The following is a 72089-nucleotide window of genomic DNA, read 5'->3' as shown; positions in this document are numbered from 1 at the left end:
CATTTTAATTGTTATATTTCCACCTCTATCTCTTTCCATTTATGTGCTCACACTTTAACATCTAACAGATTAACAGCTGCCCTTACCAATCACTAGTCCTATAGCCTTGAATTCAGACTGGTAACTAATCCCTGCTGCTAAGAGATTTTGAGAATATCAAGAATCCAGCCATCAAACCATTAGGTAGCTTAGTTCAGGTCTGCCTTTTTTTTTTTTGGCCACACATATGGCATGTGGAAGTTCCTAGGCCAGTGATCAAACCCCTGCCACAGCAGCAACCCAAGCTGTTGCAGTAACAACACAAGATCCGTAACCTGCTGCACCACAAGGGAACTCTCAGGCCTGCCTTTTGACATTTTCTGCTGGTCTAAGTTCATAGTCAGGGTCCCAGGCAGTGTCCACAACTCTTGTGTTCATTCATGTTTCTTTTTTCTTTTTTTCTTTTTTACAGCTGCACCTGTACAGCTGAACATTCCCAGGCTGGTGTCAAATCAGAGCTGCAGCTGCCAGCCTACACAACAGCCACAGCAACACCAGCTCTGAGCCATGTCTGTGACCTACACCCAGCTCATGGCACCACCGGATCCTTTAACCCACTGAGGCTAGGGAGAGAACCTCATGGATACGAGTCAGGTTTGCTACTGCTGAGCCACAATAGGAACTCCCTCCTTCACATTCTTAATAGCAATCTTCCACTTATGTTCTTGCCTTTTAAATTTTGCATCTCGGAGTTCCCATAATGGCTAAGTGGTTAACGAATCTGACTAGGAACCACGAGGTTGCGGGTTTGATCCCTGGCCTCGCTCAGTGGGTTGGGATCCAGTGTTGCCATGAGCTGAGGTGTAGGTCGCATATGTGGCTCAGATCCAGCATTGCTGTGGCCCCGGTATAGGCTGGCAAATACAGCTCGGATTAGACCCCTAGCCTGGGAACCTCCATATGCCACGGGTGCAGCCCTAGAAAAGACCACAAATAAATAAATAAATTTTACATCTCTATGCATTTTCTATTATTTTATGTGTTTGAAGAAAATGAGAGTAACTAAAACTAATGATGGTTTTAAAATATCAAGAAATTTGTAGTTTAAATTCATACAGTCATAGTGAACAATGAAGGGAATAAATTGATAGACACATGAAAGTATTTTTTTCTTTTTAGGGCCGCACCTGAAGTGTATGGAAGTTCCTGGACTGGGGGCGAATTGGAGTTGCAGCTGCAGGCTACAGCAATGCCAGATCTGAGCTGCATCTGCAACCTATGCCACAGCTTGCAGCCACACTGGATCCTTAACACACTGAGTGAGGCCAGGGATGGAGCCCACATCCTCAGGGATAGTGGTCAGGTTCATAACCTTCTGAGCCACAGGGAACTCCCTGAAAGTATTTTAATTAATATGAACGTGGAGGACAAGACAACCTATTAGAAATAGGTAAAATCTAACTGAATATACTGAGATTATACTTGCCCACTATTGTTTTGCCCAAACCTTATAACCTCTTGCAGCCCTACAAAAAATTAAGAAATGGACATGAGAAGACACAGATGCAGAAAAGTGGGGGTGTACACTGGCCCCATAGGATAAAGGACAAAGCCATCCTGAATTCTCCCACCTAGAGACTCAGTCTTATGGATTTGTGCTGTCTTGGGATCACAGTGACAATAAATTGCTCGGTTAATGAGGAGCTTTGGAAATTGAACCTCTAGGGTTACAGACATTAAAATCTGCTTCTGGCCACCACATTCAAAGATCCTTTTTCTGAAAGAAGCAGCACACCTGAAACTCCTACCATAAATGATCCCTCCTGCCCAGGAGCAAGGACTCATTCAGACCCCCCTTCTTCCTAAGGACAGATCTTCCATATGGTGCATCAGCAATGTCAAGCATCATTCCACTGGGATGTCAGCCAGGTAGCCTTATGTCCATTAGTGAATATTTAGAAATGAGGGCAGATATTTTCCTATAGGTTCATCCAGGGGAGGAAGTGAAGAGAGTACATACCATTGATGATTAGAAACAACTCTCCCTGCCTAATTTACATAGTCTTCACATTTTTTCTGTATTCTGCACCAATACGTAGGCCCTTCTCATTTACTAATATTGTATTCTCTGCTATGAAGTTAAGTATTTCTCCTGGATAGAAATCTGCCTGTTCAAAAACAGGGTGACTTTTTAAGACTTGCCTGGTATTTCTTTGTGTTCCTGTGATGGCAGAGCTGGGAGATAATTCACTAAAATTCACCTTAGCCTCTCTGGTTCTTGAAATATCTATGTACTATTTCTGTTCCTTTGTCCTGAGGTCACTGGGTTTCCAGGCAGAATCTACAACTTCCTCAATGGACTATCTCTCTTTACAAAAATCACCAATTGTTTTAAATGATCAGAATAACTCCAATAGATAGTGTAAGTAAACTATACAACCAAATCTTAAACTTGTCTGGACCTAATTGTTCATATTCTGCTTCAGAATTTCTTTAAGTAGCAGAAAAGTACATTCCTTTTTTCCCTCTCTGTGAGTCTCCCTCCATCCCCAAATGGTGTTTACCTCACAATAATCCTGTTGTTTCTGTGAATTTCCAAGACGGTAATTTAAAGTGAAGAATTTCCCCTCAACAAATTTGGGAGAGTATCACATTAGGCTAATGCTGCAGGTGAACTATTTCTAGTAGAAATAGTGAACTAGATCAGGGGGTGGCAGACCCTTTCTGTAACAAGATAGTAAGTATTTTGGGCTTAGTGAGTCTTAGTCTTTGTTGCAATTTTGTAGCACAAATGCAACCATAGCTAATAGGTAAATGGTGGGTGTGGCTCTGTTTCAGTAAGACAAAATCCTGCTGTTTGTCTAGGGACTGCACATTTCATTATTTTGTTGCCACATTTCTTTCATCAGATTCATTAACAACATGGAACCCAGAAACCAAACAGAGGTTTCAGAATTTCTTCTCATGAGACTGACAGAGGATCCAGAACTGAAGATCATCCTCTTCTGCCTGTTCCTATCCGTGTACCTGGTTACCATCCTGGGGAACCTGTTCATTGTCCTGGCTGTCATCTCTGACTCCCACCTCCACACCCCCATGTATCTCTTTCTCTCCAATCTCTCCTTCACTGACATCTGTTTGAGCACCACCACAATCCCAAAGATCCTGGTGAACATCCAGGCTCAGAATCAGAGTATCTCTTATGCAGGTTGTATCACCCAGATCAGCTTTGCCCTGACTTCTGCTTGTTGGGAAAATTTTCTCCTTGGAGCAATGGCCTATGACCGCTATGTGGCTATATGTCACCCACTTAGATACCCAGTCATCATGAACCCCCACTTCTGTGTTCTGCTGATTCTCCTCTCCTTGTTCATTAGTGCCATAGTTGCCCTGCTCCACAGTCTGATGGTGCTGCAACTGTCCTTCTGCACAGACCTGGAAATCCCCCTCTTCTTCTGTGAAGTTGTTCAGGTCATCAAGCTGGCCTGTTCTGATGCCCTCATTAATAATATTCTTCTTTATTTTGCAGTTAGCATATTAGGTGTCATCCCCCTTTCTGGAATTATTTTCTCTTATACTCAAATAGTCTCCTCTATTTTGAGAAAGTTATCAGTAGGTAAAAGGTATAAAGCTTTTTCTACCTGTGGATCTCACCTCTCAGCTGTTTCCTTATTCTATGGGACAGGTTTTGGAGTGTATATTTGTTCTGCAATTCCTCAATCTTCCAGGAAGACTGCAGTGGCTTCCTTGATGTACTCTATGGTCACTCCCATGCTGAACCCCTTCATCTACAGCCTGAGGAACAGAGACATGAAAGGAGCTTTGAAGAAACTCATGGGTGGGGTACCTTATTTTCTGTGATGTGGCCTTAGATTTGGGATAGGCACACTAGAATGAATCAAAGTTACAGAATACTAGTGAGCTAGAATGCCTAACTCTTTCATCATCAGGTTATTTTTCATTTGTTTGTTTGGTTGGTTTTTTGGTTTGGTTCATTGATTGAGTTATTTTTTGGCCCATGCTCATGGCATGTGGAAATTCCAAGGTCAGGGATCGAACCCACAGCATAGCAATGACCCAAGCCACTGCATTGACAATGCTGGATCCTTAACCTGTTGCAGCACAAGAGAATTCCACCAGGTTCTTTTTTTTTTTTTTTAGGTTCTTAAATGAATAGATAACATGACAGTTAATGCATTTTAAATTAAGGTTTAAACCCAGATTGTTCTTTGTCTAACTCTCTGATGTTTGAAACAAAATATCCATTCTCTAAGATGATGTTTTTGGTTGGGGCCCACAGTAGATGACTCTGAGGCAGAGGTTGGTGATGTAATAAATTTGTGGGGGATGCCTTAGCACAAGGGAAGTGGGAAAAAGTGGAGAGATGAAGGAAAGGATTTAAATAAGGCTGTGGTCATGCAGAGATAGATTCTGCTTGATTCCATGGAGAGCACCATGTGAAATGCACTCCAGATTTAAGCATCCTGGGAGACATGGTGGCTGATATTTCATACCCCAGTTCAGGAATCCCTGAGTCTGGTTCCTGGTAAATTGTACATGTGTGAGGCAACATTTGCAACAACCACATTACTCAGGTTCATGACCTATAAAAATGCTGTGATTAAAATTATCTCAGTAGTATGAAATGATCATGAGGTATCTGAACTTGATGAGTAAGGAAGTTTTTCTTCTAATCATAGAATCCTGGCTCTAATATGCTAATACAATAAATACAGCTGTTTTCCATTACAAGCACTTCAGATGTAGAAAAAGTGCATGAGCAGTAGAGATTCATTCATTCTTCAATGAAATGGCTTCATGCCAGAGCCACTTCCCCTCAGGGACTCAGCTAGCTGCAACAAAGGCAGGCATCATATCTAGACATGATTCCCAGAGACAAATAAGACTGACTCTTTTCCTGGGTCTACTGCTAATTGAAGGTCTGTTTATAATAGAAATTCCCATCAAGCATCACCCATAAGGTATCACCTTCAGTCTCATCACGGAGAATAGGATCGTATGCCACCTAAGTAATCTAATTCCTTATATGGGGAAAATGATTGCAGGGAGAACTTTGCACTTACTATTTGTAGTGTAATTATAGCTGGAAAGTGCATCTCCATAAAGACTACAGACTTAAAACAATCATTGAATGTAATTGATTTATCATTGATGTCATAGAGGACTTGATGTAGTCTTAAGGCTCTCATGCAAAAAAAAATTTTTGGGTGCACCCTCGGCACATGGAATTTCCTGGGCCTAAGATAAAATCCAAGCCATAGCTGTGACCTATATCAGAGCTGCTGTAATGCCAGATCCTTAACCCACTGGGCCACACCATGGATTGAACCCATGCTACAGCAAGAACCCAAGCCACTGCAGTGACAATTCAGGATCCTTAACCTGCTGCACCACAAGGGAATTCCTTTCGGTTTCTTTCCAGGCTTTATCTTCTGATTAATAGGTCTTTTATTTACCCCTGAGCCAAAATAACTTTTCTTAATTATTGTAGCACACAAGTAAGCTAAAAATACGTTTATCATGGTAACAAAGAAAGCCCCAGATCTGTTGATTATAATCAGAAGGTACATTGTGTCATAATTTGCCTGCTTCTCTAATTCACAACTTATGGTTAACATTGTTGATAATCAAGGATTATAGTTTTGGAGTTTCCGTTGTGGCTCAGTGGTTAACAAACCAGACTATCTATGAGGATGAGGGTAGATCCCTGGCCTCAATCAGTGGGTTAAGATTCCAGCATTGTCTTGAGCCCTAGTGTAGGTCACAGATGTGGCTCAGATCCCATGTTGCTGTGGCTGTGGTGTAGGCCAGCATCTGCAGCTCCAATTCAACCCCTAGCCTGAGAATTTCCATATGCCAAAGGTTCGGGCCTAAAAAGAAAAAATAAAGGGATTATAGTTTCAGTGAATAGTCCAATATAATGTGGGAAAAGTATTTAATCTACTATTTTGAAAAAAGCTGGTATCAAAATTCTTTAAAAGGAATATGAAGTGTCTATCTCATGTTCAGTCTATTTAAAAAATTGTGATAAAATGTATAACATAAAACTTGCAATTTTAATGATTTTTAAGTGTGGGATTTTGAAGCATAATTACACTTACAGTGTCATACAGCCATCACCACAATCTGTTTCCATATGTTTTTTGTCACTTCAAACTCTCTTCCTGCCATGGGTCCTGGCAAACTCTAGTCCACTGTCCCTACAAATGTTCCTACATTAGTCTAGATATTTCATGTAAGTGGATTCACACAAATACATATTTTTTCTTTTTCAACTTTTTTTTTTGTTTTGCAAAAACTTTCAAACATACAAAAAAGTTGAAAGAATGGTGTAATGAATACCCACTTACCCACTACCTACATTTAACAGTTAATATTTTGAAATATTTGTTTTATTGATCTAAGTATACTATTTTTTTCTTTTTCATCATGTTAAGATACACATAATGTAAAATTTATCATCTTAACCATTTTTAAATTTGCCACTTAGAAATTTTAAGTATAAGAACTTAATCATCTTGGACTTCCCGTTGTGGTGCAGCGGAAACAAATCTGACTAGGAACCATGAGGTTTCAGGTTCCAAACCTGGCCTCACTCAGTGGGTTAAGGATCTGACATTGCCTTGAGCTGTGGTATAGGTTGCAGACAAAGCTGGGATCTCATGTGGCTGTGGCTGTGGTGTAGGCTAGCAGTTGCAGGTCCAATTTGACCCCTAGCCTGGGAAACTCCATGTGCTACAGGTGCAGCCCTAAAAAGAAAAAAAGAAAAAAAAAAAGGAACTTAATCATCTTGCAAATCTGAAACTTTATTCCCTTTAAACAACAGCTCTCCTTTTCCCCCTCTTCCCAGTCCCTGGAAACCACTGTTCTCCTTTCTGTTTCCATGAGATTCAGTACCTTAGATACTTCGTATCAGTGACATTTGTGTTTTTCTGACTGACTTGTTTCACTTAGCCTAATGTTCCCAACTTTCATCCATGTGGTAGCACGTGGCAGAATTTCCTTCCTTCCCTGTATACACACATATATACACACATATGTATAATTACATTATTTATGTTCTTTCATCCACTGATGGACACTTGGATTGCTCCCACCTCCTGATTATTGTAAATCGTTCTCTTATGAATAAACATGTGGATATATCTCATAGAATCTTTATTTAAAATTTTTTAGACTCATTATATTTTATTTATTTATTTATTTATTTATTTTGTCTTTTGTCTTTTTAGGGCCGCGCCTCCAGCATATGGAGGTTCCCAGGCTAGGGGTCTACTCAGAGCTGTTGCTGCCAGACTACACTAGAGCCACAGCAGCACAGAATCCGAGCTGTGTCTGCAACCTACACCACAGTTCACAGCAATGCCAGATCCTTAACCCGCTGAGTGAGGCCAGGGATCGAACCTGAAACCTCATGGTTCCTAGTCAGATTCGTTTCCGCTGCGCCACGATGGGAACTCCGATTCATTATAATTTAAATTCACAGCTTCCTCTCCATCTTTAAGATTGCTCTCTATAGTCCTGTTTTAATCTTTCCAAAAGTTATTATTTTTTTGGCCATGCCCACAGCATGCAGAAGTTCTCCAGGCCAGAGATTGAACCTAAGCCACAGCAGTGAAAACGCCAGATGCTTAACCTGCTGTGCTACCAGGGAATTCCTCAAAAATATTTCTTTAAATTATTATACAATAAAATGCACTCTTTTGTGTACCACTTTTTGTATTTTAATTCATGTATCAATTCTTATAACTACCACTTCACTAAAAATACAGAGCGGTTGCATCATCCACCAATAAACTACATTGTATTGCACTGTAGTCACACACTCCTTTGTCTTAGCGTGTGAAGACAATCCATTGTGAAACAATGATCTGTTCTGCATCCTTATAGTTTTGTATTTTTCATAATGTTATATAATATGAACCATACCTCACCATAACCTGTCCATGAATAATTAGTATCTCTATTCATAGACGCTCAGTACAAGAACAACCCACACGTACTTCGATGGAGAATGCATAAGTAAACTGTAGTACATTGTTATAATGGAAATTGGCAATAAAAAGACTGAGGTATTGATACAGGCAACAACTTGTATGATTCTAAAAGGCACTATGCTGAGTGAAAGAAGCCCATGTAAACAAGCAAACATTTATTTTAAAATTCTTATTCTGGGGAGTTCCCGTCATGGCGCAGTGGTTAACGAATCCGACTAGGAACCATGAGGTTGCGGGTTCGGTCCCTGCCCTTGCTCAGTGGGTTAAAGATCCGGCGTTGCCGTGAGCTGTGGTGTAGGTTGCAGACGCGGCTCAGATCCTGCATTGCTGTGGCTCTGGCGTAGGCCGGTGGCTACAGCTCCGATTCAACCCCTAGCCTGGGAACCTCCATATGCCGCGGGAGCGGCCCAAGAAATAGCAACAACAACAACAACAACAAAGACAAAAGACAAAAATAAATAAATAAATAAATAAAGTGGTGTGTTTGAACACGTCTAAAAAATAAAATAAAATAAAATTCTTATTCTGCATTGAAATGATGATCTGATTCTTGGTTAGGTAGGTTAAGCACTTGGGTTGTTTTCTTTTTCTTTCTTTCTTTTTTTGGGGGGGGTGGGTGGCTGTACCCATTGCATATGGAAGTTCCCAGGCTAAGGGTAGAATCAGAGCTGCAACAGTCAGCCTACACCACAGCCACAGCAACATCAGCTCTGAGCCACATCTGTGACCTACACCACAGCTCATGGCAACACCAGATCCTTAACCCACTGAATGATGCCAGGGATCAAACCTGCATCCTCATGGATACTAGCCAAATTCATTTCTGCTGAGCCACGATGGGAAATCCATGTTTTTAAATTAATTAATGTTGTGTGAATTTCTGCTGTACAGCAAAGTGACCCAGTTATTCATACACACACACACACACACACACACACACACACACACACATTCTCTTTCTTATATTATCTTCCATCATGATCTATCTCAAGAGACTGGATGTAGTTTCCTGTGCTATACAATAGGACCTCATTGCTTATCCATTTTAAATGTGATAGTTTGCATCTATAAATCCCAAACTCCCTGTCCATCCCACTTCCTCCCCCTCCCTCTTAGCAATCACAAGTCTGTTCTCCATGTCTGTGAGTCTGTTTCTGTTTTGTAGCAAGTTCATTTGTGCCATATTTTAGATTCTACATGTAAGTGATAGCATATTATATTTGTCTTTCTCTTTCTGATTTCACTTAGTATGAGAATTTCCATGTTGCATCCATGGAAATGGCATTATTTTGTTCTTTTTATGGCTAAGTAATATTGCACTGTATATATGCACCACATCTTCTTAATCCATTCATCTGTCAATGGACATTTAAGTTGTTTCCATGTTTTTGGCTATTGTGAATAGTGCTGCAATGAACATGGGGTACATGCATCTTTTTGAATTGTAGTTTTGTTCAGGTATATACCCAAGAGTGGGATTGCTGGATTATATGGTAGTTCTACTTTTAGTTTTCTCAGGACCCGCCCTACTTTTTCCATGGTGGTTTTATCAATTTACATTCACCAACAATGTAGGAGGGTCCTCTTTTCTCCACATCCTCTTCAGAATTTATTTGTAAACATTTTAATGATGGTCATTCTGACCAGATAAGGTGATACTTCACTGTAGTATTGATTTGCATTTCTCTAATAATTAATGATGTTGAACATCTTTTCATGGGTCTGTTGGCCTTCTGTATGTTTTCTTTGAAGAAATGTCTACTTAGGGCTTCTGCCCATTTTTCATTTGGATTGTTTGGTTTTTTGGTTGTTGAGTTGTATGAGTTGTTTTTATATTGTGGAGATTAAGCCCTTGTCAGTTGCAGCTATTTTCTCCCATTCCATAGGTTGTTTTTTTTTTCTTTTTTTTTATGGTTTCCTTTGCTGTGTAAAACTTGTAAGTTTGATTAGGTCACATTTGTTTATTTTTGTTTTTATTTCTATTCCCTTGGGAGACTGACCCAATAGAACATTTGTATGGTTTACATTAGAGAATGTTTTGCCTACATTCTCTTCTAGGGGTTTTATGGTATCATGTTTTATATTTAAGTCTTTAAGCCATTTTGAGTTTATTTTTGTGCATGGTGTGAGGGTGTGTTCCAATTTCATTGATTTGGAAGCTATCCAGTTTTCCCAGCACCACTTGCTGAAGAGACTATATTTTTCCCATTTTATATTCTTACCTCCTTTGTTGAAGATTCATTGACAGTAGGTGTCTGGGTTTATTTCTGGGCTCTATTCTGTTCCATTGAACCATATGTCTCTTTTTGTACCAGCACAGCACTGTTTTGATTACTGTAGCTTTGTAATACTGTCTAAAGTCTGGGAGATTTATGCCTCCTGCTTTGCTTTTTTTCCCTCATGTTTGCTTTGGCATTTCTGGGTCTTTTATGGTTCCATATAAATTTTTTGGATTGTTCTCATTCTGTGAAAAATTCCATGGGTAATTTGATAAGGATTGCATTAAATCTGTAGATTGTTTTGAGTAGTATGGCTATTTTAACAATATTAATTCTTCCAATCCAGGAACATGGGATATCTTTCCATTTCTTTGAATCCTCTTTAATTTCCTTTATTAATGTTTATAGTTCTTGGTGTACAAGTCTTTCACCTCCTTGGTCAGGTTTATTCATAGGTATTTTATTTATTTATTTATTTATTTATTTATTTATTTATTTATTTAGTGTGATTTTAAAAGGCATTTTTTTACATTCCCTTTCTGATATTTCATTGTTAGTGTACAGAAATGCATACTGATTTCTGAATGTTAATCTTGTATCCTTCTACTTTACTGAATTCATTGATCAGTTCAAGTAGTTTTTGTGTGGAGTCCTTAGGGTTTTCTATATACAATAACATGTCATCTGCGTATAGTGACAATTTTACCTCTTCTCTTCCAATTTGAATGCCTTTTATTTCTTTTGTTTGTCTGATTGCTCTGGCTAGCACTTACAATACTACGTTGAATGATAGTGGTGAGAGTGGGCATCCTTGTCTTGTTCTAGATTTTAGCCAGAAGGCTTTCAGCTTTTTTCCATTGAGTATTACATTGGATGTGGTTTGTAATAAATGGCTTTTATTATGTTGAGATATGGCCCTTGTATACCCACTCTGGTAAGAGTTTTTATCATGAATGGATGTGGAATCTTGTCAAATGTTTTTCTGTATCTACTGAGATGATCATGTGTTTTTTGACTTTTCTTTTGTTAACGTGGTGTATGACATTGATTGATTTGCATATGTTGAATCCTTCTTGTGAACTTGGGATGAATCCCACTTGGTCATTGTGTTTGATATTTTTTACGTGTTTTTGTGTGTTATTGGGGGGGGTTGGTTTGCTAAATTTTTTTGAGAATATTTGCATCTATATTCATCAAAGGTATTGGCCTATAACTTTCTTTTTTCTGTAGTATTTTTGGTTTTGCTATTAGGGTGATGGTGACTTCCTACAATGTCTAGGAATGTTCCTCCTTCAATATTTTGGAAGAATTTGAGAATGATTGCTTTATATGTTTTTCATATGTTTGGTAGAATTCTTCTGTGAAGTCATCTGGTCCTGGACTTTTGTTGTAAGAAATTTTAAAAATTGCATATTCTATTTTACTTCTAGTGATTGGTCTGTTCAAATTATCTGTTTCTTCTTGATTCAGTTTTTGTGGGCTATATGTTTCTAGAAGGTTATTCATTTATTCTAGGTTGTCAAATTTGTTGGCATATGATAGTTCACAGTATTCTCTTATTGTCTTTTGTAGTTCGCCATTATCAGTTGAGATTTCTCCTTTTTCATTCCTTATTTTGTTTATTTGGGTTATCTCTCTTTTCTTTTTGTTGAGCCTGGCCAGAGGTTTGTCATTTTTGTTTATATTTTTGAAGAACCAGGTCTTGGTTTTATTGATTTTTCCTATTTTTTAATCTCTGTTTTATTGATTTCCTCTATGATCTTTATTGTTTCCTTCCTTCTGCTGACCTCAGGTTTTGTTTGTTCTTCTTTTTCCAGTTCTTTTAGGTGGTAGGTTTCGGTTGTTGATTTGCAATTTTTTTTGTTTTTTGAAGAAGGCATGTATCACTAGGAACTTCCTTCTAAGAAATGCTTTTGTGGCATCCCATCAATTGTGTTTTCAAGGTTTTTCAAGGTTTTTCTTGGTTTTAAAATTTGAATGTGGGTTCATTTTAGTGGATAGTTTTTTTCTTTTTTCTCACTGTCTTTCCATTTTTATGCTCATGCTTTATCATCTAACAGATTCACGGTTGTTCTTATCAATCGCTGGTTCTCTAGCCTTGAATTCCATCCAATAACTAAGTCCAGGTGCTAAATGATTTTGAGAATATCAACAAAGCAGCCATCAAACCATTAGGTAGCTTGACTCCAATATGCCTTGGAGCCTTTTTATTTTTGAAACTTTCTACTTTTCTAAGTCCACAGTCATGGTCTCAAACAGTGTCCACAGCTCTTGTGTTCACTCATATTTCTCAATAACAAACCTCCACCTGTGCCCTTGAATGCTAAAATTTTATATCTGCATGTCTTTTGTATTTTTTTATTTTATGTATTTGAGGCAAATAAGATTAAATGGTAAGAGGTGACATTACAATACCAACTTGTCTCATGTTGGGTTTAAGAAAGATATAGGCTAATGAAGTTCATATGGTAGCAATGAATAATAGAATAAAATTGATAGATAAAAGGAACATATTCAATTCCTTAAAGACGAAAAATATTTTAATTAATATTAACATGAACTACCAATGAAACCTATTAGATAATAGGTACATATAACTAAATGTACTGAGATTATACCTTCCCACCATGATACTTCTTACAACTCTATGAAAAATTAAGACATGGGAGTTCCCGTCATGGCTCTGTTGTTAACGAACCCAACTAGTATCCATAAGGACACAGGCTCAGTCCCTGGCCTTGTTCAGTGGGTTAAGGATTTGGCATTACCATGAGCTGTGGTGTAGGTCACAGATGCAGCTTGGATCCTGCATTGCTGTGGCTGTGGCATAGGCCAGCAACTGTAGCTCTGATTCTACCCCTCGCCTGGGAACCTCCATATGCCACAGATGTGGCCCTAAAAAGATTTTAAAAAATTAAGAAATGAACATGAGCAGGCACAAATGCAGAAAAATAGATGGTGTACACTTGGCCTCATAGGGTCAGAAAAACAGTCATCCTGCTCTCCCATGTAGAGTCTTGATCTTAAGAATTTGCATTATCCTGGGACCACAGTAGCAATAAATTGCTCACTTAATGAGGACCTTTGGAAATTGAATCTCTAGGGTTCAAGACTGCCATCTGCTCATGACCACCTCAATCAAGAGTCCTTTCCCAGAAAAGAAGTAGCATACCCAAGATTTGTACCATATATGATTCATCTTGTCCAGGAACAGAGTGATTCACTGAGATCCTTCACTTCCTAAGGACAAATCTTTTGTATGGTACATCAGGGATGTCAAGCATCATTCTGTTGTGATGCCATCCAGTTAGCTTAATGCCTCTTAGTGAATGTTTTGAAATGAGGGCAATTTTTTGCAGTTTCATCCAGAGAAATTATGTATCTGATAATTAGAAACAGATCACTACCTTGCCTAGCTTAAGCCATCTTCACATGGTTTGTATTTTTTGTATTGTGCACCAATACTTAAGAAGCTCTGATTTACTAATATCATATTCTTTACTACAAACATGACCATTTCTTCCTGATTAGAAATCTGCCTGCTCTAAAACAGGGTGGCTTTTGGGGCAGGGGCACACACCTGCAGCATGTGAAAGTACCCAGGCAAGGGATCGAACTTGTCCCATAGCAGTGACCCCAGCTGCTGCAGTGACAATGCCAGATCCTTAACCCACTGCACTACAAGGGAACTCCAAAAACATGGTGAGTTTTATAGAAATTTCTGACATTTCTTTGTGTTCCTGTGACAGTTGGGATGGTGCAGAAAGATTAGTAAAGTTCACCTTACCTTTCCATTCCTGTTTCTTGGCACATCTAAGTATTATTTCTCTTGCTTGGCCCTAGAGTGGCTTAATACCCAGACAAAGTCTTCATTGCCTCCCTAGTCTCTTGGTTTACATTTATAAAAGTATCAAATGTTTTAAATAATCAAAACAGCACATATAGTTAAGTTAACAAAACAACCACATCTAAACTTTTTCAAAATTAATTGTTCATGCTGACATATCAGCTGCAAGTTTTTTAAGTAATAAATAAAATATACATGGATAAGGCATTTCTTTTTCTTCCCCTTCTCTTAGACTCCTTCCATTCCCAAGATGGTGTTTGCCTCTTGCAAGAATCTTAATGTTTGTCTAGGGACCATACATTTCATTATCTTATTGCCACATCTTCCTTATCAGATTCATCAACAACATGGACCCCAGAAACCAAACAGATGTTTCAGAGTTTCTTCTCATGAGATTGACAGAGGATCCAGAATTGAAGACCATCTTCTTCAGATTGTTCCTGTCCATGTACCTGGTCACTGTCCTGGGAAATCTGCTCATTGTCCTAGCTGTCATCTCTGACTCCCACCTCCACACTCCCATGTATTTCTTTCTCTCCAATCTGTCCTTCACAGATATCTGTTTGAGCACAACCATGATCCCAAAGATCCTGGTGAACATCCGGGCTCAGAATCAGAGAATCTCTTATGCAGGTTGCATCACCCAGATCTGCTTTGTCCTGACTTTTGTTTGTTGGGAAAGTTTTCTCCTTTTAGTAATGGCCTATGATCGCTATGTGGCCATTTGTCACCCACTGAGATATACAATCATCATGAACCCCCGGCTCTGTGGTCTGCTGACCCTACTCTCCTTGTTCATTAGCATTGCAGATGCCCTGCTCCACAGTCTGATGGTGCTGCAACTGTCCTTCTGCACAGACCTGGAAATCCCCCTCTTCTTCTGTGAAGTTGTTCAGGTCATCAAGCTGGCCTGTTCTGATACCCTCATCAATAACATCCTGATCTATCTTGCAGCTGGGGTACTTGCTGGTGTTCCCCTTTCTGGAATCATTTTCTCTTACATTCAAATTGTTTCCTCTATTTTGAGAATGCCATCATCAGGTAGAAAGTACAAAGCTTTTTCCACCTGTGGGTCTCACCTCTCAGTTGTATCCTTGTTCTATGGGACAGCTTTTGGGGTGTATATTAGTTCTGCAGTTACTGACTCTTCCAGGAAGACTGCAGTGGCTTCCTTGATGTACACTGTGGTCACTCCCATAATGAACCCCTTCATCTACAGCCTGAGGAACAGAGACATGAAAGGAGCTTTGAAGAAACTCATTAGTAAGGTACTTAGATTTTTGTGATTGTGTCATTGGATTTGGGATGGGTTCACTAGAATGAATTAAAGTAACTAGAATATTGGAGTTCTCTTCTGGCACAGTGACTTAAGGATCCAACATTAACGCTGAAGTGGCTTGGGTTGCTGCTGTGGTGCAGGTTTAATCCCTGGCCCCACAACCTCCAGATTCTGTGGGTCAGCCAAGAAGAAAAAAAAAAAAAAGAATATTAGTGAGCTAGAATGTCTGACTCTTTCATCACCACGTTCTTAAATGAATAGATAACATGATGGCTAAACTTACTATTTATTTTTGTTTGTTTGTTTTGGCCTCACCCTCAGCATGCGGAAGTTCTTAGACCAGGGATCAAACCCATGCCACCGTAGTGACAATGCCAGGCCTTTAATCACTAGGCCACCAGCAAACTCTCACACCACAGTTTATGGCAATGCCAGATCCTTGACCCACTGAGTGAGGCCAGGGATAGAACCTGAATCCTCATGCTTCTAGTTGGGTTCATTAACCACTGAACCACGATGGGAACTCTACATATATACATTCTTTTTCTCACATTATCCTCCATCATGCTCCATCATAAGTGACTAGATATAGTTCCCAGTGCTATACAGCAGGATCTAATTGCTTATCCATTCCAAAGGCAATAGTTTTTATCTATTATAGAACCATTATTTTTATTTTTATTTTTTTTTTTTATCTTTTTTTTTGTCTTTGTTGTTGTTGTTGTTGTTGTTGCTATTTCTTGGGCCGCTCCCGCGGCATATGGAGGTTCCCAGGCTAGGGGTTGAATCGGAGCTGTAGCCACCGGCCTACGCCAGAGCCACAGCAACGCGGGATCCGAGCCTTGTCTGCAACCTACACCACAGCTCACGGCAACGCCGGATCGTTAACCCACCGAGCAAGGGCAGGGATCAAACCCGCAACCTCATGGTTCCTAGTCGGATTCGTTAACCACTGCGCCACGACGGGAACTCCAGAACCATTATTTTTAAATACGGTTTGTTCTTTTTTGTGATTTTTAAATTTTTTCTGCTGTAGTTGATTTATAGTGTTCTGTCAATTTCTACTGTACAGCAAAGTGACCCAATCATCCTTATACATACATATTCTTTTTCTCACATTATCCTCCATCATGTTCCATCAGAGGTGACTAGATATAGTTCCTTGTGCTGTATCTTCTATCTTTGGCTTTTTTTTTTTTGCTATTTCTTGGGCCGCTCCCACGGCATATGGAGGTTCCCAGGCTAGGGGTCGAATCGGAGCTGCAGCCACCGGCCTACGCCAGAGCCACAGCAACGCTGGATCCGAGCCGCATCTGCAACCTACACCACAGCTAACGGCCGGATCGTTAACCCACTGAGCAAGGGCAGGGATCGAACCAGCAACCTCATGGTTCCTAGTCGGATTTGTTAACCACTGAGACAGGAACACCCTCCCATGTAGAATCTTGATCTTAAGAATTTGCATTGTCCTGGGATCACGGTGACAATAAATTACTCAGCTAATGAGGATCTTTGGAAATTGAATCTCTAAGGATACAGAAACTACGGTATGCTTCTGGCCACCTCATTCAACAATCCTATTTCTAAAAAGAAGTAGCACTCCTACCATAAATAATATCTTTTGCCCAGTAGCCAATGACTCATTCAGAGCCTCTTCTTCCTAAGGAGAGATCTTCTGTATGGTGGATGTCAAGCACCATTCCACTGGGATGCCACCCAGGTAACCTAAGTTCCCTTCGTGAATGTTTGAAAATGATGGCAGGTCTTTTGCAGCAGGTTCATCCAGGGGAAGCTGTGAAGAGAGCATATACGTTAGATGATGAAAACCAAGTCACCCATGGATCTCCTGCCTAACTATCACTTTCTTCACATATTTCCTTGTACTTTGCACCAATTCTCAAACATCTCTCATTTACTAATATTATAATCCCTCTCTGCTATGACTAGGACCATTTCTTGGTGAGTAGAAATCTCTCTGTTTTAAATCAGGGTGACTTTTTAAGAATTGTCTGACATTTTTTGTATTCCTTGATTGTGGGGAGTTAGGTAGAAAGGTTGATAAATTTCATCTTATCTTCCTATTCCTAGTTGTTAACACACCTAGGAATTGTCTGTGCTGTTTGACCTGAGGTCACTGGGGATCCAGGCAAAACCTTCAACTGCCTCCCTAATCTGTTTCTCTTATAAAATTACCATTTTAAATATAATAGTTTGAACATGGATGGAACTAGAGACTCTCATACAGAGTAAGGTAAGTCAGAAAGAGAAAGACAAACACCACATGATATCGCTTATATATGGAATCTAATACACAGCACAAATGAATCTTTCCACAGAAAAGAAAGCCATGGTCTTGGAGAAGAACAGACTTGTGGTTGCCTGGGGGAAGGGGAGGGAGTGGGATGGATTGGGAGCTTGGTGTTAATGGATGCAAACTATTGCTTTTGGAATGGATTAGCAATGAGACCCTGCTGTGTAGCACTGAGAACTATGTCTAGTCACTTATTATGGAGCATGATAATGGGAGAAAAAATAATGTATACATGTATGTATAAGCGGGTCACCATGCTGTACGGTAGAAAAAAAATTGTATTGGAGAAATAACAATAAAAAAAAATTTTTTAATATATATACTTTTCATTCAATTTAAATATATATATATATAATAGTTTGTATCTACCAACCCCAAACTCCACGTGAGGCCCTACTGTACCACACAGGGAACTCAATTCAGTCTCTTAGGACAAAACATGATGGAAGATAGCATGAGAAAAAGAATGTATGTATAATGTATGACTGGGTCCCTATGCTGTACATCAGTAATCGACACAACACTGTAAATCAACTATAATAAAAATTTTTAAATTAAAAAATTTTAATTACCAAAAGTTTTAAAAAATCAGAACAGCATAGATAGATAAAGTGAAAAAAATAACCACCTCGACCATTTCCAGGTTTAATTTTAATTATCGACTGTTGTATTAGCTTTAGATTTTGTTGCTTTTTTTTTACAGTAACAAAAAATATGCATACCAATGACTTTCTCTTTTCTTTCCTCTCTGTTAGTCCCATTTCCCAAGATGTCATTTGCCTTTTGTGATATTTCTGTTACTTGTTTAGGGATCACATATGTCATTGTCTTGTTATGACATCTTTTCATTAGGTTTATCAACAATATGGAACCCAGAAACAACACAAGCATTTCAGAATTTCTTCTCATGGAAGTGACAAAGAATCCAGAACTGCAGACCCTGATCTTCAGCCTATTCCTGTCCATGTACCTGGTCACTGTCCTGGGGAACCTGCTCATCATCCTGGCTGTCAGCTGTGACTCCCACCTCCACACCCCTATGTATTTCTTCCTCGCCAACCTGTCCTTTACGGACATCTGTTTAAGCACAACCACAATCCCAAAGATCCTGGTAAACATCCACACACAGAATCAAAGCATCACGTACACAGGCTGCCTTACACAGGTCTGCTTTGTCCTGGTGTTTGCAAGTCTGGATAGTTGTATTCTTTCAGCAATGGCCTATGATCGCTATGTAGCCATTTGTCACCCACTGAAGTACACAGTCATCATGAATTCTGGTCTCTGTTTCTTGTTGCTTCTTCTTTCCCTGTTTATTAGCATTGTGGATGCCCTGCTCCACAGTCTAATGCTGTTGCATCTATCCTTCTGCACAGATCTGGAAATTCCCCTCTTCTTCTGTGAAGTTGTTCAGGTCATCAAGCTGGCCTGTTCTGATACCCTCATCAATAATATCCTGATATATTTTGCATCTAGCATATTTGGGGGTATTCCTGTGTGTGGAATCATTTTCTCTTATGCTCAAATAGTGCCCTCTGTTTTGAGAATGCCATCAGCAGGCAGAAAGTATAAAGCTTTCTCCACTTGTGGGTCTCACCTCTCAATTATATCTTTATTTTATGGGACAGCTTTTGGGGTGTACATTAGTTCTGCTGTTAGTAACTCTTCGAAAAATTCTACAGTGGTTTCCATGATATATACTGTTGTCCCTCAAATGATGAACCCCTTTGTCTATAGTCTGAGGAACAGGGACATGAAAGGAGCCTTGAGAAAGCTCATCAGTATCTAGGACATCTTTTAGTCTGTGACATTTCATTGCTTTGTACTGGGATTTGTAGAATGAGTTGAAGAGACATAAATACTGGTGAATCCAATGCCTGATTTTGTATCAAGTACTTTGAAAATGACTGTGTAACATAATGAATTAGTTCATTTTAACTTAGCGTTGAAACTTCATTAGCTCTTTGTATATAATTCTGAATGTAAAAAATAAATGCACACCACACCCTTTGCAAGTCTCCCCAGAGGTTTAAAGTCAATAGTTCTTGCTGGAGGTCAGAGACATCTTACTACAAACAAGACCCTCAGGTGGTCTCTCTCTGCATCTGTTCTGTGGACATCAACAGAGGAAGCTCTGCTTGAGTGCCAGGCAGGAAACTCTTCCCCTTTGAGACTTCCACTGTTTCACCTCCATACTCACACAGATAATTCTATCTTATGGCTCTGCTTTTTTGTGCTTATGGGAAAAGTGATGCCCCTAAACTTGCCAACTTCCTTTTACCCCTCTGCTATCTTACACTCAACATCTCCTTGTCAAGAGAGAGTAGTTTGCCATAGAATAAATGTCCTCATTAAAGCCACATATAAAAGTTTTGCATTACCACCTGAAGGGTCTCCCACTCACATCATCTGCTCCTCTTCCAGTGCAAATACTATCCTGAATTCCGTACTTATTTTCCTTGAGGTTCTTCTTTTGGATTGGATCCTATGAAATTACCAATATTTGATCATATTTGCCCTGTGAAACTGGCAATAGGATTAAATGTCATTGTGTTATCTCCCTAATACATATTCCTGCCCAATTTATGAATTTACCTCTTTCAAACTTAAAATTTTAATATAATATGTGAATCTTTTAATCTTGATTGCTTCCCTCATTATTGCACCTCGAGATTTAATCAACTTGTTGGTCATATCAGGAACTTATTTCTAATCCTTTGTGTTTTCACATTATGTATGGTTACTTTTCAAAGTAGGTATGCTGTTCAATACGGATGAAAATTTTGCGTGTAACTAGTTTTCTGCTATTAAAAATACACCTATTTTAATATTTTTGTATATTTTTTGGTGGAAGTAGAAGACAGTTTTATATTTGTAATGAAAATATTGAGTAAAAGTGAGTATGAATTCTCTCTCTTTCCCTTTTTTTTTTTTTTTTTTTTTCTTTTTCTTTAGGGCTGCACTTGTGGCACATGGAAGTTCCCAGGCTAGGGGTCGAATCAGAGCTACACCTTCCAGGTTACACCACAACCACAGCAACATTGGATCTGAGCTGCATCTGTGACCTGCACCACAGCTCATGGCAATGCTGGATCCCTGACCCACTGAGTGAGGCCAGGGATCTAATGAGTATCCTCATGGATACTGGTTGGATTCGTTTCCATTGCACCACAACAGGAACTCCTGAATTCTCCTTTTGTACCAAAAATTTCTCCTAAGTGGCCAAACCAAATACAATTCAGAAGGTCTTGGTGATCTGATACACTTTCAAGTAAACTGATAATCTAGTGGGTGTAAAAAGCATTTCATTAATAGCTGTATCTCATCATTATGTGGTTGAGGGTTTTTTTCACATATTAATTTCCCTTTCTTTTCTTTTAGTTATTTATTGATTTGTTTTGGATGCAACCACAGCATGTGGAAGTTCCTGGACCAGGGATGGAAACCACACCACTGTTGCAGCCTGTGCCATAGCTGCAGCAACGCTGGATCATTAACACCAAGCTAAACTCCCTAATTTCCTTTAAGTATATAATTGTGGCATTTCAACTGAGTGGTTTTATCTTTTTCTTATTAATTCATATGAGTCCTTTACATAATTTCAATCCATGGCACCCTAAGGCAAAAAAAGTGTGCACTGAAACTATTGTGAAAAAATTAGAAAAAGGTAATTATGAAAAATCCTTAAAAAGTAACCAATTTTTCTGTATTGACCAGAGACAAAATTGTCACAGAATAAATTATTATCTGCTATCTAAATATACACAATGAAGATTGTGTGAGGAAACATTTGTGACAATTAGAGAGAAAAATGCCTGAGAGTTCCAATTTTATAATAACATATTTTAAAATATTCTATTTAAATCCACATATATAAACTATATCTTCACATCTATAATTGGTATCAGAATTGGTGATGTCAATTAGATAAATATTTCTTCACTCATCCCCCCAGAGGAGACCAGAATCCAATGAGAGAAGGATAACCTGTCCATATCTGCAAAGAATTTGAAATGGAAGTGAGCAGATCTAAGTGGAGAAGAGTACAAGTTGTACACCTGGTCTCATGGGATCAGGAAAGCATCCATCCTGATTCCTCCCTTCTAGAGCCTGATCTTTATGGATTTGTACTGTCTTGGGATTGCAGTGGCAATAACATTGTTTGGATAATGAGAGGATTTGGAAATTGAGCCTCTAGGGTTACAGAGATGGCATTCTGCCTATGACCACCTCATCAACAATCCTTCCCATGAAAATTTATAGCACACCTAAGCCTGCTGCCAGAGATGATCTCTCTTCCTGGGAACCCCAGTCTCAGTCCTTCTGCCCTTCCTGAGGACAGATCTCCTATATGGCACATTCAGAGAAGATGCCAAGTACCCTTCTGCCATGATGCCAGCCAAGTAACCTAACATCCCACAATGAATGTTTGGAAATGACAGCAGGCATTTTGCAATAGTTTCATCCAGGGGAAGCTGTATGAGAGTTCATACATCAGACAGAACTGAGTCACCCATAGTCCTCTTGCCTGTCAGTCATCTTCACATATTTCCGTGTACTTTGCACCTATATTCAAACACTTCTCATTTATTAACATTGTACTCATTCTACCTGGGTAGACCATTTCTTCCTGGGTAGAAATCTGCCTCTTTTATTCTTTTTCTTTTCTTTTTCTTTTTAGGGCCCCACCTGTGGCATGTGGAAGTTCCAAGACTAGGAGTCAAATTGGAGTTACAGCTGCCAGCCTATGCCACAGCCACAGGAACACCAGATCCAAGACACATCTGTGACCTACACCACAGCTTGGGGGTAACCCTCACTGAATGAGGTCAGGGATCTAACCTGTAGCCTCATGGATACTAGTCGGGTAGTTAACCCGCTGAGCCACCATGGGAAATCCATGCTTCTTTTATTTATTTATTTTTTCTTTTTAGGGATGCACCTGTGACATTTGGAAGTTCCAGGGCTAGGGGACAAATCAGAGCTGCAGCTGCCAGACTACGCCTCAGCCACAGCAATACCAGATCCGAGCTGCATCTGCAACCTACACTGCAGCTCGTGGCAATGCCAGATCATTAACCCACTGAGCAAGGCCAGAGATCAAACCCACATCCTCACAGACACTATGTCAGTTCTTAACCCGCTAAGCCCCAAAGGGAACTCTGAAAAGTGCCTCTTTAAAACATATTTAAAGCTATAATATTCTCTGACATTAGTTGCCATCTTGTGGTGGGAGGGCAGGGAATCTGGTAAAGTTCACCTTATCATCCTATCCTGGTTCTTAACATACCTATGTATTATCTCAGCTGCCTGCCTCTGAGGTCTCAGGGGCCCCAGACAGAATCTTCAAGCAGCCTCCCAAGGCTACCTATTTCTCTATATAAAATTACCAAAGGTTTTTAAATAATCAGAACCAGTGTAGGCAGTGTAATTTTTTTTAAATGTCCACCTGTTAACCCTTTCCAAATTTAACAATTGTTGACACTGCTATATCAGCTTCAAGTTTGTTAATGAAAATTTTTTTAAAGAAACAGAATTATGTACATAATAGCTAAGACACACATTTTAAATTGCCCTTTCTCAGTGTCCTCCCATTCCCAAGATGATTTTTGCCTCTGGTCATGCTTCTCCTTGTGGTCTAGAAAACACATGTTTGATTGTCTCATCGCTCCATCTTTTCCATCAGATTCCTCAACAATATGGAATGGAGAAATGAAACACGTGTTTCAGATTTTCTTCTCATGAAAGTGACAGAGGATCCAGAACTGCGGTCCCTCCTTTTCAGCCTGTTCCTGCTCATGTACCTGGTCACTGTCCTGGGAAATTTGCTTATCATTCTGGCTGTTAGCTCTGACTCCCACCTCCACACGCCCATGTACTTCTTTCTTTCCAATCTGTCTATTAATGACATCTGTTTAAGCACAACCACAATCCCAAAGATGCTTGTGAATATCCACACACAGAATCAGAGCATCCCTTACGCAGGCTGCCTTACACAGATCTACTTTGTCCTGGTGTTCGCTAGTTTGGAAAGTTGTCTTCTTGCAGCAATGGCCTATGATCGCTATGTGGCCATTTGTCATCCCTTAAGGTACACAGTCATCATGAACTCCCGTCTGTGTGGTCTGCTGATTCTACTTCCTTTGTTAATTATTATTGTGGATGCCCTGCTCCACAGTCTGATGGTGCTGCAGCTGACCTTCTGCACAGACCTGCAAATCCCCCTTTTCTTCTGCGAAGTTGTTCAGGTCATCAAGCTGGCCTGTTCGGATGCCCTCATCAATAACATCCTGATATATGTAGCAACTAGCGTATTTGGTGGTATTCCTGTGTGTGGAATCATCTTCTCTTATGTTCAGATAGTCTCCTCTGTTTTGAGAATGCCATCCGTGGGTGGAAAGTACAAAGCTTTTTCCACCTGTGGGTCTCACCTCTCAGTTGTGTCCTTATTCTATGGGACAGGCTTGGGGGTGTACATTAGTTCTGCTCTGACTAACTCTTCCAGGAAGACTGCAGTAGTTTCCATGATGTACACAGTTGTCCCTCAAATGATGAATCCCTTCATCTATAGTCTGAGGAACAGGGACATGAAAGGAGCCTTAAAGAAACTCATTAAGACTTCTCTTCTGTGACTGTGTCTTCTGCTTTGTACTTGGATTTCTAGAATGAATCAAAGTCACAGAAATTCTGGGTGACCCAGAAAGTCTGACTCTTGCATCATTAACTTATTCTAAAATGACTAGACAACATAACAGGTAAGTAAATTTTAACTTGGGGTTGAAACAAACTTGCTGTTTGTATGGCTCAGTGATGCTTTAGAAATGAGTCCTGTTCTGTAAGCTTGGCTTCCTTAATTTCCTTAAGAAGCTGACCAAGGCAAGGGTTATACTGTTATTTCTGGAATATTAAAAGAAAAGCGGAAAATGTTGGATATGTCAGGGAGAGGATCGGAATATGTCTGTGGTCATAAGAACCTTGATTCAGCCTGATCTCATGATCGGGGCCAGGTGAATTGAACCTCAAGTTCAAGCCTACTCTGAGATATGGGAGAGCTGTTCTTGCAAATTCCAATTCAGTAATTCCTGACACCCATCTCTCATAAAATGTAACTATAAAGGGCAATATCAGCATCTACCACACTCAGTTTTATGATCTCTGAAATTGCTGTAATGTTGCTATCTCAGTGGTTTGAGATGACTATAAGACATTTGATCAGAGATCAGTGAGAAAGATTTCATTTTTATGAAGATGAAGCAACTCTGATTCTAATATGCCAAAACAATGAAATTAGTTATCTTACATCACAGAGATTTAAGAAGTGGGGAATGGGTCGGGGGGATTCCCTAGTGGTCTAATGGTTAGGAATTAGTGCTTTCACTGTTATGTTTTGGGTTCTGTCCCTGGTCTGATCCCACATCAAGCTTCTGTATACTGCAGCCAAGAAAAAAAAAAAAAGTGGGGAATGTAGAGTAAAATTCATTTACTTTTCCACACAGTCTCTTTATCCTGGGAGCTGGTTCCTTTCATGGACCCAGATGGCTGCAACAGATGCAGGCATCATATCTAGAAAGGCTTCCCAGATGCTGAAAACTGACTCTTTTATTCCCTACATCTATTGATATGTAACTTTGCATGGAGTCATCCAGAATATATAACCTTCAATGTCTTTACCATGAATAGGATCATATGCCCCTTCTAAATCTCATTCTGGGCATGGAGAAAATGTTTGAGACACTTAGACTGACTCAACGCAGTGTAATTATTCCTCAGAATTCCACCCCAATAAGCATTACAAACACCTCGGACAATGTCTGACATTTGATACTCAATAAAATTAATTAGTATCATTGTGTTCCATGCCTTGCCTACACTCATAAGCTTCGTTATCTTATTGGTCTCATAATTTTACCACTTGCTTCAGCAATTTGGTTAGCTTTCCTTCATGTTGTATTTATCAGTCTCTTTTTCTGATCTGTGTAATATAATAAAATAATGTATATGCAGTCAGGGCAAAGATAGATAATCTTCTTCTAGTCTCTTATTAACTTGGAAACTTTCTTATTGGTTTATTCTTACAAATAAGAATTTTCACTTTAGTCCCGAGTCATCTTATCTTGCTATAATTCTTACTCATCTCTGTAGGAGTCCACACAGAGATACATCAATGAATGAAATTAACCGTGTCTTTGATGTCTTAGGATTGCCTGCATTTCTATGGCTCTCATGCAAAACTTTTTAATGTATCTTTGTGAGGAAAGGATCCTTTGGAGAACTGCTTTACTGTGAGAAAGAGACATTGAATGTAAGATAAGAAAGGAAATTTAGCAATAGTAGGGAGATCACATTTCCCATATTCACAAAAATGTAAATTCGTCAGTCAAAATGATCTCTGAGGGTGTGGAGGTGACAACAGTGGAGGTCTCAAAGGAGAATCAGAAGAGTTGCTAGAGTGCCTTCTGGTTGGCTTTGGAGGTTGACAGGGTTGTTTTATTTTCAGCACCACAACTGGGAAACAGGTCCTTCCTGGGAATCCTGGTACCATCTAGCACAGAGCTACCTGCATTGATGTTTATAGAATGCCTGAAGATTTTAATTGCATGAAGTCTTTCATACAGAGAGCAGCCTTCTGAATCTCACCCAAGAAATACTGACTTGGAATCTCTTTGGAGACACATGAAAAACTAGCATTTTTAATAAGTACTTTTTGAGATTTTTGATGACTTGTGAAGTTGAGCGGCATGGCTTCAATATTGAAAGACTATGGGAGAGTTTATTTAGAATTAGGAATGTGGGAGGCCTTTTTTTTTTCTATTTTCTTTTTTTTTTCTTTTTTTCAAAAATCTTTTTAGGGCCATGCCCTGGGCATGTGTAAGTTCCCCAGCTAGGGGTCAAATCAGAGCTTCAGCAGCCGGCCTACACCACAGCCACAGCAACATGGATCAGAGCCAAGTCTTTGCTCTACATAGCAGCCCATAGCAATGGATTCTTAACCCACTGAGTGAGGCCAGGGATCAAACTTGTGTCCTCACTGGATACTGGTCGAGTTTGTCACTGCTGAGCCAAAATGAGAACTCCAGGGAGACTTTTTTTCAGTTTTCCCTTTAATGTAATATATACCAGGTAGTGCATGAAACTATATGTAGTTCTGAAAGGATAGCAACGTAATAAAACACATATATCTACACAAGGGTTAAAAATAGGGCAATGCCATCGCCACAGAATCCACCTAATGGGTCTCCCACTCATATCACTCTGTCCCCTCAAGTGACACGCTCCTGAATTGTGTACATATCATTTTCTTTGAAGTTCTTCTTTTCCTTTACCCCTTGAAATTTCCAGCATTTGATCATATTTGTCCTATAAAACAGGCAATAAGATTAAATGCCATTGACTTATCACCCTTGCATATTTTTCTGATTTTCACATTTGCCTCATTTCTAACTTGTTAGAAGATTAATCTTAAAGTATGAATTTTATGTCCTGGCTATTCTTTTCACTGTTGCCCTTTCAAGGTTCAATCATGTGGTTGGTTGTAGCAGAAATGAACTCACTTCCAATACTCTGGACTCTTACATTATATGTGGTATCTTTTCAAAATATATGTCCTTTCAGATACTGATGGAAATTTTGTGTCTTTGTACTTAGTTTTATGGTGTTCTGAATAAACCTTTTGAATAGTCTCTTATATGCCTCTGGTATAAATGAGAATGTTTTGTAATTGGGATGGAAATATTGAGTATAAGGGAGTACCAAGTCTCCAAAAAGCTTTCCTTTGAACAAATTAACACATACGTTGAAAAGTCTTGGTGATCCATATAATCACCAACACATTTTTAAGAATACTGACAATGTAATAGGTATAAAAAGATTTCTTTAATTGACATGTGTCTTGTTATTAAATTGTTGATATTTTTCAAATATTTATTTTGCTCTCTGTTAACTTTCTTTTTATATATATATTTTTTTTAATTTTATTTTCCCACTGTACAGAATGGGGATCAAGTTATTCTTACATGTATACATTTTTCCCCCACCCTTTGTTCTGTTGCAACATGAGTATCTAGACAAAGTTCTCAATGCTACTCAGCAGGATCTCATTGTAAATCTATTCTAAGTTGTGTCTGATTCTGTTAAATTTCTATTTGTGGACTTATGGCTGCCCGTGGGGAGAGGGAGGGAGTGGGAGGGATTGGGAGCTTGGGGTTAACGGATGCAAACTATTGCTCTTGGAATGGATTTACAATGAGATCCTGCTGTGTAACATTGAGAACTATGTCTAGATACTTACATCTCAACACAACAATGGGAGAAAAAAGTATGTATACATGTATGTGTGACCTGGTTTCCATGCTGTACAGCAGAAAAAAATTTAAAAAAATAAAAATAATAGATTTCTATTTGTGGTATTTCTACTGAGTTGATTATCTTTTTCTTATTGATTGATATGACTTCTTTGTATTATCAGACTATTATTTTCAGTTGTATGCACTCCAAATTTATTTTTATGTGAATGTCTTGCTTTTGGATATTTTTTATAGTTTTTTTTTTCTTTAATGAACACAAGTTCTTAGTTTTAATGCAGTGCATTTGTCTGTAACTTCCATAATGCTTTGCGTTCCATAGATCTTTTAAATGAAATCTATAGTTACTTCAACCTAGGAGTCACTGTTTGGGCCTTTACATTAGAAACAATAACCTTCCTAGAATTTAGTTTTGCCTTGAGACAGGGATCCAAATTCATTTCTATGCCCCTGGATAAACTGTCCATTTTTGTGCTGGTCTTTTCTGGGCTCTATCTTCTCATTAACAGGTCTTGTATTTACTCCTGTACCAATTGAATAGGTCTTAATTCTTATAGCACATCATTAAGCTAAAAATAAGATTATTATGAGAAAAAAAGAAGTCCTAATTTTTTTTTTTTTTTGTCTTTTTGCCATTTCTTGGGCCGTTCCCGCGGCATATGGAGGTTCCCAGGCTAGGGGTCGAATCGGAGCTGTAGCCACCGGCCTACACCAGAGCCACAGCAACACGGGGATCCAAGCTGCATCTGCAACCTACACCACAGCTCATGGCAACGCTGGATCCCTAACCCACTGAGCAAGGGATCGAACCCTCAACCTCATGGTTCTTAGTTGGATTCGTTAACCACTGAGCCACAACAGGAACTCCAAGAAGTCCTAATATTTATCAGCTATAATCACAATGTACATTGCAATACAATTGGTTTTATTTTTTGTTTGTTTTTGCGTTTTAGGGCCACACTCACAGCATATGGACTTTCCCGGGCTAGGAGTCAAATCGGAGCTGTAGCCACCAGCCTACACCAGAGCCATAGCAACGTCAGATCCAAGCCACGTCAGTGACATATGCCACAGCTTACAGCAATACCAGATTTTTAACCCACTGTGCAGAGCCACAGATCAAACCCGCCCCCTCATGGATACTAGTCAGGTTCATCACCACTGACCCACAATGGGAACTCCAATAATTTAGCTATATTTTTAAAATATGTTATTTATATAACATACAGCATATATTTTATAATTAGTTATAATATATAGAACATATAGTATTATAGCATTTATAGGATTATGTATAGTATGGTATAATATACTATAGCATTTTAGTATTATATATTTGGTATCTATGGATTTGCACAGCCTTGGGACCACAGAGACAACAAAATTGCTTGGCTAATGAGGAGTTTTGAAAATTGAACCTCTAGGGATACCTGTGACCTGCCTGTGACCATCTCATTCAACAGTCCTTTCCCTGAAAAGAAATAGCACACCTGAGCCTCCTTCCATAGATGATCCCTCTTGCCCAGGAGCCTGATGGCTCACTCAATTCCTCTGCCCTTCCTGAGTACAGATCTCCTATACAGAACACTCATTGGAAGTGTCAAGCATCATTCCACTGTGATGCCAGCCAGGTAACCTAACATCCCTTAGCAAATGTTGGGGAATGGGGACAGATGTCTCACTCTAGGTTCATTGAGGGAAGACTGGGATGGTTAGAACTCAGCCACCTAAGAGCCTTCTGCCTGTCTTTCATCTTCTTCACGTTTCTCGGTACTTTCCACAAATACACAGACACCTCTCATTGATTAATATAGTACTCATTCTCTACAATAACCCAAACCACTTCCTCTTGAGTTGAAATCTGCTTCTGTTAGAGCAAGATGACTGTTACAAAATCCCCTGACATTCTCTTGCAATCTTGTGGGGGGGTAGGAAGTTTGCTAAAGTTCACCTAATCTTCCCATTCCTGTTCTTGACATACTGATATTTTTTTCAGTTGCCTGACTTTGAGGTCGTTGGGGATCCAGAGAGAATATTCAGCTGCCTCCCTATTCTGTTTCCCCTTATAACACAACCACATGTTTTAATTAATCTAAATGGTATAGACAGGGTAATATAAAAAATGACCCCCCCTTTAACCCTTGTGGGAATTAGCAGTGGATGACATTCTTCTGTGTCAGCCTCAGTTTTGTTTTTGCTTTTTTTTTTTTTTTTGTCTTTTGTCTTTTTGTTGTTGTTGTTGTTGTTGTTGTTGTTGTTGTTGTTATTTCTTGGGCTGCTCCCGCAGCATATGGAGGTTCCCAGGCTAGGGGTTGAATGGGAGCTGTAGCCACCGGCCTACGCCAGAGCCACAGCAACGCGGGATCCGAGCCGCGTCTGCAACCTACACCACAGCTCACGGCAACGCCGGATCGTTAACCCACTGAGCAAGGGCAGGGACCGAACCCGCAACCTCATGGTTCCTAGTCGGATTCGTTAACCACTGCGCCACGACAGGAATTCCTGCTTTTTTTTTTAGTAACAAAATAATATGCATACAGAAGACACATTTCTTTGGAGGGGAGGGGCGGGTGTTTGCACCCTCTGCATGTGGAAGTTCCCAGGCCAGGGATCAAATCTGAGGCACAGCTGCTGCAACAATGCTAGATCTTTAACCCACTGTGCTGGGCCAGGTACCCAAGCCACTGCAGTCAGATTTTTAACCCACTGTGCACAGTTGGAACCCCAGAAGACACATTTCTTATTCCTGTTAGTCTCCATCTCATCCCAAGATAGCATTTGCCTCTGGTGACTCTCCTCCTTCTGGTTTAGAAAACTCACATTGGATTGTGTTGTCAGTCCGTCTCACCCACCAGATTTTTCAACAGTATGGGACCCAGAAACAAAACAGGAGTTTCACAATTCCTTCTTATGGAAGTGACAGAGGATCCAGAACTGCAGCTCTTCCTCTTCATTCTGTTCCTGTCCATATACCTGGTGACCATCCTGGGAAACCTGCTCATCATCCTGACTGTCCTCTCTGACTCCCACCTCCACACGCCCATGTACTTCTTCCTCTATAATCTGTCCTTTACTGATATCTGTTTAAGCACAACCACCATCACAAAGATGCTTGTGAATATCCACACACAGAATCAGAGCATCCCTTACGCAGGCTGCCTTACACAGATCTACTTTGTCCTGGTGTTCGCTAGTTTGGAAAGTTGTCTTCTTGCAGCAATGGCCTATGATCGCTATGTGGCCATTTGTCATCCCTTAAGGTACACAGTCATCATGAACTCCCACATCTGTGGCCAGCTGATTCTATTTTCCCTGTTCATCAGCATCCTGGATGCCCTGCTCCACAGTCTGATGGTGCTGCAGCTGACCTTCTGCACAGACCTGCAAATCCCCCTTTTCTTCTGCGAAGTTGTTCAGGTCATCAAGCTGGCCTGTTCGGATGCCCTCATCAATAACATCCTGATATATGTAGCAACTAGCGTATTTGGTGGTATTCCTGTGTGTGGAATCATCTTCTCTTATGTTCAGATAGTCTCCTCTGTTCTGAGAATGCCATCCGTGGGTGGAAAGTACAAAGCTTTTTCCACCTGTGGGTCTCACCTCTCAGTTGTGTCCTTATTCTATGGGACAGGCTTGGGGGTGTACATTAGTTCTGCTCTGACTAACTCTTCCAGGAAGACTGCAGTAGTTTCCATGATGTACACAGTTGTCCCTCAAATGATGAATCCCTTCATCTATAGTCTGAGGAACAGGGACATGAAAGGAGCCTTGAGAAAACTCTCCAGTAAGATACCATTGTTTTTTTAGAAGTGTGTTATTTAATTTCCATGTATTTGTTTATTTTCTGGTTGTTATTCTTTTATTATTTCTAGTTTCACACCACTGTGGTCAGAAAAGACACTGTATGATTTCAATATTTTAAAATTGATTGATGCTTGCTTTGTGGCCTAATAGGTGAACTATCTAGAGAGTGTCTGTGCACACTGGAGAAAAATGTGTCTTCTGCTTTTGTTGGTTGGAATGTCTATGTATGTCTCTTAGATTTTGTTAGTTTATGCTGTTTTTTAAGCCCTATGTGTCTTTTTTGTTTATCCAGAGTTACTATCTATTGTTGAATATTGGCATTAAAATCTGTATCATTGTAGAAATCTGTATTTCTCACTTCACTGCCATCAGATTTGCTTCACACATTTTGAAGCCTTATTGGTTGGTGTATATATATGCTTACAATTGTTATATCATCTCAATTATTGACCATTGTATCCCTATATCTATCTATCTACCTAGTTGCTATCTATTCTTCTTTGTCTATTTTAACAGTTTTGACAGTTGACTGCCTATTTTTTTTCTGATATAACTCTCTTTTGGTAATGATTTGCCTAGAGTTTTTCCATTCTTTCATTTACAATCTATATGTGTTTGTGGATCTATAGTAAGTCTCTTATAAACAGCATATATTCACATCATGTTTATTTTTCTTCCAATCTCTGTCATTTTGATCTGACAACTTAATACACTTATTTAAAGTACCCACTAGTAAGGAGATACTTAATTATCCCCTGTAAAAATTTATTTTCTGCATGTCTAATGCCTTATTTTGTTCTTCATTTTGTCCGTTACTGCCTTATTTTTTTGTCTAGTTGATCTTTCATAGTGAAAAATTTAGATTTTGTTCTCATCACCTTTTTGGAATATTGTCCAGATAACTTTTTTTGTGGTTACCATGGACATTGCACCTAGTATGCTAAGTTTATAACAATCTAATTTAAATTCATACCTAATTTTAATTCAATCTAATTTTAGCTCAGTAGCATGCAAAACCCCTACTCTTATGTGGCTCTTTCCTTTCTTCTTTATGTTAGTGCCACAAATTAAATGTTTGTATATTATTGCCAGTAGCACAGATTTAACTTTGTGTGTGTGTGTTATTTAAATCCAATAGGAAATGAAGACAAAAAATACACTGAAAAATTTTCCCAGGCAGTTGTCTTTACCAGAAATCTTTTTTTCATACAGAATTGAATTGTTGTCTAGTGCCTTTTCATTTCAACGTGAAGCAAACCCTTAGATATTTTTCATAAAGCAGTCTTCATGGTAATGTAATCCTTCAGCTTTATTTATCTGGGTTGTGTTTTATTTCTCCATTTTTGGAAGGAAAATTTTGTCAGCTATAACATTATTGGTTGACAGGGCGGCACTTTAAATACGTCATCCCACTGCTCTCTGGCCTTCATGGTCTAATGAGAAATTGGTTGTTAATCTTGTTGAGGCTCTCCTGTATGTAATGAGTGATGTTCTCTTAATGTCTTGTATGCGAGGAGCTCCTTTCAAGATTGTTTTTCCCTTTGGCTTTGTCAGTTTGATGATAAGGTGTCTTAGTATTAATAGCTTTAAGTTACCCTTCCTGGAGTTCATTGAGCTTCTTAGATTTGTAGGTTTATCTCTTTCACCATATTTAGGACGTTTATGACCATTATTTCTTCAAATATTTTTTCCATCCCTTTCTCTTTCTTTTCTCCTTTTCGGACTTCCATAATGCATTTTTTTTTTCACTTGATGGTGTCCTGTAGGTCCCTTAGAGTCAGCTCACTTTCACTCTTTCTTTCTTTCCACTCCTGAGGGTCAATATTATAAATGTAATAGCTCTGGATATTAGAATATCCCCCAGAGTTTGCTTTTTTGGGGTAATCATTGAAGGCAGTAGTAATTTATTTGTTTAGTTACTTTCCCAAAACACATTTGCAGAGACTGCAATTCTTAATGCCTGTGGTCATTGAAATCTATTTCCTATGTTTGCTCAGCTTGTGCTTTGAAAGATCTCCTTGGATGCCAGGAGTGACACAAACAAAGAAATAATACATCTCTTTCAGTCTTTATATCTCGTATCTGTGATTCAGTACTCTTTCAACATGTATACAGGTTTGCACTACACCTAGAAATCAATGAGAAAATTGAGGATCTTTTATGGTGTTTTCTGACTGTACATCTTGCTATGGTCCTGCATGTGGCTTTCTAAATTCTCCCGTATATTTGGGTGCTTTTAAGTGTCCTAATTTCCAAAAATGTCCCCTGTTTTTGCTGTGGGGCTAACCTGTTCTATTTTAAGTTGTGATTTTAATCTTTTGCCATAGGCGCACATGGACTGTTAATTTGGTTTGCAGTGATTTTGCAAAAATGCCCACTGCTTTTGCAAAGCCTGAGTTCTAAGTTAGGCAAAACAGAGATGAGGGCTCATGTCAGTCCTTAAGATATTTCCCAGCTGAGTTAGGACAGACATATGGAATGCTTTGAGAAAAGGTATAATTTGCTTCTTCTGAGTACATAGACCAGGGCCTCAGCTGAGAACACAGGCTGTGACCATTTTAAGACTAATCTACTGCCATGCTGGGGTATGGGAGTGGGATGGAGCCAGAGCAATTAAAAGTTCCACTGGAGTTCCCGTCGTGGCACAGTGGTTAACGAATCCGACTAAGAACCATGAGGTTGTGGGTTCGATCCCTGCCCTTGCTCAGTGGCTTAACGATCCAGCCTGGCCCTGAGCTGTGGTGTGGGTTGCAGACGCGGCTCAGATCCCGCATTGCTGTGGCTCTGGCGTAGGCTGGTGGCTACAGCTCCGATTTGACCCTTAGCCTGGGAACCTCCATATGCTGTGGGAACGGCCCAAGAAATGGCAAAAAGACCAAAAAAAATTTAAATAAATAAATAAATAAAAAATTCCACAAAACTTACCTACCAGTTTAAATTGCTTTTGTTGGATTCATCATTCACTGGGTTGCCATAAATTTTTACTGTTTTCAGGAGTTCTGACAAAGTTAGTTCTGACAGTGTCTGTTGTTTTTCACTATTTCATTAAGAAGACAGGGTTTTGAGCTGCTAATCTGCCATTTTTCTCTTTTGCTGAGGTTATTCTTCCATGAACTGTCCATTCTGATTACAGGAGATACATTAGAAATTGCTGAAGATAAAAATGTAGAAACAGGGAGTTCCCATTGTGGCTCAGCCTATTATAAACCCGACTAGTATCCATGAGGATGCATGTTCCATCCCTGGCCTCATTCAGTGGGTTGAGGATCTGGACTTGCCATGAGCTGTGGTATAGGCCACAGATGTGGCTCAGATCCCAAGTTGCTGTGGCTGTGGTGCAGACTGGCAGCTGTAGCTCCAATTTGGCCCCTAGCCTGGGAACTTCCATATGCCACAGGTGCAGCCTCCACCCCCAAAAAATGTAGAAAAAGAATGCAATGGGCCATACATAGAATTGGTCTTTAGAATTTGCTTCTTAGAGAGGTCCCTTCGTGGCACAGCAGAAACAAATCCGACTAGTAACTATGAGGTTGCAGATTTGATCCCTGGCCTCATTCAGTGGGTTAAGGATCCGGGATTACTGTGAGCTGTGGTGCAGGTCGCAGTTGAGGCTTGGCTCTGGTGTTGCTGTGGCTGTGGCATAGGCCAGCAGCTGTAGCTGTGATTAGACCCCTAGCCTGGGAACCTCTGTATGCCATGGGCATGGACCTAAAAAGCATAAATATATATATATATATATTTTTTTTTTAAAGAATTTGCTTCTTAGAGTGTATTTGCTATATTATCACCTGCATTTTATAGATTATATATGTTATTCTAAAATATAGTGTAAATATTCATATAATACACTATTATTTCCGAGCCTAAATATCCTGTATGTTTTCCTTAGATTGTTGCTCTAAAGGATGTCTTTGAATGTGCTTTAGGAAAGAAAACTAGAATCCAATTACAGACGGGAACTACACCCATATGTGAAAGCTCTTGAAATGGGTATGAAAAGAAAGAGGTGGATGGAAGAGAACTGCATACTTTTGGCCTCTCAGAATGAGGGATTTAGCTGGATTTAAGTTCTTTTTTCTCAGAGCCTTATTTCTTAAGGATTTTCATGGACTTGGAATGAGAATGATAGCAGAAGAATTTGACTAGTGGACAACCTTGGTTATTGAATCCCCAAGGGCCACAGAGATTGTTAATTGTCTGCCTATAACCACCTTACTCAGGTACTTAGTCACCTTGCTCAGGTCATGAGGCAGCACATCCCAGCACATTTCCAGGGACCATCATTTTACACAACAGCCCAGTTCTTCACTCTAGGTTTTCATGCTCCCTGAGAAGAGGGCTTCCACTTAGCAGCTTTGATATCAAAGGGAGAACCAGTCCTTCTGTGTTCCTATGCTCCCAGAGAACAAGGCCTCTATTTATTTCCTTCACATCCAAGGGAGAATTGAATGTCATTTCTTTTCCTTTTTTTTTTTTTAGGGCCGTACCTGTGGCATATTGAAGTTCCCAGGCTAGGGGTCAAATCCAAGCTACAGCTGCTGGCCTACACCATAGCCACAGCAATGCGGGATCCAAGCCATATCTGCGACCTACACCACAGTCCCCAGCAACACCGGATCCTTGACCCACTGAGCAAGGCCAGAGATCAAACTAGCATCCTCATGGATACTAGCTGGGTTTCTTTCCACTGTGCCACAACAGGAACTCCCTGTGTCTCTTTATTAAACTAATAAATATTTAAAATAAAAGCAGTAGAAATAGTGTCATTTAAAAAAAAAAAACCCACCATATGCTCATGCCTGACTTCATTCCAGAATTAACCAAAGTTGACATTCTGTGAATATTTTTATTAAAAAAAATAAATAAATAATATGTATACAGAAGTCGTCCATATTGTATTCTCCTCTCTTCCTCTCCTTTTTCTAGACACACAGCATATTGAATGTAATGGTATCTCCCTATGCATGACTTTTAATTGCATTTCTATTCATAAACATATGTAAGATAAAAGGCAATAACTGTAGTACCTGTCAATTTGGAAATAAGAAATAAATTGTAATCTAACAATAAGTTGCAATGTAACAATATAATGGGATAATCTTTGGTTTTTATTGTTTTATTTGTCTTTATTTTTACTTTTTGGCCACACTTGCAGCATGAGGATTTCTCAGGTGAGGGATGGAACCCACACTACAGCAGTGACTACGCCAGATCTTTAATCACTAGGCCACCAGAGAACTCTTCTCTGATTTTTAAATTCATGAAGCTGGACTAAATATCAGCATTAATTAAAAATAAATTAAATTTCTCTAATAATTAGCGATGTGGAGCATTTTCGCATGTGCCTGCTGGCTGTCTGTATGTCTTCTTTGGAGAAAGGTCTATTTAGGTCTTCCACCCATTTTTTGATTGGGTTGTCTATTTTTTTGTTGTTGAGTTGTATGAGCTGTTTATATATTTTGGAGATTAAGCCCTTGTCAATTGCATCATTTGCAAAGATTTTCTCGCATTCTGTGGGTAAAGATACTATAAGAAAAAGAATATACATATACATACATATATATATATATATATATATGGGTGGGTCACTATGCTGTATAGCAGAAATTTACACAACACTGTAAATCAACTATAATAAAAATGGAAAAATCTATTCACAACAAAAAATAAAAAACAAATAAATTACATAAGACCACCAATTGTAAATGTTATATGCAGTATGGTTATGCTTACATAAAGCTTTTAAAATGCAAAACAATGCAATTGTTTGTGGTTTCGTAATATTAAATACAGTAAAAAGTGCAAGGGAATCATGTATGTCAATTAGCAATCAATTAAGGAATAGGAAACCATCAATGGATCTAAAAATGAAATACCCCTAATTGTTTGAATTTTACAATATCTTAAATGTGTTTCTAATATATTGTTATAGCCAATACATAAAATGTATTTAAAATTTTAAATTAAAAATTGAAATTGAAATCAGCCTTTCTGATATTACTAATTACACAGAGATACCTTTGTTTGAAACTTTAATAAAAGCCTGGAATTACATAGAAAAATAATGCTTATATCCTAAATGGCTAAAATATAGGGTGTACATCTGGCAGAAGAGGGTCAGGGATTAGCCATCATGAAATTCCCTCTTCTACCACTTTGGTCTTTAAGACACAGCCAAGCACTAGCATGACACGAAAAATATGTGTGTAATGAAGCATTTTGGATATTGATTCCCCAGGGATACACTTACTGTGAGCAGTCAGCCTGTGGCAACGTCATTTGACTGCCCGTGCCTACAAAGGCATGCTTGAACCTCCTCCCAGAGAGGATCTTTCTTCAACAGGATTCCATTGTCTCTCTTTGCCTCCCTGCCCTTTCCGAGGACAGATCTTTGGTCTCCAGTATCCAGGTGTCATGTCAAGCATCATTCTAGACTGATGCCATTCAGGTAACTTAGACTCTTAGTTGTTAATATTTTAGTAATGAGAATGGGTACTTTACTATAGATTCAGTTGTGAGAAGCAGTGAGCAGGACACATGCATGAAATATCGGAAACAATTTTTCCTGCAGGACTCCAGACAAACTGTCTTCTTGTTGACAAGTTCTCATGTTCATATTGGAATAATATTCACCCAGTTCTCAATCTGCTAAAATGAAAAGAAATTATCCTCTTGAGAAGAAATCTGCCCTGTGTCAAACGTGAAGACTCTTATAAAACAGAAACAGACTCATAGACATGAAGAAGAGACTTGTAGTCGCCAAGGGAGTTAGCGAGAGAATAGTATGGATTGGGAGTTTGGGGCTAGTAGATGCTAACTAAACATTTTTTTTTTTTCTTGTCTTTTGTCTTTTTTTGTTGTTGTTGTTGTTGTTGTTGCTATTTCTTGGGCCGCTCCCGCGGCATATGGAGGTTCCCAGGCTAGGGGTTGAATTGGAGCTGTAGCCACCGGCCTACGCCAGAGCCACAGCAACGCCGGATCGTTAACCCACTGAGCAAGGGCAGGGACCAAACCCGCAACCTCATGGTTCCTAGTTGGATTCGTTAACCACTGCGCCACAACGGGAACTCCTAACTAAACATTTACAATGGATAAGCAATGAGATCCTGCTGTACAGCACAGGGAACTATATACAGTTTCTTGGGACATACTGTGATGGAAGACAGTATGAGGAAAGAATGTATATATATGCATGACTGGGTCACTTTGCTGTACAGCAGGAATTGGCTGTAAATCAACTATATTAAAATTTATTTATTTATTATTTTATTATTTATTTATTTATTTATTTTTTCTTTTTTTTAGGGCCGCACCCACAGCATATAGAGGTTCCCAGGCTAGGGGTAGAATCCGAGCTTCAGCTCCTGGCCTAGGCCACAGCCACAGCAACGCAGGATCCAAGCTGCATCTGGGACCTACACCACAGCTCACGGCAACACTGGATCCTTAACCCACTGAGGAAGACCAGGGATCCAAGCCACATCCTCATGTTTTCTAGTCGGGCTCGTTAACCACTGAGTCGCAAAGGAACTCCTGTACTTAAATTTTAAAAGTGTAAAGTAAAAAATAAAAGCATCACTACATCACCTAAAAAGATTTACTTAAGTTCTTGTGGTGGCTGTGGGGAGCAGGTTTGGCCAGCTTTTCCATTATGTTCATTACTACTTCTTCAAACACCACTGCACAGAAGTGTGTTTGTATTATTACTGTATCTGGGCTGTGAAGACACAGGGGAGAAAGTGGAGACAGAGAATTTAGCTCATTGTCCCCCCCACAAATTTGTTTCTCTTTATAAACTTACCAAGTGTCAGAAGCTCCTGCTGTGGCACAAGGTAGTATCTAGGGAGCACGGGGAGTGGGTTTAGGATTTGGTGTTGCTGCAGCTGCAACTTAGGTCAAGACTGAGGCTCAGCTCTGATTCCCGGCCCAGGAGCTCCATATGCCACAGGGCAGCCAAATAAAATAAAATAATTTTTAAAATACCATGTATTTAATACAAGAACAGCAGAGATGTATAATAATGTTTTATTTTATTTATTAAAGTATAGCTGATTTACAGTGTTGTGTCTATTTCTGCTGTACAGCCTAGTGAGCCAGTCACATATATATACATATATATATATACGTATGTATATATATATATGTTATATATTCTTTTTTCTCATACTATCTTCCATCATGGTCTATCCCAAGAAATTGGATAAAATATGACCCTTCTTCAACTTGTTCAAAAATTTATTTTATTATTTTTTTTGTCTTTTTTTGTTGTTGTTGTTATTGTTGTTGTTGTTGCTGCTATTTCTTGGGCCACTCCCGCGGCATATGGAGGTTCCCAGGTTAGGGGTTGAATCGGAGTTGTAGCCACCGGCCTACGCCAGAGCCACAGCAACGCGGGATCCGAGCCTTGTCTGCAACCTACACCACAGCTCACGGCAACGCCGGATCGTTAACCCACTGAGCAAGGGCAGGGACCGAACCCGCAACCTCATGGTTCCTAGTCGGATTCGTTAACCACTGCGCCACGACGGGAACTCCCCAACTTGTTCAAAAATTTAAATATTGACATCCTGCTGTATGAACTTCAGTTCTTTTATATAAAGTAATAAAATAATACACATGCAAAAGTCATCTTTTCTGTTTTCCCCTTGGTTCTTGTTCTCTCCATCCTAGAGACAACATGATCTTGAATGTGACGGTACTTCCCATACATTGCTTTATATTATATGTGTGACATAAACATATATAAGATAAAGATATTAACTATAAAATCTCTCCATAGTGTAATGGAAGACTCTGTGGAAATTGAACCTCGAGGCATTAAAAACATCAACAATAAAGAAAAGATAAATTACACAAGAACACTAATTGCAAATGACTTGTAATGTATGGTCCTGATTATACAAAGCTTTCAAAATGCAGTACAGTGCAGTTATCTATGCAATAATAACACTAATTATAGTAAAAATTGCTGAAGAGTAACATATCTGAAGTTCATGTAGTGGTTTTCTTGGGAAAGGAAAATAATCAAGATTTATCAACATGTGATAAGGGATTCTCTTATACATCTGTATTATTTACTGCAATAAGAACACTTAGAGTGAGGAGTTCCTGTTGTGGCTCAGTGGTTAATGAATCCGACTGGGAACCATGTGGTTTCGGATTCGATCCCTGGCCTTGCTCAGTGGGTTAAGGATCCGGTGTTGTCATGAGCTGTGGTGTACTTTGCAGACACGACTCGGATCTGGTGTTGCTGTGGCTCTGTCGTAGGCTGGCGGCTACAGCTCCAATTTGACCCCTAGCCTGGGAACCTCCATATGCCACAGAAGCAGCCCTAGAAAAGGCAAAAAGACAAAAAAAAAAAAAAAAAAAAAAGGAAGTTCCCAGGCCAGAGATCAAACCTACAATACAGCAGTGACCCAAGCTGCTGCTCCTTAACCCGCTGTGCCACAAGGGAACTCCTATTTAAAATTTTCTAATTCTGTAGACTTTAAGTCTTGCAAAAGTTTTTCTTTAGGTTTTCACTATTTGTATTGATTTGCATATAATTCATTTTATCATTTAACACATTTAATTGCTATATATTTCCTCATGTGTTCCTGGCAAATGAATACTTATATTTGGATGTTTCCTTCATTGCTTAGCTGCATGATAAAGGTTTCCATCTGGAGTATCAGCTTGTAAACATTTCCCTGAAATTTGCAGTTGTTGTGCAAAGAATAGTCTCTCTTTCTTTGTCTTTCTTCCACCTGCTCCATCCCACTGCTTCTTTCTGAGGAGTAAAACCTATCAGGTACAGTTCATGGTGGAAGGGGTGGGAAACATAATAGGAAAAGCCAGTTCAAGAGGCCTATATGCTGAGTATTATGCTGAATGCTCTTTCTCTACTCAGTTCTCACCATTGCCACACCTTCATAATGCTTTTTTGAAAATTTTTTTAAAATTTCATTAGAGTATATTTGATTTACTGTTGTGTCAATTTCTGCTGTACAGCACAGTGACTCAGTCACACATATATATATATATTCTTTTTCACATACTATCTTTCATCATGATCTCACCCAAGAGATTGGATATAGTTCCCTATGCTGTACAATTGGACTTCACTGCTTATCCATTCTAAATATTATAGTTTGCATCCACCAACCCCAAACTCCCTGTCCATCCCTTGATGTACAGTTGATTTACTATGTGTTAATTTCTGTGGTACAGCAAAATAATTCAGTTATACATATATATTCTTTTTCATATTCTTTTCCATTATGGTTTATTACAGGATATTCATAGTGTTTTATAATAGCTCCTATTGTATAAATGAGGACACTAAATCTTCTCATACAGTTGAACAATTTTCCACATTATCAGAGAAAAGTGCTGGTCTTGGATTAAATCCAGAATGTTTGAGTCTAAATAATACACCAAATAATAAAAGCTGTCATTGCTACTCCTATCTGCTCCATGCTAGGGGGGACCACTGCTTTACAGAGATAGTCCTGGAGGGTGACTGATTATTTTTTAAGTATCGAATACCTGTCTTATCTTATATTTCTGTCTTCCAAGGACCAAAAATTATTGCTATTTTTTAGAAGCCTGTGCATTTAATTCTCTCTTCCATTTAGATGTTTTTCTTTTTCTTCTTTTCTTTAAACAATATAACACCAATCACCCTACGGAAAGAAAAACCATTAGGATGAGACAGAAAATGTCATTGACATTCGCCCAGCTTCTCTTAAAAATAAATGCTAATGGGGCTTCACTAGTGGCCTAGCAGTTAATAATTCAACATTGTCACTGCCTGTGACTCAGGTTCGATCCCTGGCCCAGGAACTCTGCATGCTGTGGGTGTGGCCAAAAAATAAATAAAAATAAAATTGGATGTATTTTCCCTAGATAGATAGCAGGTAAAGATTAACTGTTTAAAATATTTCTGGTAGGAGTTCCCGTCGTGGCTCAGTGGTTAACGAATCCAACTAGGAACCATGAGGTTGTGGGTTTGATCCCTGCCCTCGCTCAGTGAGTTAAGGATCCAGCGGTGCCATAAGCTGTGGTGTAGGTTGCAGATGCGGCTTGGATCCCACGTTGCTGCTTCTCTGGAGTAGGCCGGTGGCTACAGCTCCGTTTAGACCCCTAGCCTGGGAATCTCCATATGCCCCGGGAGCGGCCCTAGAAAAGGCAAAAAGACAAAAATAATAATAATAATAAAATAAAATATTTCTGGTAATAACGAATCACATATTCAGTCACATATTACTTGTTTTATTATCAAATTGATAGAAATCAATTGTTTTGGTTCACAAGCATTATTTTCTCAAATAAAAGAGTGACATTATCTGAGAAAAAAAGCATTAAAAATGCTAGTGCAGATGAGTTGCATTTCATGAGGGAGCCTAATGAGCTTCAGTTTACAGGCAACGTTTTCTAATCTTTGCTCAGAGGCAGAGCATACACTTGGATGGATGCCATGACCTGCTACATAATACTTCCTGGGGAGTGTTGGACATACGTTGTAGGCAAGAGAAACTTTGGAGCATTTTTCAAGATGAAAATTTTAGAAATTTAAAGGGAAATTAGAAAATCTGAGTTTGATTGGAAATGCCAATTCTGTAGCATCCAAAGGCATTCACAGTGATTAGTCGAGAGATTCAACTCAGCGGTGAGGTCATCTGAGTTCAGGCTTAATCTTTTCCACACACTGTGTACGTAGTTTCCATGACATAACCTCATCTCCCCTAAGTGTCCCCATGGATGAATGAAGCTGTGGTATAATCTGACTCTCTGTAATTTGATATGCCCTTCACATAATTTGAGGCATGCCAAGTTTCAGGCATCATACTCTACAAGATAGATTAGATAAATTCATTCTCATCCTTCTGCTCGTTTGGGCTAAGAAATAATTCTGAAGCAAATGCTATGTCTTATTCTTTTTAAATTTATCTTTATTAGGGTATAGTTGATTTACAGTGTTGAGTCAATTTCTGCTATACAGCATAGTGACCCAGTAGTACCATATATATATATACACAGATACACATATTCTTTTTTCATGTTATCTTCCATCATGGTCTATCTCAAGAGACTGAATATAGTTCCCCCTGCTATACAGTAGGACCTTATTGTTTATCCTTTCTAAATATAAGATTTTGGTTCTACTAACCCCAAACTTCTGTATTTCAGTCTTAGCACTTGGCACAAGGTTTGAAATAGAGTTGGTGACCAATAAAAAAGGGCTAATAAAGGGAATGGAAGGAAAAAAGTAAGAGAGCTCATGAGGGAAGGGAAAATTAGCCAAGGGAAAGAACTAAACATTCTCTTGGTTTCACACTATACATCCATGTTTATAAAATTTTAGCATATGTCAAATTCATCTGGAGTGTTCATTAAAACTTGGATTGCTGGCTGTTACCCCCAGAGTCTATCAGCAGTAACTCTGCGGTTGTCGCGAGACATGTTTCTACAATATTTTCTTAGCCTCTTTGTTGAAAACTCCATCTTGTCCTGCTTTACATTACCCCATATTCCTGCTTGAAAAACAGTCGCATTGCTGGTAAATGACTTAAGCTTAAGAACAAAGAGCTAAAGTCATAAGTTATTCATATGGTCAGCTGAGTGAGGACATAATACGTTGGTCTAGCCACGCTGGACCTGTGCAGGTTGGCACGCCATTTGCGCAGTGTGATATGTCCTCTTAAGAATAAGAGAAAGAGCAACCTCATGGCCCCAAGTGGTTTATGAGGGGTCGTTAGCAGAATATGCATTAGCAAACAGAACCAATGTGCAAAACTAGGCACCTGGGTTGCAGCAGATAGGCATGCTGTTTGCAGAAGCACAATGGTGATTCTCTAGAATGCTATGCATAGATAACTGATGCAAAGCTTCCTCAATGCTAATGATTGTTAAATGCCTAAAGGTCAGAATAAAAGCTTAATCAGTTACCGGCCATGTGACTTTTAAAATAATTTTAAAAAACCTGTATCCTGCACCTACAACCCCCTCCTCACTTGAGGTAATCCTAAAGAGCACAATAAAAGTAGTGTGGTTTCTTGAGGCGGGGCTCTTGATCCCTGAGACCTTGAGTCCCCTGGTTCCCACCTTTAATTAAGATAAATGTCTCTGCGTCTTGTTTTAATTTTTCCCTTAAGTTTCATAGCACCAGTTCTTCAGCCCTAACCTGCAGTGATATGAAGAATTTGCATTTTGAACAAGTTCCCAATTGAGGTTGCTGCTGCTCATCTGGGGACCATGTATTATATTTTATTCTCTTTCCATTTTCTTCCCATCAGATTCATTGGCAGCATGGAAACTAGAAATCAAACAGATGTTTCTGAATTCCTTCTTCTGGGATTGACAGATGATCCAGAACTACAACCCTTCATCTTCCTCCTGTTCCTGTCCATGTACCTGGTCACTGTCCTGGGTAACCTACTCATCATCCTGGCTGTCAGCTCTGACTCCCACCTCCACACCCCCATGTACTTCTTCCTCTCCAACCTGTCCTTCACTGACATCTGTATAAGCACAACTACAATGCCCAAAATGCTGGTAAATATCCAAGCACACAATCAGAGCATCACTTACAGAGGTTGCCTTATCCAGATATGTTTTGCCCTAGTTTTTGCCAGTTTGGAAAATTTCCTCCTTGCTGTCATGGCCTATGACCGCTATGTGGCCATCTGTTACCCCTTAAGGTACACAGTCATCATGAACCCCCAGCTCTGTGTTCTGCTGATTCTCCTCTCACTGTTCATTAGTGCTGTGATTGGCCTGCTCCATAGTCTGATGGCATTGCGGCTGTCCTTCTGCAAGGACCTGGAAATCCCTCACTTCTTCTGTGAACTCCCTCAGGTCATCAAGCTGGCTTGTTCTGATACCCTCATCAACAACATCCTGATATATTCTGTGGCTGGTCTATTTGGTGGTGTTCTTCTCTCTGGAATCATTTTCTCTTATATTCAAATTGTCTCCTCTGTTTTGAGAATGCCATCATTAGGGGCAAAGCTTAAAGCCTTTTCCACTTGTGGGTCTCACCTCTTAGTTGTATCTCTATTCTATATGACAGGTTTTGGGGTTTACATTAGTTTTATTGTTAATGACTCATCCAAGAAGTCTGCAGTGGCTTCAGTTATGTACCTTGTGGTTCCACAAATGATGAACCCTTTTATCTACAGCCTGAGAAACAGGGACATAAAGGGAGCCTTGAAAAAACTCAACAGTGGGTTACATTCTTTCCTGTGTTTGTATGATGAGGCAAAATGATAGAAATTCTGGGGCAGCTATAATTCTTCAACACCAAATTCTTCTTCAGTAGCTGGATAACAGAATTGTCAAGTTAATTTTAACTTGAAACGGAAATCTGGCTTTGATTTTTATCTAGCTCTAAGATGTGTGACACTTGATTTCAATTCTTCAAATTTAACTTCTCTGCTCAAAATCCATACGTACAGAGCCTGAGGCAAGGGTTCTGGTTTTAGCTGTTTTTCTTTTATCACTCTCTGGAGAAGGAATATTGCAGAAAGAATGGAGGTCAGGTAAAATATTGAAGTAAGGCTGTGGTCATCTCAGAGACTAGCTCTTACATGATCCATAGCAGGGCCATGTCAGTTGCACCCCAGAGTTAGGCCAATAGTAAGAGCTATGATCTTTCACTCACCTATTTAGTAATGAATTAGATTGGTCACTGGTAAACCATACCCTTCTAAAGAACAGTAGTACTACCATACTCGGTTTCATTATCTATGAAATTTGTATAATTAGTCTATACTGGTGGTTTGAGATGACTGTGATATATTTCACAGTCTGTTCTTTGGAATTAGAATCTTTGTAGAAGGATGTTTATCACAGATTATCTGGATAATCCTAAATATTATCACATGCATCTGTATAAGTCAGAAATGGAAATGACACAGAGAAAAAGAGAGGGTAATGTAATCTTGGTGACAGAAATGGGATTTATGCAGCCAGAATTTGATTTCCAATATTTGATCATTTTTCTCCAGCTTTTTTGAGGGATAATGGACATATAAATTTGTATGAGATTAAGGTAAAGAGTGTGTTGATTTGATACATTGATATAGGATTAGCTAAATTCTTCATTTCTCTCTCTCTCTCTCTCTTTTTTTTTTTTTTTTTTTTTTTAGGGGCTGCAAGTACGGCATATGTAGGTTCCCAGGCTAGGTGTTCAATCAGGACCTGTAGCCGCCAGCCTACACCACAGCCACAGCAACACCAGATCTGAGCCGTGTCTGTGATCTACACGACAGCTGACAGCAAATACCAGGTTCTTTAACCCCTCTGAGCAAGGCCAGGGATTGAACCTGCATCCTAATGGATGCCAGTCAGATTCATTTCTGCTGAGCCATGACATAAACTCTTAAATCCTTCATCTTGTCACAGAGTTAACATTTCTTTTTTGTGGTGAAAATATTTAAAGTTCACTCTCTGGGCAATATTAAAGTATATAATACAATATTGTTAGCTATAATCATCATGCTGTATCTCAGCTCCTCAGAACATATAACTGGAAGTGTGTACACTGATCAGCATCTCCCCATTTTCCCCAACCCTTTGATAACCACCATTCTACATTCTGCTTCTACGATTTTTGACTTTTTGGTGGATGGTATTTTTGCTTTTGTTGCTTGTGCTTTTGGTGTCACATCCAATGCCAAAACCAGTGTCAGAAAGTTTTTCCCTATATTTCTTTGAAGAGTTTTTATGGTTTCAGGTCTTATGTTTCAGGCTTGAATCCATGGTGAGATCATTTTTGCGAGTAGTATAACACAGCAGTTCAATTTAATTTTGCTGCATGGTGTTCCCCAAACTATCTATTCCCCACAGAGTTTTCCTGGTGCTTGTCAAATATGAGTTGAACATATACACATGGGTTTCTTTCAGGGCTCTTTGTTCTGTTCTATTGGTCCATATCTCTGTTTTTATGCCAGCACATGCTGTTATGATTACTGTAACTCGGTCATAAAAAAGAACAAAATAATGCCATTTGCAGTAACATGGATGGAACTAGAGACTCTCATACTAAGCGAAGTAAGTCAGAAAGAGAAAGACAACTACCATGTGATATCACTTATATCTGGAATCTAATATATGAACCTAACCACAGAAAAGAAACAAACTCATGGACATGGAGAACAGACCTATAGTTGCCAAGAGGGAGGGGGAGGGAGTGGGGTGGACTGAGAGTTTGGGGTTAGTAGATGCAAACTATTGCATTTGGAGTGGATAAGCAATGAGATCCTGCTGTAAAGCACAGGAAACTGTATCTGGTCACTTGTGATGGAACATGATGGAGGATAATGTGAGAAAAAGAATGTATGTATATGTATGACTGGGTCACTTTACCGTACGGCAGAAATTGACAGAACATTATAAATCAACTATAATTTCTAAAAATCTTAAAAATAAATAAATAAACATTTAAAAATAGCCTTGTAACATAGTTTGAAATCAGGAAGTGTGATGCTTCGAGCATTGTTCTTTCCCAGGAATGCTTCAGAAAGTCAAGGTCCTTGACCATTTTAATCACTTGTTTTTCTTTTTTGGCTGCCTCACAGCTCATGGAGTTCCTGGGCCAGGGATCAGATCCAAGCTATAGTTGCAACCTATGCAGCAGCTGCAGGAACCCCAGATCCTTTAACCCTCTGTGCTGTGCCAGGGATTGAATTTGTGTCCTGGCACTGCAGAGACACCACCGATTCCTGTGTGCCACAAGGGGAACTCCTTAATCATTTTTAAGTTCACAGTTTAGTGGCATTAAGTACACTCACATTGTTGTGTTACATCACCACCATCCATCCATAGAACTCTTCATCTCACAGAACTGAAATACATACCTATTAGCAAAAACACCCTATTCTCTCTTGCACCCAGATCCCGCAACCGCATTATAGTTTGTATGACTGTGAATTTGACTATTCTAGTAACCTCATGTTAGTAGAATTATACATTATTTGTCCTTTTGTGAATGGCTTATTTCTTTAGTATAATTCTCCAAGGTTCATCTGTGTTGTAACATGTATCAAAATTTTCTTTCATTCATTCTTTCTTTTTTGTGTGTGTGTGCGTGTGTGTGTGTGTTTTGTCTTTTTAGGGCTGCACCCGCGGCATATGGAGGTTCCCAGGCTAAGGATCTGATCGGAGCTATAGCTGCTGACCTACACCACAGCCATAGCAATGCCAGACCCAAGCTGCATCTTCGACCTACACCACAGCTCACAGAAACGCTGGATCCTTAACCCACTGAGCAAGGCCAGGGATTGAACCTCATGGTTCCTAGTTGGATTCATTTCCACTGCACCACGACGGGAACTCCCCAAATTTCCTTTCTTTTTAAGGCTGAATAGTCCATCCATTCATGTATATTCATGTTGCTTCCACCTTTTGGCTATTATGAATAATGCTGTTTGCCCATAGGTGTACAAATAACTGCTCAGTTCCCTTCACTCATATCTTTTGGGTTATATACAGAAGTGAAATTATTACATCATATGGTAATTCTACTTTTAAGTTTTTGAGAAAATGCCATATTGTTTTCTATAGTGGCTGCACTATTTCACATTCACACCAACAGTGCACAGGGGTTCCAGTTTCTCTATAACACTCTATTCCCAACACTTATGCCTTTCTTTTCTCTTTTTTATAGTAACCGTCCTCATGCCTGTTAGGTGGGGCTTCATTGTGGTTTTGGTTTGCATTTTCTTAGTGGTCAGTGATGTTAAGCATATTTTCACGTGCTTGTGGCCACTTGCATATCTTCTCTGATGAAAGTCTATGCAAGTACTTTACCTAAGTTTTTTTTTCTTTTCCTTTTTGCTGCACCCATGGCATGTGGAAATTCTTGGGCCAGGAGTCTAACCCACACCAGGTTGTGACTTAGAGCACAGCTGCGGCAATGCTGCATCCTTAACCCACCGTGCCACTATGGAATATCCTTTAATAAATTTTTTTTTAAATTCATGCTGTGGATGAATCTGGTAGAAAATAAGGGGTAAAAATAAAATAAAATAAAAATGAATGGTCCAAAGACTAGTAGTACCACTAACTGGGAACTTATTAGAAATGCAAGTCTAGGAGTTCCTGTCATGGCTCAGTGGAAACGAATCCGACTAGGAACCATGAGGTTCTAAGTTCGATCCCTGGCCTCACTCATTGGTTAAGGATCCAGCATTGCCGTGAGCTGTTGCGTACTTTGCAGATGCGGCTTGGATCTGGCATTGCTGTGGCTGTGATGTAGACTGGCAGCTACAGCTCCGACCCCTAGCCTGGGAACCTCCATATGCTGTGGGTGCAGCCCTCAAAAAACAAAAGACCAAAAAAAAAAAAAAAAAAGAAAAAAAGAAAAAGGAAATGCAAATCTGGGTATCCCTCTGTATTTAATCTAACAAGCCCTGGGTGAGGACCAACAACCTATGTTTTAACCAGCCCCCCAGAAGAATAGGAAATATGCTTAAGTTTGAGAATTAGTGCTTAAAAAGAAAAGAAAACTATATTGTAGATATCCAAAATCTTTCCCTCTGCCAATTTTTTCTTTCGTCATCGTCTCTCACTCTCCCTCTTTCCTCCACTCAAATTTTTGTCCCAAATTTTAATTGATCACCAATTTTTTTCATACTTGTACCAACTGCTGAGGCTGAATCAAAGGATAAAATATGGCATTCATTTCAGAAATATTTCTAGCCTCAAACAAACAGAAAGATGAGAATGAAGTTATCCACTCTCTTGTGGGGTATGGTGCCCAAACTTTGACAGGTCTCAGAATCACCTGAAAGGCTTGTCTTATTTCAGATGAGTTAGGTCATAATATCACTCATTCACCTGTGGGAACACTTAGGTAAGATAAGATTACATCACAGACATAAAGTATACAGTGTATGGCTTAAGATTGGTTCTGAGTTTGCATTGCCTTTTTTTTTTTTTTTAGGGCTGCACATATGGAAGTTCCCAAGCTAGGGGTCAAGTCAGAGCTGCATCGGCGACCTACACCACAGCTCACGGAAACACTGGATTCTTAACTCACTGAGAGATCGAGCCCTCATCCTCATGGTTACTAGTGGGGTTCATCATCACTGAGCCACACAGGAACCCCTACATTCCCTTTCTTATATCATCTTCCATCATGTTCTATTCCAAGAGATTGGATATAGTTCCCTGTGCTACATAATAGGATCTCATTGCTTATCCATTCTAAATGTAATATGCATCTACTCACCACATATTCTTTATTTTTTAATTAATGTTGATATTTAGTCCCACTTCATTAATTTTTTAATTAATTTTTATTAAGGTATTGTTGATTTATAGTGTTGAGTCAATTTTTGCAGCACAGCATAGTGACCCAGTCATATATATTCTAAATAATGTTACATTCCAACTTATTTCTCCACTCCCTAGCCGATAAATAGTGACTTTTATCCTATATATGTTTACTAATGCACATACAACCCAGAGCCATGCATCGGGATACCATCACATTCAATACGTTTTTATATCTGGGAACGAAAGAAGAGGAACAGAGGAAGATATGAAAGGAATGTCTTCTGTTTGTTATTTTGTGGCCATAGAAAAAGATCAAAGCTGATTTAGCAGAATATTGATATTTGTTCTCTTTGCTGAGAACAAATTATAAAATTTGTAATCTTTATAATGAGAATTAGGTGTACTAGGAAGACAGCCAACCGATCTTTTTCTGAACCTTCTCTTCACTGTCCTCAAGCAAAGATACAGGGACAATACGAAATCATTTCTGTACCATGGTGTGTAAAAAATCATAAGGGGAATAAGTACTTTTTTTATTAGAGATCCATGTCGGAGGCATGAATATGCGACGTAACAAAGAATGGAAAGAAAAGACTGGCACCATAAAGTGGCTGTAGAGGTCATGACCATCAGCTCTGACAGTCTCAGGACTGCAGCCTTGGGGGATTTGTGGGAGAGGCCATAGATGGCTTGAAGCAAACAACAAATTACGGCCTGGGAGGGCTAAAACATTTATGATTACTTTATGTGCTTAGGAATGACTGTCCTAGTATATCTTGCTTCCACTAAGTTTGAAGTAAAATACCGATGTATCCCCTGCACGTACAAGGAAGTAGAAAATAGTAAATAAAAACCATGAGTTGGCTCAGAGGGTTGCTATTGCGTCTTGAAGGCTGTAGCCCCCTGATCCCCACTCTTTCTCTGTCTCTTTCTTCTTATTTTGCAGCACTGCTGACTTCGGGACATGGTTGACATGCAGGCCTCGTCGATTCCATGTATTAGTGATCTCATATGATATTTGCCTTTCTCTGTCTGACTAATATCACTTAGTATGATAATCTCTAGGTCCATCCATGTTGCTGCAAATGGCATGATTTCATTCTTTTTAAGGGCAAGTGATAAAACTTATGGTTACCAAAGGGGAAATGTCGAGGTGGGAGGATGGATGAGGAGGTTGGGATTGGCATATACACACTACTATACACAGAACTGATTGGTAACAAGGACCTGTTATATGGCTCAGGGAAATCTACTCAGTACTACTCAGGACTCCTCTGTGATGGCCTATAGGGGGAAATAATCTGATAAAGAATGGATATATAGGTCTATGTATGGCTGATTCACTTTGCAGCACACCTGACGCTAACCTAACATTGTAAATCACCTACACTCCAATAAATTTATTTTTTAAAACTCTGATTCTATCATTAAAAGTTTTTAAAGCCCTGAAATTGGATTGTTGTAATGATTGAGCAACTCTGTGAATAAAGCCACTGAATTATACACTTAAAAAAAAAAAGCCACAGGGAGTTCCCATCGTGGCTCAGTGGTTAACAAACCCGACTAGGAACAATGAGGTTGCGGGTTCAATCCCTGGCCTTGCTCAGTGGGTTAAGGATCCGGCGTTGCCGTGAGCTGTGGTGTAGGTTGCAGACGCAGCTCGAATCCCGAGTTGCTGTGGCTCTGGTGTAGACCAGCGGCTACAGCTCCGATTCGACCCCTAGCCCGGGAACCTCCATATGCCTCAGGAGCAGCCCTAGAAAAGGCAAAACAAACAAACAAACAAACAAAAAGCCACGAAGGGGGAGTTCCGGTTGTGGCTCAGCAGTAACAGACGGATTAGTATCCATGAGGATGCAGGTGAGATCCCTGCCCCTGCTCGGTGGGTTAAGGATCTGGCGTTGCAGTGAGCAGTGGTGTAGGTTGCAGATGCAGCTGGTATTTGGCGTGTCTGTGGTTATGGCCGTGGCTCTGGTGTAGGCCAGCAGATGCACCTTTGATTCCACCCCTTGCCCAGGAACTTCCATATGCCACAAGTGTGGCCCTAAAAAAAAAAACACAAAGGGAAATCAAAGATCAAGCTGACCAGACCTCTTTGCTATAACCACAGAAAGAAATGAAGCAAATGTCAGAAAATTTTGTAACAGTCATTGTGTTTGATAAGGGACAAAATGTGTTCTGTCGTTTTTTTAAGGAAATCGGGAGACTAGCAGATTGAGAACTGGGTGAGTATGGGCATAACACATACATAAAATTTTTTCAACAAGAAAACAATTTGGCTGGAGTCCAGTGGGATGTTTGATTCTGATCTATCCACGCATGTACTCCTCTCATGGATTCCCTATATGAATTTGTAGCAAAACACATACTCTCGTTACAAAAAAACATCAACTAAGCCACAATGGGAACTTCCTGTTGACTCATTCTTGAAGCTCAAGCACTAGGTAGATGGCCATCAGATAAGTTTTCTCAAAGCTCTCTTTATGTCTTCATTCCTCAGGCTATAGATAAAGGGGTTCAACATTGGAGGGACCACAGTGTACATCAGTGAGGCTACTGCGGTCTTCTTGGAAGAGGGTGTAACTGCAGAACTAATGTACACCCCAAAAGCTGTCCCATAGAACAAGGATACAACTGAGAGGTGAGACCCACAGGTGGAAAAAGCTTTATATCTCCCCCCAGCTGATGGCATGCTCAGAACGGAGGAGACAATTTGAGTGTAAGAGAAAATAATCCCGAGGAGAGGAACACCACCCAATATGCTGGTCACTAAATATACCAGGATGTTATTGACGAGGGTATCAGAACAGGCCAGCTTGATGACCTGAGCAAGTTCACAGAAGAAGTGGGGGATTTCCAGGTTCTTGCAGAAGGACAATCGCAGCACCATCAGACTGTGGAGCAGAGCATCCACCATGCTAGTGACCAGGGAGAGTAGAATCAGCAGGACACAGAGACAGGAGTTCATGATGACCCTGTACCTCAGCGGATGGCAGATGGCCACATAACGGTCATAAGCCATTGCTGCCAGGAGAAAGTTTTCCAAGCCAGCAAAAAACAGGACGAAACCAACCTGGATGAGGCAGTCCATGTAACTGATGGATTTGCTTTGTCTTTGGAGGTTTGCAAGCATCTTGAGGACTGTGGTGGTGCTGAAACAGATGTCAGTGAAGGAAAGGTGGGAGAGGAAGAAGTACATGGGGGTGTGGAGGTGGGAGTCAGAGCTGATGGCCAGGATGATGAGAAGATTCCCAAGAACAGTAACCAGGTATATCGTCAGGAATAGACCAAATATGAGGGGCTGTAATTCTGTGTCCTCTGAGAGACCCAGGAGGAGAAATTCTGCTATGTCTGTTTGGTTTTCTGGTTCCATGTTGTAGATGCATCTGATGGGGGTAATACATGCTATAGGGCACATAACAGACATAGAAGAATCACTTATTCTAGAAAACTGTGATATCTATATTATAAGTTGAAGTGAATTTCCCCATGTTTCTTTGCCTTCTGCCTCTCTCTCAGTCTCTCTCACTTCCTCAACTTCCTTTCTTTCTGTCCTCTCTCTTACACTCAAAACTAACTTATTCTTTCCCACACCGTGCCAGCTAATAAGAATCTAATAGGGAATGAGGAGTTCCCGTCGTGGCTCAGTTATTAACAAATCCGACTAGGAACCACAAGGTTTTGGGTTCAATCCCTGGCCTCACTCAGTGGGTTAAGGATCCTGCGTTGCTGTCAGCTGTGTGGTAGGTTGCAGACGCGGCTTGGATCCCCCATTGCTGTGGCTCTGGTGTAAACCTGCAGCTACAGCTCGGATTAGACCCCTAGCCTGGGAACCTCCATATGCCGTGGGTGCAGCCCTAGAAAAGACAAAAAAAAAGGGGGGGGAATGACGTATGGTTTATCCCTTGAAAATTCTCCAGAACTTCAAACAAGAAAGCAGGAAAACCAAAACCAAGCATATTAAATCTGGGTTCTAGAGCAGAGTTTCCCAAACTGTTCCTTGCATAAAAATCAACTGGAGGGGGAGCTCAGCAGGCTAAGGATCCAGCATTGTCACTGCTGTGGCTCTGGTTACAGCTGTGGCATGGGTTCAATCCCTGTCCTGGGAATTTTCGCATGCTGTGGATGCAGCCAAAAAGAACAACAAAAAATCACCTGGAGGGTTTCTCAAAACCCATATCGCTGGCCCCACACTCAGAATATGAGATTCAGAAGATTAGGCATGGGACTTAAATTTTCCCTAACACAATTCCAAATGTTGCTCTTGCTGGTTTGGGTTTTACTTTGAAGACCACTTTTCTTTATATGGAGTTTCCCAGGCTAGGGGTCAAATCAGAGCTGCAACTGCCAGCCTATACCACAGCCACTGCAATGCAGGATCCCAGCCGCATCTGTGACCTACACCACAGCTCATGGCAACACCAGATCCTTAACTCACTGAGCGAGGCCAAGGATTGAACCTTCGTCTTCATGGATGCTAGTCAGATTTGTTAACCGCTGAGCCACAATGGGAACCCCTGAAGACCACTTTTCTAGAGCACATATCTTTGTAGGCAGAGGAAATCAACTTATTCAGAAGCTGGAGCAGACCAGGAAAATTAAGTGGGAAAATGAAGGCCTGACTCACAGTGCTCTGCTCAAGGACCTCAAGTCCATGACTCAATTCAAACTCTTCATTTTCAATAGTTTGTCAGATTCTCTTCTTTTATTTTCCCCTTTCCATTTATGCCTCTTTCTTGGATTCTTCTCACATAACTTGTGCTTATAGTCATTGTAGGTAACAATGGTATTAGCAGTCATCATTGAAACAAATGTGATAATTATTATTAGCTGTCCACACTGCCACTAACACAGGGCTCTGCCGTCAGGCATAGTGTTTAGCACTTGTTTCATCCTAATTTTATTTTCTGTTGATCTATGGGTCAGGTGCTTCTAACATCCTCCTCTTTCTCCACAACCTTATGTAAAGATAAAGGTCAATTGAGATAAAGGTATGGATGCAAAATATGTGACACTATAGTAAGAGGTGGTTGAATGATTTGAACTCAGGTTTCCAGACCTTAGATTTGAACTTATACCACCAGGTGATGCAAACTTTAGGGAGTACAGATTTATGTATCCTGGAAGGTTGATCAAACTCCATCACTTGCCTTTGAAAACTTTCATCTAATAAAGGTCAAAGTTCTTTCCCTGATTTTGAAGGCCTTTTTTTTTTTTTTTTTTTTTTTTTTTTTTTGGCTTTTTAGAGCCGCACCCACAGGCACATGGAAGTTCCCAGGCTAGGGGTCGAATCAGAGCTGCAGCTGCCAGCCTATGTCACAGCCACAGCAACTGGGGACCTGAGAGTGGTCTTCGACCTACACCCAGCTCACGGTAATGCAGGATCCTTAACCCACTAAGCAAGGCCAGAGATCGAACCCAAATCCTCATGGATATTAGTCAAATTCATTTCTGCTGCACTGCAATGGGAAATCCCTGAAGGTCTTTTAATATCTGGCCACAAAGGTAGTATCTAGAGGTTTCAGCAGGCCCATGCTCAGAACCTGCGATTAAGATTAGAATATGTTACTTGAAACCTCAGACTCCTATTATTATTATGTCAATGAGATTCCCTTTCCTCCCAATATTTGTGTATTTATTTAAATATTCTCATAGCATTATATATATATACCACACCTACACCACAGCCATTCACAAATATATGAATTTGAGGAAATAGGACATGAATGTTATCTTGGATGAAAAATTAAATAATTAAAAATAAATTTTAAAGAAACAGTTTGTTAGTGTGTTTTCAGGAGCATCATGGGATGAAAAAGATAAAATCTATCAACACAAATTTCCAGTCTGCTTAACAGGAGTGTTGTTACAATAGTTGGAAAAGAAAAAACTATTGCCAAATTATCCTTAAAAATAAAAATCAGGAGTTTCCGTCATGGCTCAGTGGTTAACGAATCTGACTAGGAAACATGAGGTTGCAGGTTCGATCCCTGGCCTCTCTCAGTGGGTTAAGGATCCGGTGTTGCCATGAGCTGTGGTGTAGGTCGCAGACGAGGCTGTGATCCCACATTGCTGTGGCTCCATCGTAGTCTGGCAGCTACAGCTTCAATTCAACCCCTAGCCTAGGAACCTCCATATGCCGCAGGTACAGTCCTAGAAAAGATTAAAAAAAAAAAAAAAAAAAAAAAAAGACAAAAAGACAAAAAAAAATAATAAAAAAATAAGAAAGCAAATATACCTGGAATATCTTGATAGTTGTGGAACTTAAAAATTTGATCAGTAAAACTGGCTTAGCAGAAGAGTTCCATCGGTAGTGCAGTGGGAACAGTGGTGTTTCGGGAGTGCTGGAACAGAAGTTCCATCCCCCTGTCCAGCACAGTGGGTTAAGGATACAGTGTTGCTGCAGCCACAGCATAGGTCGCTGCTGCATCTTGGATCTGATCCCTGGCCCAGGAACCCCATATGCTGCGGGGTAGCCAAAAAAAGAAAAAAGAAAAAAAAGATGGCTTAGCAGAAAACCTGGCAAATGTAAAGTCACTATTTAGGATGCTCATGACAACTGGATGAGAAAACCAGACCTTATTTAATTGCATTTATTTATTTATTTTGCTTTTTAGGGCCACACCCACAGCATATGGAAGTTCCCAGGCTAGGGGTCGAATCAGAGCTTCGGCTACTGGCCTGCGTCACAACCACAGCAATACGGGATTCAAGCCGCATCTGCTACCTACACCAGAGCTCAAGATAACAATGCCAGGAGTTCCCGTCGTGGCGCAGTGGTTAACGAATCCGACTAGGAACCATGAGGTTTTCGGGTTCGATCCCTGCCCTTGCTCAGTGGGTTAACGATCCGGCATTGCCCTGAGCTGTAGTGTAGGTTGCAGACGCGGCTGGGATCCCCCATTGCTGTGGCTCTGGCGTAGGCTGGTGGCTACAGCTCCGATTCGACCCCTAGCCTGGGAACCTCCATATGCCGCGAGAGCGGCCCAAGAAATAGCAAAAATAAATAAATAAATAAATAATAAAAAATAAAAAAATAAGATAACAATGCCAGATCCCGGACCCACTGGACAAGGTCAGGAATCGAACTCGAATCCTCATGGATACTAGTCATATTTGTTTCGGCAGCACCACAAAGGGAACTCCCCAGACCTTATTTTTAGAAATTACTTGACTTCTCCAACACACACACATAATAGTATATGAAATAAACACATGCACACTCTTTTCTGTTTAACTGTCAGCCAGGTTTTTAAATGCTAAGCAATAGGAAAAAAGGCGACATACATTTTAAAATTTTAAACTAACATGAGTCATAATTACCTCCATTAATAGATAATTACTTCTAATCTTTTTCCTTTCCCCCCACCTTCCAATACAGCCCAATGAGACTGGTCCCTTCTTTCATCCCCTTCTTTTTATGGAAGTCTATGGAAGTAATTAATCCCTTGCTACTCATCAATGTGATCGATTCTATATCGCCTCTTGGGAGGCACGTCTGGCTCTGTTGTATAAAAACTGACGATGTTAGAGAAACAAATGTAGAAAATCGGCATGGAACTTCAGATCATCTTCCTTCTCTGACTTTTAGTCCCCATCACAGTCTAGGTTAGGCAGCCTTGGCCACTTGCTCCCAAAGGAATCCTTAGTTAATGTATCAGAATTAACTCAAGGACATGCCAATCTCCTGTGTTATAATGAGATTCTGAGAGTATACTAATTGGTTTACCCAAAACAGGCAAGAGATAGTTGGCTATGTCCTGGGTGCATTTAATGGCTCTGCCAATTAAATGAGACAATGTTTTAGAAAAAGTCCAGGAGTTCCCATTGTGGCTCAGCGGAAACGAATCTGACTAGCATCTGTGAGGATGCAGCTTCAATCCCTGGCCTCGCTTAGTGGGTTAAGGGTCTGGCGTTGCTGTGAGCTGTGATGTAGGCTGCAAACACGTCTCGAATCCTGAGTTACTGTGGCTGTGGCATAGGCCGGCAGCTGTAGCTCCGATTCGACCCCTAGCCTGGGAAATTCCATATGCCTTGGATGTGGCCCTCAAAAGACAAAAGACAAAAAAAAAAAAAAGAGAGAGAGAGAGAGAGAGAAAGTCTATAAAGTTATCTCTTACATGAATTAGGATTAGGATACTAATATTTAGAACTGAATGGCCCTCAATAAACTCTGCTTCAACAATGACAAAATGTGGGCCCTTAGTGTGGACTCAGGAAAGCAAGCAACCATAACAGCATCCATTAAGAGTCTGACTCAGTCACACCTGAGTTTGGTTACGGCTCCAATATTTGCTTTGTAAACAGGAAAATTTTTTCAACTATGGGAGAAGCCTCAATCCCAGTTGGACAATGGGAGCCATGATGAAAACTTAGAGCAAAGTTAATTAAGGATTAGACCAAATCAGAAACATAGGGTTTGATATATGAGATAGTCTTAATATTTCCTATTGTGATTTGTTTCTGCCATGGACACAAGTGGCACCACCTGGCTTGGTTCATCATAGAAGGAAAGGGACAGAAGGAGCAAGGTGAAGGAAGAGGGGAGAGAAAGGAAGAATATTTTTAGCACGACGACTGTAATTTTCAGGGAAGAATGAATGTGCTGCAACTGCTGTTGGGAATATTGCTTGTGTAGAGAAACAGGAGGAGTGAACAATTTGAATATTAATGATTAATATCCATTTCTTATAGACACATGATAAAATGTGTAGCAATTACAGTGAATAAATTAGACCTAGATGTATCAATACAAATAATTGAAAAACTCCAAAGAGAAAGACATTTGCCTAACAAAACATCTATATCATGATGCAGTTTAAATGTCTTAAAATAAAAGATGTTAAAATTTTAGTTCTTATTATAAAATATTTCAAGCATAAAAAAGTACAGAGAACAAAATTCATGGACATCCATTGCCAAGGATCACTAAATTAAAATATATTAACATATTTTCAATTCATATTTTAAATTTACTATGCATTTGTTTTTTTCATATCCTCGATCATCTTTTCTTCCCTTGAGAATCACAATACTGAACTTGGTATTCATTATTCTCTGGCAATTTTAATACTTGAATAAATATCCAAAATGTTCTTGTTTTGCATTAAATTTTACAGACTATACATGGAACTTTGCATTTTGTTTTTTAAAATACTACATTTATTGTCTTGGTACATTTTTCTCTGGCTAATTGACTTTATCTTACTTAGTTGCAATGTCTTATTACATTACAATTTTTTTTCCTATTAGGGGACATTTTCATTATTGTCTTTAACACACAAATACACATAATGTGTATTAAAATTTTAAATAATATCTGAAGAACAACCAAATTCAAGATTGCGGTTGCCACTGGGAATGGAGGGGGATATAAAAGTCATGTTCTATTTAATCATATCATTTTGTTACTTTAAGAAAAGGACTCTGATGAGAAAATGCAATGTTTTACTAATTCTAGAAGAATGGACCTATGCTTCTTTGTTCTATGGTGCCCTTCCCTTTAAGATATTTCATGGATTACTAAAGACAAAAAGATAGCCTTGGGTGTAGTTTGGGGATCTGACTTATTCTTCACCTCTTCTTTCTCAGAGTACCCAAAATCATGAAACAATGTCAAAACCAATTTTTCTTCTATGAAGTGGTATCATGAGCCAGAAATAGAAAGGAAAGCAGAAGCTGGATGCACAACTCTGCCCCTTGACAAAATAACTTAAGAACATGTAGAAGAAGGCTAGAACATTCTTCAAATTGAGCAACAAAATTACTCCTGAGAATGGAAAAAGTCTATGGACTTTAGAATCAGGGTGGGGGATTAGCAGAATGAGAGATGGTCAAGCATGAGTGCAAAGGTACAAGGAAGCAGACCAAAGGGAAGATGATGATGGACCTTTCGCAGCACCTCCCAGGTAGAAAACAAGCTGCCCAAAGCTCCAGATCTGCTTATCTTCTGCAGGCACTCACCTCACAGCTGCCCCCAGATCAACTGCTGAACAAAGACCTGTTCCTCTCTGCAAAACATGAAATAGAGGACTTCAGAACACAGGGTGCTAACACTAAGAGATGACATTCAGTTCTTCCCTGGATGTGAAGGAGAAAAAATGGAAGCCTATATATCCATTCAGGGATCAAAGAAAGACCATGAAGCCTTGAGCTTCTGTGCAGAAATGATGGCCCCTGGGATTAGTCTCAGGTGTGCTGCTTATGACCTGGGATGATTTTTAAGTGGGGTGGTCAAAGGCAGACTATTTATAGTCTCTCTGTCTCTTAGGGGTTCAAATCCAAAGCTTCTCATTAGTCAACTCCTTTACTCTCAAGTGATCACATGGCCACTCAAATCCTTGGGGAGGAAAGCTCAGAGATAAAGAATTTTGTTGTGACTGATTCTTTCACCCCGAAAGCTCAAATGTATGACATCTCCCTGCAGCTTTGTTGACTCATATCAATCGTAGGTCCCCTACACATTTCAACAAATCTTCCTATTGTTATTGCATTATAGTTCTTTTTAAAAAATCTACGTATATGTATTTCTTTGATCTTTTGTCTTTTTAGGGCCGCACCCACAGCATGTGGAGGTTCCCAGGCTAGGGGACTAATCGGAGCTACAGCTGCCGGCCTAAGCCAGAGCCACAGCAATGCCAGATCCGAGCCACATCTGTGACCTACACCACAGCTCACGGCAACACCAGATCCTTAAGCCACTGAGCAAGGCCAGGGATCAAACCTGCAACCTCATGGTTCCTAGTCAGATACGTTTCTGCTGTGCCACAACAGGAACTCCACAAAAATCTTTATTTAAAGGCAGCCCTCTTCTAACCAATATTAGAAAAACTGATACTACATTTAAGCTATAAAACTGTATTTTATAATATAGTTTCCATGTATGGGTAGATATATATTACCTGTATAAATATGTGTGATAAAATAGTAAATCCAGACACTAAGGACTAATTTTATGTATCATTTATTGAATATAGATTCTGTTTGTGTATATAATATTTAACACTTCTAATATATTCTGTGTATTCAAATGTAACAGGCATTTTATCTCTTTATAATTTCAGTACCAACTTTTCCCAATTTAATATATTTTTCAATATATTGCTTGAATATATTTTTTCACATTATGGACCATGAGTTAAAATTATGCTTCTTGATTATCCATCCCACTGCAGTAAATTTAGAATTATTAGAGTTGTAGTCAATCTGTGATACCAGGCACCCATGAGGGTATAAACATAAGGTTTGGGACTTGTCTGTCATAGCATAAAAACTTTTTATCTGACTGATATGACAATGATTAAGACAGGGATAGAAGCAATAGACATTGATCAGAAGGAAGATTCAGAGTAAAACCAAGATATCAGTGGACAGTTTATTGCAGAAGTGGGATTACAATGAACAGATGAACAAATTAATAGTGCAGGGATATAAAATGAATTTATCTTACTATCTCACATCAAAGTCAAAATTAAATTCCAGATGGGATCACCAAATGTGCAAGCCAAAACTATAAATCCCTTTTTTGAGGAAAGTATGGCTTTCAGAATCAGGATCTATTGAGAATGAACCATGAGTATTAATTCAATCAATAAACTAAATGTTTATGTTCATCAAAAAACATTACAAATAATTTTACAAGAAAACACACAAACCTACTGAAAAAAATTTCAAGGTCCATAATTAGCAGAAGATTACTTTTATTTCATTTCATTTACTTTAATTTCTTTTTTTTTTCTTAGGGCTGCACCTCTGGGCATATAGAGGTTCCTAGGATGGGGTCTAATCAGAGCTACAGGTGCCGGCCTACACCACAGCCACAGCAACATGGAATCTGAGCTGCGACTGTGATCTACACCACAGCTCACGGCAATGCCGGATGCTTAACCCACTGCATGAGGCCAAGGACCAAACCTGCATCCTCATTGATACCATTCAGATTCATTTCTGCTGAGCCACAACAGGAACTCCCCAATTGCTCTAATTTCAATTAAATAAAGAACTGCTATGAACTATTAAGGAACAATTCGGTAGATCAATAGAAATACCATAAAAGGATATCTCACAGAAGAGGAAAAATAAATGACCCGTACTATGTGACAATTCCCTAAATCTCATATGAAAAGAAGTCAACATTATTTAGATAATATTTTATAATCACTAGGTTGTCAGAGGAAATGAAAATGTGTTAGAGATGTTGTAGATCTCAAGACACTTCTTGTGGAAATGAAAATTGGTTCAACCACTTAAAAAAATGGTTTGGAACTACCCAAAGAGACTAGGCACTCCCACATACTCAGTTTCTCCTCTCCTAATAGAATATAAAACATTCCTCCATTTCTACCAGGATCAATGTGTGAGATTATTCAAACATTGGCATTCATAACAGCAGAAAACTAGCTACCCAAACTCCATCTACATCAGAAAGAATAACTATTTTTTGACATCACCATACACAGTGTAAGATGATATGGCATAGAAAGTGAATGAATTAGTGATATACAAACAACAGGTTTGAAACCCAATGGCAAAATGATGCAAAAAAATAACCATGACACAGAATTCAAACCCTGAGATTATACTGTCAATTACCTCAAAAAGAGGCAAACTTATTTTTAAAATATCCTTAATGAATTGTATAGGAAGATATACATGGGGTGATACAGAAATAGAGTTGAATCTCATGAAAATGCCAGTGTATAGAGCAAATGTGATTAAATACTGTCGATTTTCATCAAATTCAGCCAAGTAGAACACCAAACAAATGATAAGAGAAGAATTCAACAGAATGGTTACCGCTGGGATGGGAAAGCTGATGTAAGTTGGAAAGTCTTCAAGCATATTCTGAGCTTTATTCTTTTTTTTTTTTTTTTTTTTTTTTGTCTTTTTGCCTTTTCTAGGGCCACTCCTGTGGCATATGGAGGTTCCCAGGCCAGGGGTCCAATCGGAGCCGTAGCCACTGGCCTATGCCAGGGCCACAGCAATGCCAGATCCGAGCCGTGCCTTAAACCTACAACACAGCTCACAACACTGGATCCTCAAGCCACTGAACAAGGCCAGGGATCGAACACGCAACCTCATGGTTCCTAGCTGGATTCATTAACCACTGAACCATGACGGGAACTCCTGTGCTTTATTCTTAATCTAGTAATAAGTATGTGTTTCCATCAAATTACTACTATATCTATGGAACATAAGCTTTTAAAAAGTTTATTTTGTTTTATTTCTTTAGGGCTGCACCCACGGCATGTGGAGGTTCCCAGGCTTGGGGTCGAGTTGGAGCTGTAGCTGCTGGCCTATGAAACAGCCACAGCAACATGGGATCCAAGGCACATCTGCGACCTACACCGCAACTCACCACAACCCCAGATCCTTAACCCACTGAGTGGGGCCAGGGATCAAACCTCCATCGTCGTGGATATTAATTGGGTTCGTGACTGCTGACCTACAATGGGAACTCCCTAAAAAGTGTTTTAGTCAGTAGAAGTCACTTGTCAAGTATTATAGAGTTAGGAGTTCCCTTGTGGCTCAGCACGTTAAGTATCAGACATTGTCATTGCAGCAGCTCGGGCTGCTGCTCTGGTGCGGCTTCAATCCTTGGCCCAGGTACTTCCACATTCCACAGGTTAAGCCCAAACCAAAACGAAACAAGGAAACAAAACAAAATAAATATGACATAGTCTGACAAAGAGCAAAATCAGACTTCCAGCCTCAGCTGAAATGCACTTACCCATCATTCTACCTGATCATTTTAGAAGAGGAGTTCCCATCATGGCTCAAGGGTTAACGAACCTGACAAGTATCCATGAGGACATGGGTTCGATCCCTGGTCTTGCTCAGTGGGTTAAGGATCCGCCATTGCTGTGAGCTCTGGTATAAGTCGCAGACGAGGCCCAGAGCCCACGTTGCTATGGCTGTGGTATAAGCCAGCAGCTACAGCTCTGATTTGACCCCTAGCCTGGGAACCTCCATATGCCGTGGGTGCGGCCCTTAAAAGACAAAAGACAAAAAAAAAAAAAAAAATACAACATGGCTTTATTCCTTCAGGATTATTCCACACTTTCAACAATCAGAAATATAGGAATAAAATAAAAATCTGTTCCATCTTTAAGGATGTCTTTCCCTAAGGCAATAAATGAAATAGGATAAAAGCAAGCAAACAAATAGGCTGAAGGCAAGAAAGAGTGACATGCATAGAATTTAAAAAGACAGATAAAAATAACAATTTTTGGTCCTCAAAAGAGAGGCAAGTAAGTTAACACTAGCATCAGGGGTCCTAACAGGCGTTCTTTCCTGAGGGACACAGAAGTGCCCATTAGAGAATCAATCATTTGAGAAAATACTTAGACATTCTGGCTACAGCATTTGATTTATGAGAAGCCCTGTGTATAATAGGATGTATAAGAAATTTTTATGGGGTTGTTGTAATAATGAGATGAATTGATGTAAAGCAGCCAGCAAAGGGGTCAGAATATGGGACTTTCACAGTGACATTTCCTTTCATGATTTTTTTTTCTTGCCATGAACAGTAGTACTTGTCTGGTTTCACTCCTCTGGGGGAACTGGTCAAATGGGGCAAATTGATGGAAGAAGAAAGAGGGAACATTTCTGGCATGATAATTGCAAATTTAGGGATCGGTTTACATGCTGAAACTCCTTTTGGGTATCATACCCATATACAAGGAAAAGGAAGGAAATATCAATTGTGTTGATATTCATTTGGCATGGACATAAAGCAAATAAAATTAATCGACTCACCAAATAAATGAGATGTATGAATCAATACAAGCAATGAAAACCTATGAGATAAAATTGTGTGTTATAAGTCTACAGCATATGAAATTTTAAAGCAAATTTTAGCTTACATGCATGTGTTTATTTTTATTATGGATTATTCAAGCATAAAAATATATATACAGAGTAGTAATGAAGGGCTGGGTTCCTACTGGTCAACATTATCAAATTCACACACTTCACCATTGCAATAAAAAAAAATACATAGATTTGCCTCCCCTCACATCAGGTTTTTGCAGTTTTATTTTCCTTCCCTAAGGAAACCACTACACTTACTTGATATGCAGTATACGCTTCAACTTATTATGTTTGGTATTATTCTTCCACTAACAAAGGTTCATTGGGTTTTTTTTCTCGTTTTAAAAAGATATGCATACCACTCCCGGGCATCTATCCAGAGAAAAACGCTGACTCTAAAAGATATGTGTACTCCAGTGTTCATTGCAGCGCTATATGCAATAGCCAAGACATGGAAGCAACCTATCTGTCCATCAACAGAGGAGTGGATAAAGAAGATATGGCCATTTTTCAGCAACATGGATGGACTTAGAAATTATCATGCTAAGTGAAGTTAGTCAGACAGTGAGACACAAATGTCATATGCTATCACTTATATATGGAATCTAAAAAAAAAAAGGATACAATGAACTTTTTTGCAGAACAGATACTGAGTCACAGACTTTCCAAAAGGATGAGCCAAGGGATTTGTATGAAAACGCCATAAAATTGGGTTGTGATAATCATTGTACAATTATAAATACAATAAAATTCATTGAGTTAAAAAATAAAAAATATCCTGTTATATAGCAGAGGGAACTATATCTAGTCACTTGTGATGGAACACAATGGAGGATAATATGAGAAAAAGAATATATATATTCTTTATATATACATGTCTATATATATATGTAAGACTGGGTCACTTTGCTATATTGCAGAAATTGACAGAACAATGTAAATCAACTATAATAGAAAAATAAAAACCTAAAAAAATTAAAAATTAAAAATAAAAGATAAAAAGATAATGCATAGGTAGTATCATATTATGTCACTTATAATTGGTTTTTGAACTTAATACATTTTATTAGTGTTAATATATTCAGTTTAGCATCACTTACTTTAAGTACCAGAGTTTTCCACTGTATTGTTACATCATCATTTATTTCTTCTTTTCCTGATATATCTTATGATGTATAACATTTATCACATATTATATGTAGAAATATACATATAAATGTATACATGTATAATATATATGTTAACACATATGTAAATATATATATATACATTTACAAGGATGGAACAGTTGGTGTTGCATCTTTGAAGGGAACAAAGAGAAATAAGGGGAATATAAAAAGGGTACTTTTTGTAAGTGTATTATATTGTTATTTCTTTTTTTTTTTTTTTTCCAGGGCCGCACCCACGGCATATGGAGGTTCCCAGCCTAGGGGTTGAATCAGAGCTACAGCTGCCAGCCTACACCACATTTGCAGCAATGCCAGATCCGAGCCAAGTCTATGACCTACACCACAGCTCAAGGTAACACCAGATCCTTAACCCACTAAGCGAGGCCAGGGATTGAACCTGCATCCTCATGGATGCCAGTTAGATTCATTTCCGCTGAGCCACGGCAGGAACTCCTGTTATTTCATTTTTTTTAAATGGCATGAAGCTGAACTAGAATGCCAATGTTAATTCTGGAAAGGGCTTGACTGTGGTATTTTTATGTTATTATTACAATTGTATGCTGTTCTGATAATGTAAAACATTCAGTAATTTTTTTAAAGAGGAACTAGTAAACAAAGAAAGCAATCAGCTCTGTCTAGTTCTACACTTCCTTCTCCAGAGCCTTCAAAGCCAGGTGACAAAGAGAGCACCAGAGTCCTTCTGTATGAAAGTGTATGAGAAGAGAATGGGAAGCTAAGGTAAAACTAACACTTCTCCCCTCCACCACCTCAAGGCTGCAAGGATGTCCATCATCTCAGAAGACTTGAGAAGAGTCATCATGTTTGAGAAGGGGAAAATTTAAGCTCAAGAGCAAAATAGTCTTGCCTCTGTACAGACAAGAGTAGAAGGCTTGCAGAATGAGAGCTCTTGAGTTTTATTATGAAGGCACAAAGGAATATGTAAAATTATGATGATTAGTCAGGAATACCATGTGGACTAAGTATTGATTATCTTAGAAATGGACTCTCAGTTGTGCAGAAATTCAAATAAACACCTGCCCTCAGGTCCAAAGCACTAAGAGGCTTCTAGTTACCTATCTGCCATCATTGTGGAATGATACAGGACATCTTCCCTGGATATCGAATGATGGAGAAAAAGGTCTATCTCTGAGAAGGGCAGAGGGACTGAGTGAGGACCTAGGCTTCCAGGCAAGAGGGATTGTCTCTAAGAGGGTGTTCAGGTGTTGTTTCCTGACCAGGCAGAGCCATGGAGTGAGGTGGTCACAGACAATTTGCAGTCTCTGTATCCCTGGTGGCTCAATATCCAAAGCTCTTCATCAGCTGAACGCTCTTATTGTTATCTAGATCCCAGGACAGTGTAAATCCTTAAAGACCAAGACTGCAGAAGAGAGGATTTAGGATGGCTGATTCCCTGATTCCCTGTGAGGCCAGGTGTATGCCATCCAGTTCTCTCTACCTGACTCTGCTCACCTCTATGTTATTACTTTGCACACATGGATACTCAGCCCTTCTTTAATTGAACTCCATTCTTCATTTGGGGCGGGGGGTATTGAAGGAAAGGCATATTTAATTAATAATATCAGGAAACTGGATACTAACTTTAAGTGTGAAAATATAGTTTATATATTGGGGCATAAAATATATTTATAAGGAAAGTGAATTATAACTTTCTCTCTCTTTTTTTTTTTTTTTTTGGTCTTTTTAGGGCTGCACCTGCAGCATATGGAGGTTTCCAGGCTAGGGGTTGAATTGGAACTGTAGTCGCCCGCCTACGCCACAGCCACAGCAACGTAGTACCCAAGCCCCGTCTGTGACCTACACCACAGCTCACAGCAATGCCAGATCCCCAGCACATGGAGCGAGGCCAGGGATCAAACCTGCATCCTCATAGATACTAGATTCATTTCTGCTGAGCCACGATGGGAACTCCCAGGATTCTAAGTTTAAGTGTGAAAACATGGTTTATCTATTGGGGCATAAAATATATTTATAAGTATAGCTAAACTATTGTAAAAATGAAAACACTCAGAGATTGTCTTTTTTTTTAAAGATACTTGCAAAATATATTTCTGACAAAAGACTGGTATCCAGGATGTATAAGGAATTCTTTGAGTCAATTTTAAGAAGACAACTTAACAAAAAATCAACAAACAATTTGAATAGAAACTTCACAAATGAATAGATATTTAGTTAGTACCAGACATGACACTTAACATCAGTAGCCCTCAGGGTAGCCAAATTAAAGTAATGAAGAAACAATGCAGCACGTATATGAAGAACATAGAAACAAATGGTAAAATAAAAATGAATGCTAGGTTTCCCAATAACTAGAGCTGGGCTAAAGGGTGGAGGACCGTTGTTTGATACTCAGCACTGCAAATGTGTCTTTCTGAGGATCACTAAATGTTTTCAGAACCTGAATATTTATCCTGTGTATTTAATGCTGCAGATTCTAATCTATAATCTGTAACCAATTCACCCTGTGATCTATATAGACTTAATTTTTTTCTCTCTCTCTTTCTTTTTTTTTTCCCCAGCATGTGGAAGATCCCAGGCTAAGGGTACAATCAGAGCTTCAGCTGCTGGCCTACACTGCAGCCACAGCAACATGGGATCCAAGACGCATCTATGACCTATACCACAGCTCATAGCAACGCCACTGAGCAAGACCAGGGATCAAACCTTCATCCTCATGGATACTAGTCTGATTCGTTTCTACTACACCACAACAGGAAATCCAATAGACATCTTGATATAATATTTGAAACCAAAATTAGGCAGGATGCATTTGAATAGCACCTTTTCACTTCATTTTATTAAATAACTGGGAAAATATAAAAAGTCCTAGCTGGCCCCATAAAACATGACTGAGTTTTCATGTATCACAAAATGAACTCAAATATAAAGGGAGGAGCTCGTAGATCACATTGTGGCTCAGAGGAAATGAATCTAACTAGCATCCACAAGGACACAGGTTTGATCCCTGGCCTCGATCAGTAGGTTAAGGATCCAGCGTTGCCATGAGTTGTGGTGTAGGTCACAGACATGGTTAGGATCTGGCATTGCTGCGGCTGTGGCATAGGCCAGTGGCTACAGCTCTGATTGAATCCCTAGCCTGGGAACCTCCATACTCTGTGGGTGTGGCCCTAAAAAGAAAAAAGGAAGGAGGGGCTCAATAATTAACCTCCAAGAAGATGAAATTTACACTTTCCAGGTAAAAGAGTCATGGAAGCCAAGCGCCTTAGGAAAGATTAGATGCTTGAAGTCAAAGGCAAAACGGAACTTCAATATTTGAGAAATGCAGGTGAACATAAGTATTATCGACAGTGTCTGGGTCCATGAATGTGTTCGTAGAATAGCATAAAATTTCAGAAAAGCCTTAAAGAGGAACTGAACAAGTGGCCTGCTGAGGTGGTAACTGGATTTGTTATATTCACTGTTCATTCAATCAGCAGGAGTCAGTGAACTGAATTTAGAACTAGAGAACTGATTGGTGATGGGTGAAGGCAACTCTAAAGTTGCTAAATGGTAAAGAGTGAGCCCATAGGTGGAAAGAGAGAGTCTTCAAATAGAGTCTGCAAGTCAAAATTTAAATAATTCTAACCTGATGGTGGTTTTGATGATGGTGGAGATGAGGAGATATGGTTGGATATTGAATATATTTTGTTGGTATAGACAACAGCATTTTCTGAATGACTGGGCACCAAGTATAAAAAGAGAAGAACCAGTATGTCACTCAATGAGAGAAAACTCACTTCTTGAAAGAACGGAGTTGCCATCAGTTGTGATTAAAAAAAGAAAAAAGAAAATTGGGCAAAGCATGTTGGGGTGATAATATTGGATTGTAGTTTTCATATGTTGACTTTGGTGTGCGAGTTGGGCATCCACATTGGCATGTCAAGTGGACAGCTGGACTTAGAAGTCTGGAATTCAAGGAAGAGCTTCTCTCTGGAGGAGTGGATGGTCACTAAAGCCATGTTCTGGATGCTTTTGCAAAGGAGTAAAGGAAGCTAGAACAGAGAACAGGACTGAGGGCTGAGTCTGGAAGCCCTCCAGTGTTTGGACTGGGGACTCAACAGGGCAGAGAAAGAAGCATCAAAGGAGACTGAGAAACAGCAGCCAGTGAAGTAGAGTAAAATCAAAATAATATATGATGATGATGAAAGACAAGTGAAGAAAGTGGTTCAGTAAGTATTAACCTAACTCAATGTTGCTGACAAATTAAGAAAGTGAAGGATGGAATATTAAGCCCTGGACTTAATGAGATAGAGAAATTTGATGACTCTTCAAGAGCAATTTCTGGGTATTCTGGGGTAAATTCCTGATTGATATAAGAAAATATGGATTAGAAAAAAATGAGAAGTGAGTTAAGAATCTGTTTTCTGGGGATTTTAATATAAAAAAGGAGCAGAATAATGAGGTTGCAGCTAGAGCAGAATGCAGAGTCCAGAGAGGTTTGATTTATTTAAGATTAGAAGAATGCAAATATATTGAGTGCTACTGAAGATAAATTAAGCAACAGGGACATTGATGATAAAGGAAATAAATAAAATTACTAGAGCTTTGTTCTAAAGTAGGCAAGAGTGTTTCAGTTTTTTTGTTTTGTTTTGTTTTGTTTTTTTTGTCTTTTCTAGGGCCACTCCTGAGGCATATGGAGGTTCCCAGGCTAGGGGTCGAATCGGAGCTACAGCTGCCGGCCTACACCACAGCCACAGCAACTCGGGATCCGAGCCGCAACTGCAACCTACACACAGCTCACGGCAACGCCAGATCCTTAACCCACTGAGTGAGGCCAGGGATAGAACCCGCAACCTCATGGTTCCTAGTCAGATTTGTTTCCACTGCACCACAATGGGAACTCCTGTTTCAGTTTTAACACAAGTAGAATTGTTGATCTTGATTAGGTGCAAATACAACTGAACTTATTTCTCTTAATAAGAAATAGAAAACAATTACTGGGAAATGATACGCAAATTAAATCGTGAGATAGCACAACTTGCCAGGAACACAACCTAAAGTAAGTAGACTCACAGACAAGTTCTTCTAGGCATTCAGGAAAGAGGTAATCTCAAGACTACCAATATTGTA

At 39.5% G+C, this 72089-nt stretch overlaps 7 protein-coding genes across 7 annotated transcripts; 6 read left to right on the top strand and 1 right to left on the bottom strand.

Moving 5' to 3' along the window:
• Window positions 2896-3840, top strand: LOC100737876 (olfactory receptor 7G1-like). The gene has a single exon (XM_005652842.1). It carries the CDS (start codon window positions 2902-2904, stop codon window positions 3838-3840), a length of 939 nt encoding a protein of 312 aa, XP_005652899.1. The 5' UTR covers window positions 2896-2901.
• On the top strand, window positions 14408-15349 carry LOC100737921 (olfactory receptor 7G1-like). Its single transcript, XM_013990294.1, has one exon. It carries the CDS (start codon window positions 14411-14413, stop codon window positions 15347-15349), a length of 939 nt encoding a protein of 312 aa, XP_013845748.1. The 5' UTR covers window positions 14408-14410.
• On the top strand, window positions 18513-21180 carry LOC100514947 (olfactory receptor 7G1-like). Its single transcript, XM_005652843.2, has 2 exons — window positions 18513-19434; window positions 21158-21180. Exons 1-2 carry the CDS (start codon window positions 18519-18521, stop codon window positions 21178-21180), a joined length of 939 nt encoding a protein of 312 aa, XP_005652900.2. The 5' UTR covers window positions 18513-18518.
• LOC100515126 (olfactory receptor 7G2-like) lies at window positions 23332-24285 on the top strand. The gene has a single exon (XM_003123302.2). It carries the CDS (start codon window positions 23353-23355, stop codon window positions 24283-24285), a length of 933 nt encoding a protein of 310 aa, XP_003123350.2. The 5' UTR covers window positions 23332-23352.
• On the top strand, window positions 30823-31761 carry LOC110259633 (olfactory receptor 7G1-like). Its single transcript, XM_021085121.1, has one exon. The coding sequence runs from the start codon at window positions 30823-30825 to the stop codon at window positions 31759-31761; it is 939 nt and encodes a 312-aa protein (XP_020940780.1).
• On the top strand, window positions 45037-46008 carry LOC110259632 (olfactory receptor 7G2-like). The gene has a single exon (XM_021085120.1). It carries the CDS (start codon window positions 45049-45051, stop codon window positions 46006-46008), a length of 960 nt encoding a protein of 319 aa, XP_020940779.1. The 5' UTR covers window positions 45037-45048.
• LOC110259757 (olfactory receptor 7G2-like) lies at window positions 53477-54394 on the bottom strand. Its single transcript, XM_021085503.1, has one exon. It carries the CDS (start codon window positions 54392-54394, stop codon window positions 53477-53479), a length of 918 nt encoding a protein of 305 aa, XP_020941162.1.

The sequence above is a fragment of the Sus scrofa genome, chromosome 2, assembly GCF_000003025.6.
Source record: "Sus scrofa isolate TJ Tabasco breed Duroc chromosome 2, Sscrofa11.1, whole genome shotgun sequence".
In the NCBI taxonomy this organism is placed as follows: Eukaryota; Metazoa; Chordata; class Mammalia; order Artiodactyla; family Suidae; genus Sus; species Sus scrofa.
This window is presented reverse-complemented; position numbering and strand designations above follow the sequence as displayed.

Coding starts and splice junctions, on each gene's coding strand:
- LOC100737876 (XM_005652842.1), top strand. CDS start 2,902: ATGGAACCCAGAAACCAAACAGAGGTTTCAGAATTTCTTCTCATGAGA.
- LOC100737921 (XM_013990294.1), top strand. CDS start 14,411: ATGGACCCCAGAAACCAAACAGATGTTTCAGAGTTTCTTCTCATGAGA.
- LOC100514947 (XM_005652843.2), top strand. CDS start 18,519: ATGGAACCCAGAAACAACACAAGCATTTCAGAATTTCTTCTCATGGAA. Junction 19,435..21,157: donor AGCCTTGAGAAAGCTCATCA/GTATCTAGGACA, acceptor ATTAACACCAAG/CTAAACTCCCTAATTTCCTT.
- LOC100515126 (XM_003123302.2), top strand. CDS start 23,353: ATGGAATGGAGAAATGAAACACGTGTTTCAGATTTTCTTCTCATGAAA.
- LOC110259633 (XM_021085121.1), top strand. CDS start 30,823: ATGGGACCCAGAAACAAAACAGGAGTTTCACAATTCCTTCTTATGGAA.
- LOC110259632 (XM_021085120.1), top strand. CDS start 45,049: ATGGAAACTAGAAATCAAACAGATGTTTCTGAATTCCTTCTTCTGGGA.
- LOC110259757 (XM_021085503.1), bottom strand. CDS start 54,394: ATGGAACCAGAAAACCAAACAGACATAGCAGAATTTCTCCTCCTGGGT.